Source organism: Hyperoodon ampullatus (assembly GCF_949752795.1).
Source record: "Hyperoodon ampullatus genome assembly, chromosome: 6".
NCBI lineage: Eukaryota > Metazoa > Chordata > Mammalia > Artiodactyla > Ziphiidae > Hyperoodon > Hyperoodon ampullatus.
In genome coordinates, this window is record NC_136919.1 from 117,574,832 (window position 1) to 117,646,366 (window position 71,535).

A 71,535-nucleotide genomic window follows, 5' to 3' on the forward strand; every position below is an offset into this window, starting at 1 on the left:
TAGCAATGGAGAGAGGCCAGGCCGGTGGTCCCCACTGTGTGGTCCGCCTTCCCTTGCCCCACCCTGCCACCATGGCCATCACGCCTCAGCACCATTACTCGTTAAATTGTTGTCTTTCCTCACAGGATGCAACCTCAGGGAGTCCGGGACGGCGTGGAATGTTCCCCACACTCCCGCTGCCGGAGGAGGGCCTCGGACGGACGAGAGAGTCACCACTCCTTTGCCTGAGGCCCGTTTCCCTCAGATGTCACTGTTTATACCAGAGGCCTCTCCAGGAGCAAAGTCACAGAAGTTGGGAGCGCTCAGGGCCCAGTTTTCTCCTGCAGAAAACCGAGGCTTGGAGACATGGAGTGGCCGAGCTGGCCTGACCAACCGTCCGGGTCTGCCCCGGACGGAGGGATGTGGGACTTTCAGTCCCAGGCAATCCGGAGGACGGGAGGGGCTGGGGCCGGGACCCCGGGATCCTAACTTTTCCAGTCCCTCTACCCCGCAGATGGGTGAGGATAAGGTCCAGGGCGGAAATCGAGAGCCCCCAGCCACCACGCGGCCCCCACCGCGCGAACGATTGCTCTGGAAGAGCCTTCCGTGCGCCCCCAATCCCCCAGCGCAGCGGCGCCCGGAGGCGGTCGGCGGGCGGGGCTCGGGGCCTTCCCCGCGCGAGGGGACTCCGGGGGGGCCGGGCGCGGCGCGGGGGCCCGCGGCGGCACAAAGAGGCCCGGCCGCGGCACTTTTGAAAAGAGCGAGGAAGTTGACCTGGGCCGGGGCCCAAAGAGTGACGAGGAGGGAGGGAGGGAGGGCGGGCGCGCGGGGCCGGGGGCGGCCGCAGCCCTCGCCTCGCCGGCCTCCACGGGAAGCGCGGCGGCGGCATGGGCGGCGGGGCGCGGCGCCCCCAGGCTGCGACCCCGCGGACCCTCCTCTCGGCGCACCGCCTCCGCAGCCGGGGCTCCGGCGTGACTCCGGCACCGAGCCCCACTCCCGCGGGCGGCGCGTAGGGCGGCAATCGATCCGTGCCCTCCCGGGACCCGCCGGCTTCAGCCCGGGTCGCACGGCCGCCGAGCCGCCTCCGGCGGGGCCCTCCCGAGGCCCCGGAGCGGGGACCATGAAAGGTAAGCCCGCCCGCGCGCGGGAGTTCCGAGGCGAGCCCCTGCGGGACCCCTGACCCTGCCCGGGCGCGGTGGGCACCTCTCTGCGGGCGGGCGAGGATGGGAGGACTCACCCGGTAAGGAGCGCGTGGGCTCCTCTTTCGTAGCCTCCGGAGAAAGGCATTGGGAGGACAGCATGTAGCCCTGAAGTCCGGAGGCAAAGGAGAGAGAGGAGAGGGAGGGTGCAGAAGGTGCTCACCGTCCATTGCCTTTTCCCCAAAAGCCATTGTAAATCCAGAGAAGTATCTGATCCCTTAAACCTGTCAGCACAGAACCATGTTACCAGCCCAACCTTCTCCCAGCATCACCCCATCCCGAGGACCCATCTCAGAGGCTGCTGCGGCCCTCACTTACTTAGCCTTTTGCCCAGCACCAGGCCCAGGATTCTCCTCCGGGAACTTCCACCCTTTCCCCAGGAGTGACCTGCCGTGTCTGGGTTTCTCAGCCCAGGCCCAGCCCTTCCTGACCTCTGAACCCTGGCTGACTGTCCTCTGACCTCCTGGGCGCAGAGCAGTAGGGGGAGATCAGTGGTGCAGACCTGAGCTCTCCCCAGGCCAGCGGGCATCACCGCAGTGGTCCTTGCAGCCAGTTCTTGGGATGGAAACAAGAACCAAACTTGGTCCCTGATGCTCATCCCTGGGCCTGGTTTACTTGAGGCCCGGGAGAGTGCACCCCTGGTCTTCACGGTCATTCTCAGGGTAAGGGAGAAGCAGGCTTTGGAGACATACTGTGGGACAGGGAACTTCGGGGTTTTAATGCTCCCTCACCTGCTTTACGATAATCCTTCAAATAGCACTGGGGCAGACGCTTATGCTCCTAGCCCCTCTTCCACTTAACTGAACGTTGAAATGGTAAAGGACTTCCGGGGTCATCCGCAGGGCTTTCCACCGTGCCGTCAGGTGGTGTTGGCGTTGGCGAAGCCGCTTCATTTGCATAGAAGGGTTTGAGGGTTCCTGTGATGAAAAGGCTCCACGGGTAAATACCTCTGATGGATCACAGCCTCCATGTTGTATAGTTGCGGAAACTGAGGCCCAAGCAGGTAGGACCAGCCTCATGGGTGTGTCACCTGTGCAGTCCCCCAGGGGCCCAGGGCGCCACATGAGGCTCAGTGATCTGCTGTCGCTGTCTGGAAATTATTAATAATTTTTTAACAAGGGAGCCCAGCAGTTTTATTTTGCACTGGGCCCCACAAATTACGTTGCTGAGACTGTGGATGAGAGAAGGGACTTGCTTGAGATTCACAGCTCGTCAGGGGGACCGGCCCAGGGCTCCTGACTTCCAGGCCAGTGTGCTTGCTAATGCATACATCCTCTTCCTTCCCTCCGGCCTCCGGTCCCTCTGTCTGTGCTTCCCGGTGGCCTCACCACGTCTTGATCTATCTGGAACGAGGCAAGCAAGTTATCATCAGCCCCAGGGAGTTCCCTTAGCAGCAGAAAGCAGCCTCACTCACCAGGTTCCTGCTCTCAGCTACCACATCTGTGCAGTGTCCTGTGCCCAGTCAGCGGTCCCGGGGCAGGTCATTACCAGAAGCCTCTGGAAAGGTCTGAGGCCACATCTCACCACAGGCTTGGGGCGCATGCTGCCCAGGACCTTGATGGTGATGCGCGCGTTCTCAGAGTGGTTTGGCTCCACCAGCATTCCAGAAGAGCTCTTTGGGGGAAAACAGACCGGGGAAAAGCCAGGCAGGGCCGAAGTCCCCTGACATGGAGGAGACACCCAGCTCCCGGGTAGGGAGTCGGGAACACACGGCCCGCCTTTCTGAAACTCAGTGAGGCAATGCGACTCCTCTAAGCGGCGGAGAAAAGAGCTGGTGTGAACAGGTATTGAGAGGAGGTGTGTGAGGAGGACCGGCTGAAGCAGGTGGTCGGGTCCCAGCGTCTTCCTGGCCTGCTGACTGGAAGGCTGTGGGCTCTGAGCAAGAAACCCAAGTCCTGGGCTTCCCTGGTGGCGCAGTGGTTGAGAGTCTGCCTACCGATGCAGGGGACACGGGTTCGTGCCCCGGTCCGGGAAGATCCCACGTGCCGCGGAGCGGCTGGGCCCGTGAGCCATGGCCGCTGAGCCTGCGCGTCCGGAGCCTGTGCTCCGCAACGGGAAAGGCCGCAGCAGTGAGAGGCCCGCGTACTGCAAAAAAAAAGAAAAGAAAACCAAGTCCTGCCCCTCTCACTCCTTTTCCCTAAAACAGCAGCTTCACCGCCACCTGGGGCCGAATTCCTGTCCGCTGACGCCTTCAGGGCAGCTCTTGTGTGTTTTTCCCCCACTTTCGGGAAACCTACGATCTTCCATAACCTCCCAGGGCCCGGGCCGCAGAGCTACGGGGAAGGCGGGGTTGATTCCCAGCCCACCTCCCTGCAGGGTCTCCCCTCATCCTCCCCGGGGGCCAGGAAGAGCCACCCACCTCTACCTGAGATGGAAAAGCCAGGGCAGGCAGTCAGTATTTGGCCTTGGGGGCATCTGTGCAGTGTGAAGAATCAGGATTTTTTTTACCCACGTGGAAAAAAATAAAGTGCCCAGAAGAGCGGGCTGCCCCTTTCAGGATGGCCCTTCCCCTGGCTTCAGACTGTCCTCCGAGGGCCGCACCAATCTGAGAAGTACATCTGCTGGCAAAGATTCACTATCCCCGCTCAAAGCAAAACACGGTGATGTTATGTTTTGTAGAGGTTGGCGGGGACGGTACTTAAACAAGAAAACAGGTCTGCTACGGCGCGCTGCCACCAGTGGCCAGGCGCCAGGTCCCGCTCTGCCAGCCAAGCTGTTTCCACCCTGAGGCGCCTCCCGCCCACCTGCCCACTGGCTGGCAGCCGGGCCTCCCAGGCAGCCGCATCTTTTGATGCAAGCAGGGCCCAGCTCCGGGTCCAGCCCCTCTCACACCTGAGGGGCACGCAGCTGCCACCAGCCCCTGGTGATGGGCCCACCTTGGAGCTGCCCACTGGCTTGTCTGAGCCATTAACAGCCACCTGTGGAATTGTTCCCACATCTCCAGCGAGAGGGTCCTGTCGTGAGATCCCCTCCCAGACACGTGAGCCACCCCTCCAGAAGCGACCTGCTTCCCTGCGAAGATGACTGATTTGAGAGTCAAGGACAGAGGCTCTAGTCTGGGCCCCGCGTGAGGCTCTGGTTGGTGTTTCCCCCTCTGGGCCTCGTTCCCCTGCTGGGTGGTCCCTGAGAACCATCTTGCTCTGATGCACTGTGACTCAGCCCAGGAGCTCCGGGCCTGAGAGCCACGTAGGGAGCGGAAGTGACTTGGTAAAGAGATGCTTGGAAGTCGGCCTACCTCATGCGCCACTATGTTCCTGGGAGACTTGGCCTCAGCTGCCATGGACGGGCAGGGCCACACCCTGCTGTTCCCCAAACCTAGGGGAAATGACCCCTCCCCACGGAATCGGGGAGCAGTGCCCACAGCCCACAGGCAAAGGGTGGGCAGGAGAGCAGGGGGGTCTCAGAAAACAGCAGCGTGATCCCAGGAAAATCTACCTCTTGCAACTTGGCAGGGGAGATATATCCACTCATGAATGTGTAGACTGCGTCCCTTTTGGAAGCCTGACCCTCCATCCCCAGACCTTGGGACACTGGAGGGGGCCTGCGACTAGAAGGGGCTGACATGGCGAAGGTGCACAGAGCCAGTAAGTGGCCCGATGCGGGCTAGGGGTGCCCTGGGGCTCAGATGTTGGAGATCAGCTCCAAACAGACAGACAGACACACACACACACACACGTGCGCACACACACAAGCTGGTCACCTTGCCATCCAGCTGGGGTGATTTTAATAACTGAAGACTCCCACCCCAAAGCTAATTTGGGAGCAAGGACAAAGAATTCTACTTCTCAATAGATGTTGGTGGACAGCTTGGTGGTTTTCGTGAAGGACAGGCAGCTGTGCTGGGTGTTACAAGTACAGAGTTGGCAAATACAGCAGCATGATGGACCGTGTCACTCATATATTCACTGTCTGTGTTTTGATCATGTTTAATTTAGTGTGTGTGTGTGTGTGTGTGTGTTGTGAGCACTGAGCCCAAGGCTGAGCCTAGCCCTGTCACACACCAGCTTTGTCACTTTATAACTATGATGAAGTCACTGGTGCTCCTTGGCCCTCAGTCTCCTCATCTGCAAGTAGACTGTGTGTTCTTTGAACTTCTTTCCAGCTCTGACATTCTCCTCTAATGTTTTTCCTTTTGTGAGGGTATGTATATTTCTATCTGTCTGTCTGTCTGTCCACATTTTCCCCCCAGACTAAGACTGTAAAGCCCACAGGGTAGCATCCAAGTGTGAGTTTCATGAGTGGGAGGACCATGGCTGCCTTTTTCTTGTCTCACTCTTGCACAAGGCCTGGCACTTAGGAGGTGTCCATTATATTTGTTCAGTGGTTACATCTGAGTCCCCCACTGGGCTGAAATCCTTAAAGGCAAGGACACCCCATGGTGTCCCCAGAACCTAACACAGGTATTTGGTAAAGATTTATGCTTCTATTTAACCAGCAATTTTTTTTTTTTTTTTTTTAACCAACTGCCAAGTGCCCGGGCTTGTGTGTCCATGTCTGTCTAATGGCCAAAAAAGATGCAGAGAAGGGCTTAGAGTTTGGACACTGTCCTTTCTCTCCAGGAGCGTACCCTTTCCTGGGACACTTACGACTTGTGCCCAAATCATTCAAAAAAAGTCTGAAAGTGCTAAGTGCATAAGAGAGGTCCCAAGGAGAGGGTTTGGGTGTTACTGGTCCTTTCCCATCTCTCCTCCTTTGCTGCTCCTCCTCTGGAAGCGTCTGTGGTCTCAGCCGTGGACTCCCGTTCCTTGAACAGCCCCACCTAGTCTCAAGGATGGGATACACAGGACAGGCTGGTGATACTGGATTTAATCCTCTGAGGCCCAGACCCTTACCGGACAGTGTCCTAAACGTCTAGCTGGAGACCTGCAGACACTCCTTTAAGGTGCAGATGGGATGCCTTCACATCCAACTGAACCCAGGTTAAATAGTGGTTATTCTGAGATGTTGCCCCACACCTTTCAGTCAGCAAACATGTATCAATACCCACTTTGGGGGAGGAAGCGGCTAGTCTAAAGGGGAGCAAGGATGCCCTCCGGCGAAGACAAAACATACACACTTAAGAAGAGAACCAAGTAAGCAAGGGGGATGATGCGAAGGAACCAGGGAGTGGTCTATACAGTAGATTGCATAGGAATCCCCAGAAAGAAACAGCCTTTCAAGTTGGGGCAGGTCGGGAAGGCTTTAGGGAGGAGTAGACAGTGAGCAATATGTGGATGGGGTCATCCAAGAGACAGGAGGAGCCGGAAGCATGTTGGTGAAAGCTGGGCACTGTCATCGGGTGTGTTCACCGGTGATGGGAATCACCTGGTGTTTGAATTGCCCGAAGACTGAGGGTTGGCAGAGAAATGCAGGGAGCCACAGGACTGGGAGGCTGTGGGTGCCACGCCAAGGACTCCAGCTGTGTCCTGTTGACTCCTGTTGACTTTGGAGAAGCCCTAGAAGGGTTTGTCAGGAGATGGCCTGGTTGCTACTTCTCTAATGGCCTTCCCCCAGGTTGGGAAATCTCTGCTTTTAGAGAAAGCAATGAGGGAAGAAGAAAATGAGCCTGTAACAGAGCCAAGAGGAGCGGTTGGGGACACCGGGGGAGAAGGAGGACGTAATGTAATGGAAACCGAGAGGAGAAAGATCCAAGAAGGAGAAAATGGTCAACAGTGTGACTGTTGATGGACAGGCTTAGCTAAGGGTTATTTGATTCTGAACAAAGTAGGCTGCAGAAACCTAGAGGGGAGTGGGTGGATTTGAAGCGGAGGCACAGGAAGGCCTTGTGTTAGAGAAGTTTCAGGAAAAGGGAGCTAAGGAGGTGAAGTAAGAAGCGGGGCCAGGCGTGAATGGTTTTTCGAGGTGGTGCTGGCCTGCCCATTGGACGGTGGAGGGAGAGGAGAGAAGAGGAGATGGGGGCCTGGGGATGAAGGAGATGGGAGTGGCTGAGCTGAGCTGTAGAAAGAAGAAAGGCTACGACTTCCCTGGTGGGCCAGCGGGCGAGACTCCGCGCTCCCAATGCAGGGGGCCCGGGTTCGATCCCTGGTCAGGGAACCAGATCCCACGTGCAGCAACTAAGACCCGGAGCACCCTAAATAAATAAATAACTATGTTTTAAAAAGGAAGAAAAGCTGCCTTTATGGGGGCCCCAGGAAGGACGTAGACATAGGCTCTTTGCATTCCTAGTTGCATGTAATCTTTTTACCATATATCCCTGTTAAAAAATTTTTGAAAAATTCAGAAAAGGAAAAACAAAAATTGCACTCACCTGAACTCCTACCCCTCAGAGATAATTGACAAGATTTGGAAGAGAGTTCTTCCAGAAATCCTTCAGTGTATATTTGCACATGGATTTTGTTTCACATAAGTCAGATTATACTACTAATAACATGGCTTATTCTATGTATGTATTTATAAAATTCAGCAATAGAACCTAGATATCTTCCCTAGGCAGTAAGTATAGATCTGCATTCTTTTTTATTGGCTGCATAATATCCCATAGTATGGCTTTACAACAATTTATTTAACCAATCCCTTATCAATGGGCATTTAAGGTATATACATTTATCCTCAGGTTTTTCATAGCATGCAGTGATAATCTTTACATCTCCGTCTTTGCCTAGTGGTATACGTATCCCCTTAGAAAAAAATTCCTAGAAGGGGTTGCTGAGTGAAAAGCCATGCTCATTTGAAGTTTGGCTATCATCAAAAAGAACACAAATAACAAATGTTGGTGAGTACATGGAGAAAAGGGAGCCCTTGTGCACTTTTGACAGGAATGTAAATTGGTGCAGCCACTACGGAAAACAGTATGGCCGTTCCTCAAAAAGTAAAAATAGAGCTACCATATGATCCAGAAATTCCACTCCTGGGTATATATCCAAAAAACCCCCACTAATTCAAAAAGATGTATGCACCCCAAAGTTTATAACAGCATTACTTACAATAGCCAAGATAAAGAAACAACCTAGGTGTCTGTCAACAGATGAATGCATAAAGAAGATGTGGTACATATATATATATATATATATATATATACACACACACACATATATATACAATGGAATATTACTCAGCCATAAAAAAGAATGAAACTTTGCCATTTGCAACATGGATGGACTGCAAGGGTATTATGCTGAGTGAAATAAGTCAGAGAAAGACAAATACTGTATGATATCACTTATATGTGGAATCTAAAAAATACAGCAAACTAGTGGCTATAACAAAAAAGAAATAGACTCACAGATATAGATAACAAGCGAGTGGTTACCAGTGGGGAGAGGGAACGGGGGAGGGGCAAGACAGAAGTAGGAGATGAAGAGGTACAAACTACTTGTATAAAACAAGCTACAGGGCTTCCCTGGTGGCGCAGTGGTTTAGAGTCCGCCTGCCGATGCAGGCGACACGGGTTCGTGCCCTGGTCCGGGAAGATCCCACATGCCGCGGAGCGGCTGGGCCCGTGAGCCATGGCCGCTGAGCCTGCACGTCCGGAGCCTGTGCTCCGCAACGGGAGAGACCACAACAGTGAGAGGCCCGCGTACCACAAAAAAAAAAAAAAAGACTTAGTGCAGGGGATTAGGTAAAACAGCGGGAGAGGGTGCAAGAAAGGAGCTTGCGATCATGCAGACAGAACAGCCGTTAGGTTTACCCCAGAGGGTGTGCAGAGGCTGAGCTGCCGTCAGCGTGGAGATGAGACCTACAGATTCCAGGTCAAGGAGCCCTGCAGTCTAGAGACCCAGTGGGCTTTCAACATGTTCCCTTCATTAAAGCTGGTGGCGGGAGACAGGATGAAGATATTATCGAATCCAGGTGATGTACTTATCCAGAACAGTATTCCCCAATGTGGGTGCACCTCTGACTACCAGTTCCATTGGATTTAATAGATCATTGTTTTCAAGAATGGCAAGAAACTGTATGGTGAAATAAGTTTCAGAAACAGAATTAAACACAGATAGAGATGGACTTTTTTTCTTTTTTGCAGAACTTTTCAAAATGTGTACTATGTTAATGTGAGTCTTGAGAGGGTGATGGAAGATGCAGCATTTTCCAGATTTACTTGATCAAAGAACCCCTTTTCACAAAGAATATTTTGAACTAGTCCTCTGTAGGACGTGTGTTTGAAAACCGAACTTCTTGAAAGTTGGAAATTGGTCCTGAGAGTGACAGGCATTAAGAAAGAGAGATAAATGACAGCAGCAATTCAAGCGGGATAGAAAAACAATCCTAATAAAAATGGCTGTTGCTACCATTTATCAAGTACTTACTATGCACCAGGTACTTTTTGTACGTTGTCTCATTTTCACAGCAGCTCTGTGCAGGAGACGGTATTCTCACTGTTTTGTACACAGAGCCCAGAGAGGGGAAGGGGAATCCCCCTGCGAGGGACAGCATGACTGGAAGTGGTGAAAAGCAGAGAGTGAGGGGTTTGGAGGCCCAGAGGTAACAATCAAGATCAAGAAACTCATGATTCCCGCCCCTCCCACCCTACTGGGTTTGTGGGGTTCAGGATCAATGGGGGAGCTGCTGTGTCCACAGAGGAGACCATTGTGTATGTGATGGGGGAGGGTTAAGGTCTGTTGTACTGAGTGAATAGCCGGGGTTCTCTTCTCAAAGAGAGGTTATACAGCCCCTTGAAGGGGTACAGTCCTCCCTCTATATCTGCGGGGGATTGGTTCCAGGGTCCCCCACGGATACCAAAATCCAAGGATACTCAAGTCCCTTATATAAAATGGCATAGTATTTGCATATACCGCACACACATCTTCCCATATACTTTAAATCATCTCTAGATTAGTTATTACACCTAATACACTGTAAATGCCAGTGTAAATGTAAATAGTTGTAAATACACTGTAAATGCTATGTAAATAGTTGCTGGTCACTCAGCAAGTTCAAGTTTTGCTTTTTGGAACTTTCTGGAAATTTTTTTCCGAAGATTTTCTAACCGCGGTTGGTTTTATCCGCGGATGTGGAACCCACGAGTACGGGTTGGCATTTGGAGTTGTCGCAGATAACCAGGGATTGCTACTGGCATTCGGTGGGTCAGAACACCAGAGGTCTGCTCGGCGTGGGTACATCCTGTCTAATGGAGACCTGTGCCACTCAAATGCCAAGAGTGCCCCAGTTAGAATACTGAGGGCAAGAAAGGGGAGGAAAGTCATTTAGGATAAACAGGGAGATCGCCCACAACCTCTGTGGTTACAGGAACCGTGGAAGGCAGCAGATGCTGGGGGCTGGGGGCTGGCCCTGAGGATGCAGGCGGAGGTGGCAGCCAGGAGAGGAAATGCCTGTCCCAAGAGCATCGAATGTGGATTTTAGGAATGAAGGAGCAGAAAAGAGGTGACTGTCACGGGAGCAAGTCATGACACCTTGCCGAGCAGGAGAATCTGAAAGGGAAGGACCCGATCATCAGAGCAGAGAGGGACGGACTGATTCCCATCCGAATATAAACGTACCCTCAGCGGAAGCCTGTGGGGAGGGGGTCATGGCCGAAGGGTTCCAATGAAAACAGTTTCGCCACCTTAATTATAGCATTCTCCGGCCATAAACTACAATTATTCTGCAACTTTAAATACAGCACTGGCTCCTGAGAAGACTCCGAAATCTTTATTTTCACTGCCCCAATTGGCTGTTTTGAAAACCCACTCTGTGAACTCCGTAGAAGATAATCATCAAAATATGTTCCTTGAAGTTCCCAAAGAAAGACCTTTTATTCAGTTCCTCGAATCTCTCCCCCCCCTTGCTGACTCTGATGGAAGATTGCAGTCCCTGAAAGGCTAAAGAGTGAATCAACACCACATTTTCAGTCAACCAAAAGCTGGATTCTGCGACCACAGTTGAGTTAGCAGTTGGTTAACAGGTCGGGGCTAGTTTCCACCTCCAGAGGGACAAGTGAACCCGGCTCAGCCCCAGCAGAGCCAAAGTCACACCCAGCCATGTGCCGACTCTGGCACCTTCAAATCAAACTCTCTACAACGTGGCTCTGTGGGAGCTGAGGCTTGAAAAAAAACAAGGGAGTTCCCTTGTGGCTGCCTTTCTGATATTTGAGTTGGAGATTATGACTGTAGGTATGGGAGAAACAGAGGTTCTTTCAAGACTCCAGTGGTTGCCACTATTTTATGAGTCTGGGCTTGCAGCGCTGTCTTTGAAGGCTAATTTTTTTTTTTTTTTTTAATTCACTGCCTGGAATTTGGGTAGAGATCGTTAGCTGAAGAGTGGGGCCCGGCTGTGCCTTCAGTAGGTCATTCATGGGCCTGGCTTCTTCATGACAGGGATGAGGATGCCCCCTCATGACGGCTGCAATCCCTTGGGGCCTCTGGAACAGGGGAGGCTGAAACTGGCTCACAGAGTCTTCGATGTTTGCTACCCAGAGCAGCAGGCTGTCCCAAGCTTGTCTCAAGAGAGGGGTTTTCCTGAATACTTAAGGTTCCAGGCATTACCCTAGCTTTGCCAGTGCCCTTTCCCAAGCCCAACCCCTCTTGTCCCAGTGGCCTTTCTCCTGGAATCAGCAAAATGAAAAACAAAAGAAGAGTACAAAAAGAGAGAGAGAAGGTAACAGAGGCTACTTCTGCCTTCCTGGAAAGGTGGCCTCTTTTCAGACAACTGTGGTGACATCTTCAGCCATTCCAGGCACCTGGCAGCCCACACTGACATGCAGGTGCTTCTCAGTTTTCAGCATGTCAGGAAGTGCTCAGTTTCATGGATGGTTTATGTATGATGCAGGAAAGAACCACAGCCTGATTTGAGAGGGCCATAAAAATGCTGGTGGTATTCTAAAGTGATTAACTGGACACATGGAAAAAATTAACCACCCCCACCCCCCCAAAAAAGGGAGGCCTTTTAGCTTTAGGAGAGGAAAATCATATCCCTTGTTCCAGCTCTGAGAAAGGGAGGGGAAGAAGATCCTAAATTTTGCTGCACTGCCCCCAACCTACCCTTTCATTCCTTTTCAATCCAAACATTAGGCCCCTCCCTGTATATCCATTTTAAGTCTCTGCTGCTTTAAGCCTTTGCAGCCTCAATGCATCAGAACTCCCCAACACTCCCTAGCCATAGAGAACTCTAAGAATAAACCATATTTAAACCATATTTTAAATCATTAATCTTTTTTTTTTTTTTTTTTTTTTTTTTTAGTAAAACTGAGCTCTTAATTAAAAGGGCAGAAGTTAACAATTAACTAAGGATGCAGGGCTTCTCAAAAGGTCAGTAAACCCATCTTTTTTGAACACCCACTATGAGGTCAGCCCTGTGCTGAAAGAGGCTGAGGGAAGATTTCCTGACCTCATGGGGATGACAAACCACTGGCAGGCCAGACGTGTAAACAGATGCTGAGCCTGGATGGAAGAAGCCTTTTCCGAGCTCTGTGGCCTGTCTGCGCTGGGTGTGTGTAACTCTGCAAGCGCTCTGTATGTGTATTTGCAACCTGCTTCAGATCCCTGGGCATTTCGGAATCTCTAACTAGCTGACAGATCACTTAACCTCTGCCAGCCTTTGTAACATGACAGGTGGGCTCTGTGACTTGGAAGTTCCCTTCCTGCTCCCTCTCTCTGAAAGCTCTGGAAAGCTCGGGCACCCAACACTAAGTCACATGGCCCCAGAAGGCATGGGAACAGGCAGCACGGGAGATGCGGAGGGGGGTGGAAAATTCTTTTCCTGTCTCTGCTGACCCCACTTGGTCCAGTGCAAGGCGAGAGTACAGATCCTGTCTCATCCATCAGCCTCTCATCCCTCATAGCCTCTGTGTCCTCAAGCCCAGCTCTTCTCAATTCTTTATGTCTGTTTCCTCATCCTTCCTCTGACTGGCTCAGTCTCGGTGTAATGTGAGGATAATGAGTGCGTGCTTGCACAGGGTTTGGCCTCACAAAGTTTTGGATTATGTCCTCATTCAGATGAACAAGGCTGAAGTGGAACAGTTGCTATAGCGTTCCAGCCGTAGGTAAATTAGGGGTCCCCAGGGTCCGTGGCTCAGCGCTAGTAAACAGGAAGTTGGAAGGATTAGAAAGAGAAGACCTCTTTGGGGGATGGGACCCGGGGAGGGGGGGCGGCGGGGAGAGGTGGGGCTGTGAGTTGTGGAGCTGTGATGTCAGCAAAGGGAAAAAGGGAATAGGGCCAAACGTTTGCGAAGCCCCTCATCTAAAGAGAGCTGAGATCGTGCGGGCCGTCATTCCCCTTCCCGCGGGCGGCTCCGCAAAGTATGGGACGGGTCTAGGTGAATTCCCACTTGCTAATGACTGCCAATCTAGGGGCTCTCGGCAGGACAGCAGAGTTATGCCAGAGCTGTGTGCTTTCCGAGGGGGTGTTTGCTGAAGGTTGGTGTCCATCTTGCTTGATTTAAGTCTTCCCAGATTCCCTGCAAAGGCTATAAACAGGGAAGTGATGAAATTGACCCTGGAGCCAGAAGAGGGAGGAGGCCTGGTCACAGGGGCGGGCACGGAAGCACCACCAGGGGTGGAGAGAGATGAGAAACACAGGCCTGGAGGAGTCTCTGCTCCAAGGAGTGGAAGGAATACCTCCCTGAGGGGCCCCCGGGGCTGCTCGAAATCCAACAGCCCACAGCGTGGTTCTGGCTGAAATCATCTGGGGGTGAGAGGGCGCTGCTAGTTAGGGCGAGGGTTTGGTCTGACACAGCACGGAAGGCACCGCCTCGCGATGGCAGCCCTGGTAACACCCCAGGCAATGGTTTCCTCTTCAACGGTCGGCCGATTGGTGATAGGGTAGCAGCCTTAAGACACAAAGCGGGGCTCAAGAGGTTGATTTCTTGGGATACGTATAAGGGGTACCAGCCTTCCTTCTGCTACTGTACCCACCCTCCTCCAAAGCGTGCACACACACACACACACACACACACACACACACACGAGAACCCACTAACTGTATCAGATGGAGGCTACCTGCAGTTTGTTACTGTGGAGAGGAAACTCAAGCATGAAGTTCAGGAGGCTTTGCTGCTCTTACAGATTAGGGGTCTTGGCCTTCCCCAGTGAATAGAAATTGATCAGAGGCCAGACAAGAAAATCAGGCAAGGCTCTACTGGGGCCCCTGAAACAACAGGTTTCCTTGCTTGCTCCCTGACGGGGGTGGGGTGTGAGCTTGTTTCTTATATGGGGTGAGGGTAGGGGTGTGTCCCTGGGGCAGGCCGGAGGGATGGCTTAGGAGTTTTGCCCACCCCTTAGGTGGTGTTGCATGCAGGGGGCACGTGCAGTACCCCGCTTTTGCTCCCAACACCCTGTTTTTGCTTCCGGCTCTTCAGAAGGGGCAGTTGGGGTTATTTTTTTTGGTCTTCGGTATCTTTATGTCCATCGTTTGCCCCAAGTGTGCATGCACGCAGTTATTTTTAGGCCCTTATAGTCTCTTTGTATGTTATTGCTCGATGTTTTTGTCCAGGTGCAAGCACTGCAGCAAAGGGTCCCAGGTCCCAGCCAGTCTCATCACTAGCTGTCCCTGTGGCTTTAGCCAGGCATTCAGAGTTAACCCTCCTCCCCCTAACTCAGCTTCCACATCTGTAAAACTGGGAGGATAACTTCTCACCCTGTCTCTCTGTCAGGCTAGTTGTGGGGATAAAGGGTATGAACCCAGGTCTCTGCCTTCCCCCCGCATTAACTCAAGAGTCTCTGACGGCAGGGGGCTGACCTTGGTCTTTGCACCAGGCTTCTCCATGATTACACATGCAGGCACAGACCGCCTACCAGGAAGGGTAACAAAACCATTCACAGCCCCATGCGAAACTGTGTTTGTTGAGCACTTCTCTGTGCCAATCCCTGTGCTAGGGGCTTTGGGTCAAGCAGAGAAAAAGACAGACAGGGTCCCCACCCTCAGATCTTAAACACCGAGGAAGAGAGCTGTTGGATAAATAATAACAGGTATACTGCATTCCACAAAGGGAAAATACAGACCACGTGGAAGAATATGTAACAAACAAGAGACTTCCTCCAGTCTGGGAGCTCGAGGAAGGCTGCTAGGAGGTGACATGTAAGTCGTGACCTGGTGGACAAGCAGAGGGCACTCATGGCAGTGGTGGTGGCATCTTTTTTTTTTCTTTTTTTTTTTTTGCGGTACGCGGGCCTCTCACTGTTGTGGCCTCTCCCGTTGCGGAGCACAGGCTCCGGACGCGCAGGCTCAGTGGCCATGGCTCACGGGCCCAGCCGCTCCACGGGATGTGGGATCTTCCCAGACCGGGTCACGAACCTGTGTCCCCTGCATCGGCAGGCGGACTCTCAACCACTGCGCCACCAGGGAAGCCCCCGTGGCATCTTTAATGTGGGGCTACCCACAGCCCCTCCCCGACGGAGCCCGTTCAGGGCTGCCCTCACTTATTGGGTATTCCTTGCCCACTCTGCCTGTTGGCTCCCGGGTAGGTCACAGTGGTCACGACAGCACAGCACTTGGGAAATGAGGCTGCTTCCGGGTCACTGCCAGAGAACCTGAGAACCATGCCCAGTCCTGGGCCCAGCCCCCTTCATTTCTACCTGCTCACCTTGTAGTCGCAGGAGCAAGGGTTCTTAGCATCTGTAGAACCTTGGCTCATTAGGGGGCAGTGGGGGTGGTAGAGAAGACTTCTGAGTTCAGATCTCAGCTTCACCACGTATCCTGGGTGCTGTTAAGCAACACTCTTAGCTTCTCTGAACCTCAGTCTTCTTGCCTATGAAAGTGGTACTTTCGACTCTGAAGTTTATAGCATCGTTGTGAAGATTGCCCCAAGGCAAGATCCAACGCTTCATCACGTTAAAAAAGGCAACAAAGAAAAACAAAACTTGGAGCTTCTACTTCTAGCATTACCAACTTAAAATATTCCTGGGTTATAAAGTTTAAGTGCCTGATAAACTACAGGCAAACTGCTAAAAGCATAGCTACAGTTGAAAGAAAACAGGGGAAGTCCCTAGGGACCAAGCTGAAAAAACCCACTTAAAATTAGGAACTCGGGGCTTCCCTGGTGGCACAGTGGTTGAGCGTCCGCCTGCCCATGCAGGGGACACGGGTTCGTGCCCCGGTCCGGGAAGATCCCACATGCCGCAGAGCGGCTGGGCCCGTGAGCCATGGCCGCTGAGCCTGCGCGTCTGGAGCCTGTGCTCCGCAATGGGAGAGGCCACAACAGTGAGAGGCCCGCGTAACACACACACACACACACACACACACAGACACACACACACACACACACACACACACACACACACACACACCCATTAGGAACTGAAACCAAACAAGTCCAGAAATGCAGGAGCTGGATGTCTAGTCTTGGGTGCAGGAGGAGACAAGGCTGTGAGAGGCACAAGGGGCACTTGTGGACCTTTGCTGAACCAAAGACCTCCCAGCATAAAACTCCAACCCTAGAAGATGCTGCTTCCAGGTGCTGTCACCCTGGGACAGCCATTCTGGTTGGGGTTATTATTTTTTTTTGGCCCCATTGTTTTCTGATGGGCCATGGTCTTCCTACTGTTTGGTCAGCGCCCAAACCTGTGGTTAATGATTTTGAGTCTCACCCCAGCCAGTCTGCTCCTTGAAAAGGGGGGAGGGGAAGGGAAAGAGGCTAGATGCGAAACCTACCTGCTAGAGAGCTGACAAGGAAATGGGATATCTCCAGGGAAATGGGATATCTCCAGACAATCCGGGTGCGGGGAAAGGGGCGGTGCTGGGTTAACACAGGCTTGCCCTCAACTGGTCTGGGGATCTAGTATATAGTCTATGTGCACACTTGGGTGATCCAGTCTAAGGAATCCAACCGCAGTGGTCCCAGATCGGTAGCTCCCCTGGCACCTGGCAAAAGTCTAGGAAATGCCCTCTGGAAGAAAGAGTCTTGAACACAGACCCCTCAGGATCCACTGTTTAATCAGGGGCGACAACATGAATGCCCTTCCACACCTCCCCATACCCTCTCCCTCCCCCTGGAGTACATTATGGTGGCCCCAAATCTATGCACACACAAGCTTTAACAATTTTCAGAAATAAATGTATTGAAACATCTGCAAGACACATGATGATAGGTTATGTTCTCATCAAAACCTTCTGTGAAAAGAAAAATCAACAGTTCAACAGAAAAATGGGCAAAGGCTACATATAGTTAATGCATGGAAAGGCATGGTTTGCAAGCACTTGAAAATGTTCCATTTCACTAATAATTCTTAAATGTGCAAAATAAAATACGGAGATTCTCTGAGTTAAACTCATAAAGACATTTATTTTTTATACGACTCATTGGGGAAGGACTAGTGTATCAGTATATATTCATATGCTATGTGGGTGAAAGTGTAATTTGTATGCCCTTTCTAGATGTCAGTTTGTTCATTTGTTTCTAGAACATTAAAATGTTCTTACAATCTGATCTAGTCAATTCACTTTTAGAAAACTGTCTAAAGAAAGTCCTATATGTGCGTAACATTTTACGTATAAGGATTTTCACTGCAGTATTATCCATACACACACTTATTGCATATGCACACAAACACATAATTTTTTCCTGAAGCTCTTGAGGGTAAGTTACATACATCATGGTTCTTTACTTCTGAATATTTCAGTGTGGATTTCCTAAGAACAGGAATATGATCAGGGTACAATTATGAACTTCATGAATGTGCTTCAATTCTTTATCTAATGTACCATATGTATTCCGATGTTCGTTGATCAGATAATAACCTCGATGGATTGATTTTCTTTTCCCTCCAGGCTCTAGCAGGCTCTAGCTTAACATTAAGGATTGCATTTGGTTGTCATGTCTCTTCACTTTTCACTGTCTTTTTTGACTCTAATATTTTTGAAAAATACAGCCCCCCCCAACTTTAAAAAATACAATGCTTACATTGTGTTTTTCTCATGTTTCTTCATGATTCGATTGTGGTTATGCACTCTTGGCCAGCAAATTACGTAAATGATGGTGTGTGCTGGTCAGCGTTACCTGATTTCCCCAATATGTAATTACTGGGTTTTTTCCTCCCTTGCAACTAATAAGTAGTCTGTAAGCAGACAGTTTAAGGCCATGAATAAAGCTTATACATAAGCATACATATATACTGTTCTTCATCAAAATTTTCCCAAGAGGTGGCATCCACTGATGGTTCTTGCCTGATCTGGTCTTTACCATGATGATTGCAGAGTGCTGATCTCCCAACTCCAGCAGTAAGAAGAGCCCTCCCTTCTCCTTACCTGTCTGTCTGTCTATCATTGGTATGGATTCCTGTTTTTTCAATGACTTGTAATTTCATTATTATACTTAATTATTTTAGTGCTCAAATTGTTCCAGATTTGGCCAGTGGGGGCATCTTCAGGCTGGTTTCTATTTCTTTTTGATATGCCCCTATCATTTTTTTTTGAGCATTCCCTTTATTTCTGAAATAGCAAGATGTTCTAGATTCATCTTCTACCTACCCTCTGCCCCAACCCTAAAATCAGCCATTTCTTTAAGAAGCCTGGATTCTTTGTAGTGGGAAATGGTATTAGAGACCAACTGGATTGCTAGGGGTGTTCAGTGCTATTTTGGTGTCTTTGCTTCCTGGACCTTTCAACAAACAAAGTTATATGCATACACATGGCTACAAATATAGATGCATCTATACACATATATGAACATAAACAAATATGTACACACATAAACATATTTTAGAAATTACTAATTCCCACTGATACCTTCAAATTTCAGTCCAGCTGCAAGGGGTTCTTATTTGTCTCTCCCGTTGTATATTTCTGTATCCCTTTTTTCACAGTGAGAACCCTGGGTCCAAACCACATCAATGCATTTACTCTATTTGCTGAATCTTGAATTAATGTAAAATAACTTCAGAATTGCTTTACCCGTGCTACACCAAGAAATAAAATTGCTTTAAAAGTTCAAGATTTGTTTGCACTTCTTCCCCAATCCTACATTATCACATCCTAGACTGAGATTACAGAGTCCAAACTGTGTCATAATTTACTTAGATTAGTTCCTCTTTCCTTTTTTTCCCCACTTAGTATGTTTATTGTATTCATTCAAGCAAGCAAGGCTTATTTGGTTCCAAGTATTTTTTATTAACAAAATTGAATTTTTTGAATATGTAAAATATTAACATGTTTTCAGAAGTCAAACTATACAAAAAAATTATATTCAGAGAACTGTGACTCCTTCGTATATCCCTTTCCCCCACCCCATCCCTAGTAGAAAACAACTTCATTGTTTTTCAGTTTACTCTTCCTGTTTATCTTCTTTTAACGATAAGCAGATTTATGCGTGTTTTCTTATTTTCCCTTCTTTCTTACAAAAAAGTGACATACCATATGTGCTCCTTTGCTGTTTTTATTTAATATCTCCTGGAAATGACTCCACATCGGTTAATAGAGATTTCCTTATTCATTTGTATAGTTGCACTGAGCCCCATTGCGTGTACACATGCCATCGTGTGTTAGCCAATCTCCTATAGTTGTACGTTTAGATAGTTCCCAAATTTTGTGATTACAAGTAACCCTGTAATGAATAACCTTGTCACATATATTTTCAGATTGTTGGAGGTCTATATTCTGGGCAAATTCATAAAAGTGTGATTGCTGTGTTGAAGAGTAAATGCATCTGCTAAACCCCCGCTCCACAAGCTTTGGGCCATTTTGCATTCAGACCCCAACTCCCCCCACCACCTAGGCCAACAACGTGTATTGTCCTCTGCATCTTTGTCAATGGGATGGGTGAGAAATATTATCACAGTGTAGTTTTAAGTTGCATTTGTCTTATGAGTAAAGTTGAACATCTTTTAAATTATTCAGGGACCATTTTTATATCTCTTTTCATAATTGCCTGTTTGGGTCTTTTGTTCATTTTTCTGTAGGATTTTTGGTCCTTTGTTTCCTCAATTTTTAAAAGCTCTTTATAAATTTGATATATTAGCTCTTCATCTGTGATGTATGTTGTGGATATTTTCTCCCTGTTTGTCATTTGCTTTTATGGCCATGCAAAAGTGTTGTTTTACTAGCATGTAGTCAAATGTATTGATCTTTTATTTTATTTCCTCTGGATGTTCAGGCGTAGCTTAAAAAAATCCCCCGCCAACTATCTGCCAAGCAACTTTGTTGTCATCATAAGCTTGCACCCCGACTTCCCAGCACAAAAGCCCTGGTCAGCTCGATGCAGACCAGCTCATTTCTCAAACACCCACTTGGAGGTCCGGCTCATTCTGCCAATATTAGACATCTTTCTTCTGGTCATTCATAAAAAGACCAGATCTTGTAAGGAGGAAGGGCTATGCAGTGTCTGGGGGAATGGGAGCAATCTTCTGAATGAGGGAATACATCACTTAGGTCTTATTTAGCGAGCACGTGATCCCAGGGAACGAGCATGGAATCAGCCTTCCGGCATGAGATCTGTTCCTGCCGCGGTCCCTTCCACCCCTGGCACGTCCTGCACAAGGCAGTGTATGAGGCAGAGGCTGTGCCCATCCCGTGTCCTCACACTGCTAGTTTCTCCTCTCCGAAGCCCCCCAGCTGCACTGGATGCAGAGTCTTGGTGGGGACTGTGCTGGGGCCAGATTCGCCCTTGTCCCTGCAGAAGCAGAATCCTGCTTCGGTGACAACGTGTCAGGGAAAATAGAAGGGTGCTGAGCCAGATCAAGCAATCTCTTCTCACTGCACCCCAGGGGTCTGAGCAAGGACAGATAGAGAAGGCACCTGGGCTGGCCTGCATGTCGTTACCAGTTTGCCAGAGATCATGAACTCTCCTCCCCCGGAGGTGTTGGGACATCCCAGTTCCTCAGCCACTTGGTTCTGACCTCCACCCTTCTTTGCTCTGCTTGCTGTCAGGTCACCTGGAGCTCAGGTGGTCTGACTTGGACCCAGGGGCGGGGGTGGGGGCAGCGTGTGGAGACAGTAAAAGAATGGGGCAGCTGGAGAGGGGTGGGTGTGGCTCCCCAGGCTGGGTCTGACAGCTCTGGCTCCATCACAGTGAGGTCGGCCGCTGGCGACGGAGATGCGCTGTGTGTTACAGAAGAGGAACTGGCAGCTGAGGACGACGAGGACATGCCGTCCTTCCCGTGCACACAGGAGGGTAAGGGCTCCGGGCCGATGCCAGGCTGGGGAGAGACTTGTCTGTCCGCATGGCTTCCAGGTCCTGGCTGTCTCTTCCCCGCTGCTCCCTGGAAGCATTGCATGGGCCTGGGTTATGTGGTACAGATGAAGTCAAAGTTTGACACACATGACCTCTGTCTCCAGGGCTCCTCCTCAGACCTGTCCGGGACCATGTCCCCCAGGGCCTCTCTTCCAGCTGGCCCAGAACTGTCCCCTGCGTTGTATCCCATGCCCATCAAGTGGCCTGTACGTCTCAGGCCCACGGGACCAGCTTGGCATGTGGCTGATCTGAGACACCAATGCCCTCTGAACTGTTACTTGCAGTAGGGCTTCTCGGTGGATTTCAGTATAAGTTAGAGCAGCTGTTCTCAATCTTGGCTGTGCATTGTAACCACCCAGGGATGCCTGAGACCGACCCTTAGACATTCTGATCTCTTTGGGTCTGGAGCGTGGACGGGCATCAGGGTATTTAAACATTCCTGGTACTCATAATGTGCAGCTGAAGTTGAATCCATCTTAGAAATTTCACAGCTGGGAGCATCACAGCTTTCCCGCTGGCCATGGGCCACCTCCCAGCGCCGCCAGAAACACCTTCTTCCAACCTTCCTCTATAACAAGGACCAACTGATACACTGGAATCATCCGTTTGGCTTCCAGGAGAACTTCTGGTTACCTGCAAAGTTTGGGGACTGGCGACCAACCTTCTGGTTGGCCTGGGATGGAGGGGTTTCCCAAGATGGGTGACTTACAGCTTTAAAACTGAGACAGTCTTGGCAAACCATCCTGGTTTGCCCAAAACCAAGGAGTTCCCAGAACAGAAGACTCTCAGTGCTAAAGTCCAGGAAAGTCCTAGGCAAACTGGGGGGTGTTGGTCACCCAACGGTGAGACAAGGCTGGCTGCCCTGTGAGGGGGCTGATGTTTCGGGAAGAGGTGTTTTCCTGCACCATGGGCTGAATGACGATGCCATGGAGACAGAATCATGGTGTGATGGGCGTGTACCCTGAAGAGCCTCACTGTGGTCTTACCTGTTCGTCAAAGCTCTAGGACCTCCAGGAAAGGCAGTGAAGTGGGTAGAGGGGACGGTCCAGGACGGCTCCCTTTCTGAGGCTGGTTCAAAATGGGATGAGACAGGCCAGAGCAGGAGAACTGACCCTTCAGCCGCGGCCTCTGCCACCGGCCTCTTTTTGTTCCCCCACCTCCACAGGCCGGCCGGGGCCCCGCTGCAGCCGCTGCCAGAAGAACCTGTCTTTGCACACATCGGTGCGGATCCTTTACCTCTTTCTGGCCTTCCTCCTGGTGTCTGTGGCCGTGCTGGCCTCTCTGGGTGAGTGCAGGCTGCCAGCAGCATCCCGCTAGTCCGGGGATCTCCACCCCAGGCTGCGGGGGAGTTTCTCATCGGGGGTCCTTTCCGTGCCAAAACCCCCTACAAAGACAAACACAGATCTCCGTGGCTCACGGACCAGAACCCGCATCTTCCTGTCTAGGGGTTCTTAGTGCCCGATTCAAACTGCAAAGACTAGCTTGTAACTTCTGGTCAATAATTAGCTGTGTGGCCTTGAGCAAGGCACTTCCCCTCTCAGGACCTCTGTTTTCCTACTGGAAAATGAGAGGCTAGGACTAGATAGTAGCTCTCAGTTCCAGCCCCATGTTGGAATCATCTGGGAGCTGTAAAAAAATATGGATGCCTGGGCCCCCCCTCGGATAATGGAATTAATTCAGTAGTTAAGCTCTTCAGATGATTCTGGTGTACATCCAGGGTTGAAGTCACCAGATCGGACAATGTCTAAGCCCTTTCCATGGCCTTTGTGTTTCTCAAAGCGAGGTTGGATGTGTATCCGCGTCAGGGTTGCCCCCAGGATTTGTTAAAATGCAAATTCCTGGGCCTCCCTCAGACCTACCAAGTCAGAGTGCTGCCAGCGAGGCCCAGGGCTCTGAAGTTTGGTGGTTCTCATACACTTAGCAGTTTGTATGACTGTGGTGGCTGACCCAGGTGATGGCATGCTGCCAGTTTCAGGTAGCTTCTGCCTTCTGGATACTAACACAATTTATGTTTAAAAAGTGAAAACACATTGGAAAGTTTCTTATTGCAATCTCATTTCATTCTTAGCTTCAGATTTTTAAAAAAGCTTTTTTACTAAGGGAAGCCTGTAGATTTGTTTGCTCCAATGTACTAGATATTAGAGACAAAGCTGGGACTCAGGTGAGGCAAAGGAGGCACGGAGATGGATAGGATTAAGAATAATTTTTATTTTTATATTCCTTTCTTATTTGTCCCCATTCTACCCTGTGGTCAGATTCTAGTTCTAAAATCTGAGGGGGGTGGAAATTAGATATGTATATGTATAATTTATGTACTATTACATATTCTAATATATACATATATACCCACATATGTATAAACACATTAAACACTTAAGGGAGGTATATAAAAAGATTATATCTATGTCTATAGATATATAGATACACAGATATATATTTTTAAGAGATGTGTGACAGACTCTGGCCATTGGGAAACCCCACAGAAGAGTGAATGGTTTTGGCCGCAGAGGGGCTGATAAATGGTTTGTCTTCTCAACAAACGACTGCTGTTTCTCTGAGCTAAGACCCTTTTCTCATCTCTGTTTCCCCTGCAGTTTTCAGGAAAGTGGACTCTCTCTCAGAAGACATCTCCCTGGCCCAGGCCCTTTATGACAAGAAGCTTGTGTCTATGCAGGAAAATCTCCAAGGGCTGGGTGAGTGTCCAGTGTCCAGATGTGCTAATGACTGTGACACAAGGCCGATATTACTTGACAGGGGGTCGGGGGGGCAGGGTTCCTCCCATGCCATGGTGCCCTGGAACAGGGCAGCCTTCACCAAGCTTCAAGGCACTAGGGAAAGACAGCCATGGCTCCCGGCCTCCCTGTCCAGCTGGAGAACATCCAGCCAACGAGGGCTGCTACCCTGGGATGCACCCAGGAATGGGGCTCGGGGTTCTGTGAGTGGCATGGATCTAGCCAGAGCCTCCAGGTAGAGAAGCAAGCGGAAGGCTGGCCACTCACCAAATATCTTCACGTATCTGAAATTATTTTTAAGATCTTCCCTATGCTCTTGACAGGTCGGCCCTTTCCTCATCACAACCTTAAAGTTTGCACAATTTACTGTCTCTTTATCTCTTGCTTTCACAAGAGATGTTCTCGTTCTGAGAATGAGACAGAAGGAGCCATAATAGGAGGGTTTAGAGGGGGTCTGCTTGGTGGGAAGAGAAAGTCCTATGCTGCCACTAATTAGCTGAGTGACGTTTGGCAAGTCACTGTTCTGAGCCTCATTTCTCATCAGTCGCGGGGGGAAACTATCCCTGTGCCCTCTTCTCCACGAGCTTGTGACAGGCTCAAGTCAGCACAAATATTAAAATGTGGGGAGAAATTTTAAACATAAAAGGTAAATGGGAGGTTCTTGGCAACCTCAGAAAAGTTATGAAGATACATACTCTCAAGAATTTGGTGGTGAGATGGAGAAAATATCCTAAAGCATACATTTCAGGTCAGAGTAAAGACATTTGGTAGAAATAAGATTGCATAGAGGTGGCAAGACTTTTCCAAAAAGGATTTCATAGCAGGTCTTAGGAAAGGAAGAGGGATAGGAAAGCCCCTTGCCGATTCTTTATGCTCTGAAACGTTAAAGAAGCAACCTTTGTCCCGTGATCCTTCAGCAACTCAAAATGTTGTCCCTTTCTCCTGAAGAGCTGAAAGCCCCGAACAACTGCTCTTTCTGCCATGAGGCTGGGCAGCTGGGGCAAGAGATCAGAAAGCTGCAGGCGGAGCTGGAGGGAATTCAGAAGATGCTTCTGGCTCAGGAGGTCCAGCTGGACCAGACATCCCAGACCCACGAACTGCTCTCCACCACCAGCGGTCAGATCTCCCAGGAGATGGGCAATTGCTCCTTCTCCGTCCACCAGATCAACCAGTCTCTGGGGCTCTTCCTGGCCCAGGTGAGAGGCTGGCAGGCCACCACAGCCGGCCTGGACCTGTCTCTGAAGGACCTCACCCAGGAGTGCTACAACGTCAAGGCTGCGATGCACCAGATCAACTTCACCGTGGGGCAGACTTCCGAGTGGCTCCACGGGATCCGGCGGAAGACAGATGAGGAGACCCTAACCCTCCAGAAGATGATCGCCGACTGGCAGAACTACACGCGGCTCTTCAGCAGCCTGCGCGCCACCTCGGCCAAGACGGGGGAAGCGGTCAAGAGCCTCCAGGCCACCCTGGGGGCCTCCTCCCAGCGCATCAGCCAGAATTCTGAGAGTATGCACGACCTGGTGCTGCAGGTCATGGGCTTGCAGCTGCAGCTGGATAACATCTCGTCCTTCCTGGATGAACACGAGGAGAACATGCACGACCTGCAGTACCACACCCATTACGCCCAGAACCGCACGGTGGAGAGGTTCGAGACGCTGGAAGGACGCATGGCTTCCCATGAGATCGAGATCGGCACCATCTTCACCAACATCAACGCCACTGACAGCCACGTGTACAGCATGCTCAAGTACCTGGATGACGTGCGGCTCTCCTGCACGCTGGGCTTTCACACCCAGGCTGAGGAGCTCTACTACCTGAACAAGACCGTCTCCCTTATGCTGGCCACCACCGACCTGCTCCGGGAGCGCTTCGGCCTGCTCAGCGCCCGCCTGGACTTCAACGTCCGCAACCTGTCCATGGTCGTGGAGGAGATGAAGGCCGTGGACACGCAACACGGGGACATCCTGCGCAACGTCACCATCCTACGAGGTGAGAGCCAGATCTGGGCCGGGCTGCCGGGGAGCTCCCAGAGGGCCTCGGTGCCCTTGGGAAACACAGGAGGACCTGGTTTGGGGCAAAAATCTCAGTGGGCTGATACAATCCTGCAGCAAATTCCTGGGGTGACTGGCAGCTTTTACGTCCTTGCCAACCTCTTTTGGAAAAGTGTATGGCTCCTCAGTTTGCCCGACATACAAATTTGGATTTTTATGTGTGGATCTGTTTAATTGGGCCCACAGAGAGATACAGGTAGAGCTCATCTTTCGGAAACTCTGTCTCCTTTTGTTTTCTCCCTTCCCACCCCCTTACTGGCGCTCTCAACCATCTGCCCTTCAGATGCCTGTCACTCTGATGCCCTCTTCTCCTCCCCTCCCACCCCTGTCTTAGGCGCAGGTCTTCAGATATATAGGAGAGAGAGAGAGATTATAAGGAATTGGCTCATGTGATTTTGGAGGCTGGCAAGTCCAAAATCTGCACAGCTGATGCCCTAGTTCAACTCAAAAGGCTGGAAGCTGCTGGAGAACCAGGAAGAGGCAGTGTGCCAGTTGAAGGCTGTCAGGCTGGAGGATGCTCTGTTACTCAGGGGAGGGTCAGCTTTTGGTTCTATTCAGCCTTCAACTGATTAAGTGAGGCCCACCCACATTGAGGAGGGCAATCTGCTTTACTCAGTACTGACTTTCTTTTAAACTTTTTATTTTATATTGGAGTAGAGTTGATTAACAATGCTGGGTTAGCTTCAGGTGGACAGCAAAGTGATTCAGTTCTACATATACATGTATCTATTCTTTTTCAAATTCTTTCCCCATTTAGGTTGTTACATAATGTTGAGCAGAGTTCCTACTCAGTACTGATTTAAATGTTGATTTCATCCATAAACACAATGGAGACACACCCAGAATAATGTTTGGCCAAATATCTGGGTACCCCGTGGCCCAGTCAAGTTGACACATAAAAATGAACTGTCACAAGTGCATCCCTCATCAACCTGACACCCATGCACATCTCCTTAAATCATGCTTAATCTCCAAATGAAGAAAGTAACAAGGTCATAATTCTGCCTAATATACATGATATAACGATGCTGAGAGTAACCCAAAATGCACTAACCCCTTCCCCAGAAGAGGAGGTAAAGTCCTTGAGTGATGTTTACTCTTCTTAATATCCCATAACTTAAATATTATGACATAAAGTTAACAATATTTAAATACTGTGATATAAAATCAATACATTTTGTACTTTTTGTTACATGATAAGGGGATAAGAGAGGGAATAAAACAAAGATATATACACATATATGTCAATATATAACCATAACGCAATGAGGAAATACTCTTGACAATTACAGTCCTCGCTCATGAAACTGGTCAGAGAGTCACAGCTAGTGTTTATAACCATCTTCTTCCACTATCCATTCCGTCTTCCCTTTGCCTTCAGCAAGCACCTCAGCTGCTTGTGCTTCTTTACCTGGTAGGGTGACCCAAACCTTCATTCCTGAAGGGCCATTAGTAGTCCTGCCTGGATTGGGTTGTTGTAATTCTCCATTGACCTTAATCCCAGGACATGGTAATACTGAGAGACACCCTAAGTGATCTCCTAGATTCCAGACATGCTCTTTCTTACCTCCATTGTGGAGAAGTAGTCTGATTTCTCTTTGGCAGTCAGGGTCAGTCAGCACAGTCAGCACAGTAACTTCTTTGCCTGTTATTTCAGAGGCATGAGGAGCCCAAAGTGAGCAGGCAACAGTCTTAATTTCCAGTTCAATGGAATCGTATCTCCTGGCAGAAATATCCCCCTTTGGAACTAAGATCACTAAGCCAGCAGAGCATAAGTTTCTGGGAACAAGAAGCAAAAAATGTGCTAGTGGGGCACTAGGTTTAATAGTGAGTGGTGGCTTTCCATTTCCCCTTCTTGATCCTTGGACCTGAGTCCTGGCTGTAAGAGAAACAGCACCATGTTTTTGTTGCTGATTCAGAGCATATACAGCCCTGCAAGGTATCACCACAGAACTGGCACTGTAACTGAGTCTTCAAAAGGCCATTTCACGGGCTTCCCTGGTGGCGCAGTGGTTGAGAGTCCGCCTGCCGATGCAGGGGAGACGGGTTCGTGCCCCGGTCCGGGAAGATCCCACATGCCGCGGAGCGGCTGGGCCCGTGAGCCATGGCCGCTGAGCCTGCGCGTCCGGAGCCTGTGCTCCGCAACGGGAGAGGCTGCAGCGGTGAGAGGCCTGCGTACAGCAAAAACAAACAAACAAACAAACAAAAAGGCCATTTCACCCTTCTATTCAGCCAGCTGCTTCAAGACAGTGGGGGACATGGTAACGCCAGTGAATCTTATGATCATGGGCCCACTGCTGCACTTCATTTGCTGTGAAATGAGTTCCTTGATCAGAAGCAATGCTGTGTGGAATACCATGTATAATGCATTCTGCAAGTACATGGCTGGTATTTTTGGTGAAGCATTGCATGCAGGGAAGGCACTTCTATATCCAGAATAAGTCTCTAAACCAGTAAGAACAAAACACTGCATGATGGAAGTGGTCCGATGTAATCAACCTGCCACCAGGTAGCTGTCTGATCACCCTGGGGAATGGTGCCATATTGGGGATTCATTGCTGGTCCCTGTGTTGGCAGATTGGGCGCTCAGCAGTGGCTGTAGCCAGGTCAGCCTTGGCGACTGGAAGTCCATCCGTGTTGCTGAACCAATGCATAAGCTCCATTCTTGCTACCATGGCCATTTTGTTCATGAGCCCATTGGTTGATGACAGGGGTGGCTGGAGAAGAAGCCTGACTGGAATCCATAGAACAAGTCCTCCTCTTCACTTGATTATTAAAATCCTCCTCTGCTGATATCACCTTTGGTGAGCATTCACATAGGACGCCATGAGATGGACCTCAGCTAAAACTCCATTGATCACCTGACCGCCATAAGTCCCTACTCTGACTGGTACGTCACAGTGATGGTTGGGTCTCCTGGAATCAGTGTCAGTTCAGAGCTTGTGTCCAGTGGTGCCTGAAAGTTCTGATTATTTCCTCTTGCCCAATGCACAGTTATCCTGGCAAAAGACCGTAGGGCCCTTTGGGGAAGGCTGGAAAAATGATTAGTAGTAAATATTGTTGGTAGTGTACAAGGGTCCTTCCTCGAGGGGACCTGGCCTCTTCATTCAAGGGGTTCTGAGTCTGTAAAGTGGCTCAAGTCTGAGAACTGGTTGGGGGTTATGACACTCTGTTTTTATGATTCAAGTTAGACTCTTGTTCACTTGACCTAGAACTTTTCTGCTTACACAGAACAAGTAAGAATTAGTAGGCTTCCTGTCTATTTCACTTCTAGGAACCCCATGATGAGCTAACCAATACCATCAGTGTGCAGGACTCAGGCCATTCTGATTGCGGCATTGACCCTGCTGTCCGTCACAGGGACCATTTCCTCCTTGCCTTCGGGGCTTGAGTGACGCCTCTGGTCCCTGCCACCACGGATCCAATCACTCTCATTGTGGTTACGCTTCCCAATTCCGTGACTGCAGTTCCCTCTGTGAAGTCTGGCCCACGGAGAAGAGCCAGGGATGCCAGGGCTTCCCTCTCAAGTTTATCTCTCACGGTCGTGGTGAAAGGCATGTCTTCTGGACCTTCCCAGGGTGGGGAAGTGAGTGGGTTTCATATGACAAACTCACTCGAACATTCCCGTCTCCCTAAGTCATGGAATCCCTCTCTCTACATTAAACCAAAGCAGGTCTGGCAATTCTAATTCACTCAGTGTGGGTCTCCTTTTGGCCATATTTCAGCCAAGCAGCGAAGCAAACTGTTAGAGCCCTTTCTTTCCTCCCCAAGATGCAAAGTTAGATGCAGAATCCCTGCTTAGTGAGCCCGTGGCAATAAATGCCGCCTGATCCAACTTTACGTTCCTTCCACGATTTATCCCACAGCCTTAATACCCATCCCCACACGTGTGGCTGGGTTTCTATCTGCAGGAGTTAGAAAACGCAGAGGGTAGTGCACCTCCTCATGGGTCACACCTTGTACCTCACTTTAGGGGCTGCTGGGACTTGAGTCTGCTCAGAGGTCTGGAAGCCAAGAGCGGTGGTGGGGTCGACACTGAGGAGAACCAGCAGTGTCTTGCTTGTCAGCTGCCTCAGGGGCGGTCATTACCCTTTCCGCAGGCAATGCAGGGTTAATATCCTGGGACGGGCGGGGGTGGAGAGGCCACTTCTCCTGGGGACAGAGAGACAGCTGCCACTGGCAGAGGAGATGCATCAGAATTTAGGATTCAAGTTCCCCAGCTCCATCAGGGTCTTCCCACACACCCCCATTCCAACTTGCAGGATCTCATTCCTTCCCAGTCCGTGGCCTGGGTTTAGCAGGAGACACCCTGGGAGGCTGGGAGTTCAACTTGCATTGTAATTCAGCCAGTCACAGGGGGAGATTGCGGGTCTGATTTTCAGCAATCCCAGCCCTGTGGCTACAGCGGGTAAGGGTCTCCTTCAGGGCAGACATAGAAGTTTCCAGGTCATTTACGGGGCCCTTGAGCTGGGAATCCGAATCCCTGAGCTCATCCTTTTCTTTCCCCACTTTGTCCAGTAACACTAGAAACAACCAGCCAATCTCATCATACTTGTTATTTTGACCAAAATGTTCAAAGGTATAATATACATGGTTGCCTAGATCCTTGCTTAGGCGTCTCCATTATTTTGGGTATCTCTACTGCCAGGGATTCTCAGGCTGCTTTTACTACTGGATAGAGAGTCCTTAGCATCTTTAAATCTAATCATATGTGAGAGCCCGTTCCAGAAACCCCAGACCAGATCAGAAAACTCATCTTTAAAATTCTGTTCACCTGGAATCATTCTTGGTACGAAAATCTGTATTAGCGTTCTCCAGAGAAACAGAACCAGCCACCAAGATGTATATTTATGCTGTGTCCAGTAGGCTCTCTGGAGAGAGAGACTGATGTATTATAAAGAATTGAAGGTATTGGCTCACATAGGTGTAGAAGCCAGCAAGTCCCAAGATTTGCAGGGTGAGTCAGCAAGCAGAAGACCCAGGAGAGATGATGCTTTAATTCCAGCCTGAGTCTAAAGGTCTGAGACCCAGAGAGCTGGTGGTGTCGTTGTAGTCTGAAGGCCAGCAATCTCAAGACCCAGGAAGAGCTGATGTTTTAGTTCGAATCCAAAGGCAAGAGGAAGCTGATGTCCCAGTTTGAAGCAGTCAGGCAGGAGGAGTCGCTCTTACTCAGCCTTTTTTTTTTTTTTTTTTTGCGGTACGTGGGCCTCTCACTGTTGTGGCCTCTCCCGTTGCGGAGCACAGGCTCCGGACGCGCAGGCTCAGCGGCCATGGCTCAGGGGCCCAGCTGCTCCGCGGCATGTGGGATCCTCCCGGACCGGGGCACGAACCCGTGTCCCCTGCATCGGCAGGCGGACTCCCAACCACTGCGCCACCAGGGAAGCCCTACTCAGCCTTTTTGTTCTATTCAGGCCTTCAACTGATTGGATGAGGCCCACGCACACTGGGGAAAGCAATTTGCTTTCCTTGGTCCCCCAACTCAAATGCTAATCTTGTCCAAAACACTCTCACAGACACACCCAGAATGATGTTGCACCAATGTCGGCTGAAAAAAATGCACAATCTTAAAGTTGAGAATGATGTTTTACTCAGCGGCTATACCGAGGACTTAAGCCCAGGAGACAGCCTCTCAGATAGCTCTAAGGGACTGTTCCGAAGAGTTAAGGGAAAACCCAGCATATATAGGAGTTTTTGCCAAAAAATCCAGGTAGTTGAACATCAAAAGACTATTCCTCATTAAAGAAAAACCAGACATCTCAAGTTAATGGATTTAGCACTCTTCTTTGTATGGGAAGATGCAGGAGTCTGGGCTTAATGAAATTATTCCTTTGATAGGTACCTTCACTATCTTGGGCCAGTATCCTGTTGTCTTCCATCCTGAATCCCCTCAGGGTGCACTGTCAAGGGTGGCTGCAGTGACGGATGCTTTGATGGCTGCAACATCCTTTGTTTACTGATATGGCAGGCTACATTCTTTGTCCACACCAAATATCAGGGCTCCCCCGGCCCAGTCCAACTGACACCTGAAATCAACCACCAGAGGTGACATCAGAAATGAGGCCTGAGAACAGGGGAGAAAGTCAGGTAGAGCAGGGCTGGCAAGGATGAGCAGAGACGCTCCAGGTGGAGAAGCAAACGTGCAAAGACCCTGGGCACATGCATTATCACCTTTAATTCCCATGGTCCCTGAAACTGAAGAACCGGCTGCCAGATGAGGTCTAGTCAAGCTCACGCGGCTCGCAAGGAAGGGAAATGGGCTTCAGATGCGAGGTGGTTCAGATCCAATGTTGTGCGAGCTGCCTTGAGTGGCTTTCTCCTCCAAAGTCACCTAAGACCCGCATTCCCCTAAAAGCACCTGAGCAAACGAGAGATGCTTCTTGCTGACAGCACAGGCTTCCTGGTGGAGTTTCTGCGCTCTATTCCTGTCTACCGTCCATCCATTTCCCCAAAGGGGACTGACCTCTTGCTCCCCTTGGGACAGCTCTGCCCTCAGTTTCCCCTTAGATCCCACATCAAAGGTTGGTTACCTGGCCCACTCTTTTAATTGACTTGAAATAATCTATGGCTTCTGCTTATGAGTACTTCATTCTGATATAAGCCCTATATTAGTCAGCTCGGGCTGCTGTAACAAAGTACCACAGACTGGGGATGTTTAGAACTGAAATCTCTTATCTCACAGCTCTAGAGGCTGGAAGTTTAAAGACAAGGTGTTGGCAGTGTTGGTTCCTTCTGAGGGTTATGAGGGCAGGAGCTATTCCAGGCATTGGCTTGTAGACGGCCATCTTCTCCTTGTGTCTCCTTATAACATCTTCCCTGTGTGTGTCTGTCTCTGTGTCTCAGTCTTCCCTTTTTATAAGGACACCAGTCATATTGGATTAGGGGCCACCCTAATGACAACATTTCAATGTGATTATCTCTGTCAAGACCCTGTCTCGTGAGGTCATATTCAGAGTGGGTTAGGATTTCAGCATGTGAATTTTGAGGGAACACAATTCAGCCCATAACAAACACTGTTACCTTTCCGTTTTAGTCCTTCACAGCAATATTTCCAACAGTTTTTCTCCTGGAAAATGGCCCAGAAGACTAATTGGGATTCCATACAGGAATTTGTATGACTATACTCAATTTCCTGGACCCTTCCCCAGGAAGTGCGTGTGTTTGTGGAAGTATGTTCAACCTGAAAATATAGCAGCTCTTGGCTCTAGAGAATAGAATATGTAGCCACTGAGATCTGGAGGTTCTAGAATGTATAGTCACATTTGGGGGGTCCAGAAGTCTGGGCCTGATGATTCAGGGAGCTCCAGGAGACAGGAGGGAGGGCCCCATGATCCCAGACAGCGCTGTTGTCTTCACAGAGCTCAGACTTGGAGCCAACCTCTCTGATTCTCTGGTTCTCTTTAACCATTTGGTTTCAAACCTGTGTTACCTTCATTTTATATCAGTGAGCATTTCTGCTAATATTTTCTTTACTCTAGATTGGCGGTGTTGCAGGGGATGGAGGTGAGGTAAGGTCTTGTTTGCCTGTTGTCATATTCTGGCAACAAAGCCAGGTACTGAGTATTTCCTTAGTAACCGAAACAGTCCCACAGTATTTCATCTAAAATACGTATCTGTGTGACTTCTAGGATGCATTGTTCCAGAGAAGGCATTAGCAGATAGTTCTCGTGGTTCATCCTCTGGTAATCTTGTTGTTCTTAGGTTGCGTTCAATCAGGACGAAGCCCATTCATGCACTTTGTTTCATTTTAGCCTCACAACATTTTTTTTTTTAATTTTTATTTTGTATCGGGGTATAGTTGATTAACAATGTTGTATACGTTTCAGGTGTACAGCAAAGTGATTCAGTTATACATATACGTGTATCTATTCTTTTTTTTTTTTTTTTTTTTTTGCGGTACATGGGCGTCTCACTGTTGTGGCCTCTCCCTTTGCGGAGCACAGGCTCCGGATGCGCAGGCTCAGCGGCCATGGCTCATGGGCCCAGCTGCTCCGCGGCATGTGGGATCCTCCCAGACCGGGGCACGAACCCGTGTCCCCTAGCATCGGCAGGCGGACTCTCAACCACTGCGCCACCAGGGAAGCCCCGTGTATCCATTCTTTTTCCAATTCTTTTCCCATTTAGGTTATTACAGAATAATGAGCAGAGTTCCCTGTACTATACAGTAGGTCCTTGTTGGTTTCTATTTTAATTATTGCAGTGTGTACATGTCAGTCCCAAACTCCCAATCTCTCCCTCCCCTAGCCTGACAACCTTTGTGGACAAGACGTGTTGCAGGTGTTGGTGTCTTCACTTTACAGAAGGGTGACCTGAGACTGGGAAAGGTTAAGGGATAGCTCAAGGTCACACTATGATTAAGATCCTGACCCCTTGCCATGGCTCTGAGATGCACACGTCTAGGGCCCAGCCAGAAGAGGAGACGCTGAGAGCAGATACCAAAAAGGCATTTCCACTCAGGTCCTGCTTAGGTGTCATGTGTGGGACAGACTGGAAAAGAAGGAAATGGTACCAAGAGTGTTAGTAAGGGAACAATCTGAGACCCTCACTCTAAGGATAACCCAACTATAGTCATGGGACGTTATATTTGCTCCTGTCCTAATGATGGCAGAGGTCTCGTCCAAGAACCTCATCCTAACCGGAGAGCAAGGTGGGACATCGCTTGAGCTACAATGGACTCTCCGTTCAACCTCTGCATATTTGTTTAAATTGTGTCTTTGGGCGACATTTCTCTTGGTTGTTAAATCACCACATATAAAGTCTCTCACATCTGAAAGAAAATTTCAGGGACAAAACGAACATCCCTTCCTACAGGAATGTGTCATTCATTCATTCATTCATTCATTCATAGACAGGTGCTGATAGGCTTTTGTGCTGGGGCTGGCAATGAGGTCTCCCTCTGGCTGAAGCCGAGCTGCTCTCCAGAATAAAGGAAGAGGGACAGCAATGGCCACAGCCAGGGTGGAAGGTGCCAAGTGCTGACTGAAGCTCTGGGTCTCTTAAACTGTCCGGGGAAGGAGCCTGGATTCTAATTTGCTGTGGGTCTTTACGCAGAATCACTTAATCTTTCAGGGCCTCTGGTTTTTTTGGGGTTTTTTGTTTTGTTTTGTTTCATATGTGAATCAATGGATAAGACCAGCTGTTCTCTGAGACTTCTTCCAGCTCTGTGATGAATTCTGAGTCTCCATTTGCCAAACGGAAAGCCGGTGGTACTTCTATAGTGTTTGTGCCTCTCCTAGAATGCTTCTTCCTATTCTATAGGAGGATTTCTGTGTGTGTGCTAGACAGTGCCTACCCTGAGACTATCGCTTGGGAATTGGAGCCAAGAAAGCATCATTGCTTATTTGCTGAGTGGCCTTGGACAAGGCTCTTGGCTACTTTCTTTTTTTATATATAAATTTGTTTTATTTATTTATTTATTTTTGGCTGCTTTGGGTCTTCGTTGCTGCATGCGGGCTTTCTCCAGTTGCGGCTAGTAGGGGCTACTCTTCGTTGCGGTGTGCTGGCTTCTCATCGCGGTGGCTTCTTTTGTTGTGGAACACGGGCTCTAAGTGCGTGGGCTTCAGTAGTTGTGGCTCGCGGGCTCTAGAGCGCAGGCTCAGTAGTCGTGGCGCACGGGCTTAGTTGCTCTGCAGCATGTGGGATCTTCCCGGACCGGGGCACGAACCCGTGTCCCTTGCGTTGGCAGGTGGATTCTTAACCACTGCGCCACCAGAGAAGCCCTCTTGGCTACTTTCAAGTCAGCTTCTTCATCTGCAAGTAGGAACATAATATCTGCCCTGCCTATATCCCACCCAGCACAGTGCCTGACCTTTGGAAAGTTCTCAGGAAACATTTGCTCGTTGAGTGCATCAATGAAAGCAGGACCACAGGGCAGAAGCTGAGGACGAGGGATTACACTTACCAATCCGTTCCCTAAGCACTCACCTCCTTCCTCCTGCCACAGACAGTGTCCAGGAGTTTACATGTTGTAAAGAGAACTTGGAATTATTCTGTGGTTTAGGGCGGAGGAGCCACCTGGAGGGGAGGCAGGGAGGAACATGCCCGCTTGGAGGATTAGTAGGTTCGCTTGTTATTGAGAAGCAAGGGGGATTAATGAAAAGGAGAATTATACCAGCTTCTTGGTGCCTGCGGGAGAGCTTACCATGACACCTGGCCTATTTCTGATACATTGTTACTTCCAGGGCCTAGTCCTTGAGGAGTGTTTATAGGGCACCACTACCTATTGGCCTTGAACTCAGGTTGTCGTTTCCCCAGCCCCACAGGACTGAAGGAATGAAGCCTAATTCTCTGCTCAGCTTCTCTACCCCCTGGTCCTTACCGCAGATGCCCACACAGTTTCCTTTCTTCCTTTTCTCCTGAATCTCAGCCCTGGACCTTGGCAGCCCTGAGCCCCAGCCCCAGTGAAGCTGCTGAAAACCCTCCTCAGCTTCTCAGCCTCTCTGCCCAAACCAATTACTAGTCAACAAATGCCTTGAGAGGAGAAACAGGCAAAGAAGGTCTGGCTTTCTTCAATGAGTCTCCCTTCTCCCTGGGATTCTGGCCCTTGATCGCTCTCCAGAGCTTTCAGAAGGATGTCTTGGCATTCTGTCTAATGATTCTGGTTGTTCTCAGTGGGAGGTTGAGTCTGTACAAATTAATCCGTCACAGGCAGACATGGAAATCCACTGGCATTTTTTTCAATGCTCCTCAGGTAACAACAGCCAGGATTGAGAGTCCCTGACCCAGGCTGATATTCTCATTGAACAAAGAGGAGCCTGCAGTCCAAAGAGGGCCAAATGACTTACCCGGCCACCCAATTTGTTAATATGGGAGCTGGGACTCAAACTCGGGTCCTCTGAAGTGCGGGCCAGTGTGCCTTCCATGGCACCAGGCCAGTCTCCCGAGAGCCTCTCCTTCTGTTTCTGTCTCCGTCTCCCTTTGTAAGCTGGCACGTTGCTGTGGATTATGAGATGGACCGCACCCACCCCCTCCCCGCCCATGCACCCCCCTACCCACGGGTGGGCAGTGTTGGTGCCCTGAGGGCTTGGTGCTTCTGCTCATCCCCCCACCCTCTCCCCACTCCCAGTGCAGACCAGGAACAGACCACCTACCTGTCCCAGACATGCAGTCAGCTGTGGCTCTGTGCTAATGGGCGGGGATGGCCTAATTACAGCCCAGGGCTTCCTGAGTAATTACGGGCCTTCTTGGGACTCCGTAGTGCATCTCCCCACCTCGGCCACGGCTGCTCACGTTTCCTCCTTTGTCTCAAATGTGCCCCCGCTGCTCAGAGACGCATTTAGCTCCCTGCCCCCCACTTTGCCCTTTAGCCCTTCCGATACCCAGATCTTGTTACAGGCTGGGTGAAGGGCCTCCTGTTGTGGAGGGGCCCTGGTCAGCCTCTGCCTGCATCCCTTCCCCCCATGCTAACCGCTAAGCTTTGCTTGTTGACTTCCTCCCGGGCCAGACCCAGGTCCTGCCAGCTCTGCCCTCTCTGACTGCATGACTCATGGCTGGCTCTGGAGGCACAGGCAGAGGCTCGGCTCACCAGAGGAAGACAGTCCTTCAGGTGACCCCTTCCCAGCTCGGTGGGGACCCTCCACCTCCTCCGAGTGGCACGACGGCACGACGTCCTGGCAGTGGGAGGGGGTCTGGGGACCAGACCAGGAGCCTCTCAGGCCTGGGTTTGCATCCTGTCTCCACCCTTCCTGCTTGGTGATGGTGGGCAAGTCGCCACTCTCTGCACCGCGATTTCTCATCTGTAAAATGGGGTGATGATCTCAATGTACGGTGCTGGGGACGTAGGAGAGACTAGGCAGGCAAACGTTCACTGCTCAGAGAGACAGGATCTTCTCTATATGGGAGCCGGGAGCCCTCCCAGTGGCCGTGACCCAAGAGAAAGCAGGTCACATAGAAGTCAGGGTGAGCCGGGGCCATCGTGGGCGCACCGACACTGAGACAGGGCAGTGAGAGAGGCCAATGCCTGCAACACAGGTCCTGCCCCAGGTGGAGCCACCCCTCCGGATGTCCTCCAGGCCACTGACGGGGAGACCTGCGTGGGCTCTCAGAGACGGGGTCAGCAGTGGCAGTGGAGGGGGAGGTGACCCCTGACCCGCCGGGCCTCCTTCCCCCTGCACTAGGGGCTGAGGAGGCCGGTGCGACCCAGGCTTCGGCTCAAACCGACACCCTGGGCCCGTGGGCACCCAGCCTTCCCCAGCCAGGGAAAGGTACCCAAGAGCTTTCCCAGAAAGGGGAGCCCAAGGGGGCTGGAGGGGAGAAGCAAAAGAGAGGCCTTTACTCTCTGCCTTTTCTCCCCGCTGTTGGCGTAGAAACCGTGAGAAACCCTTGCAGCCGCCGTGCCCTTAGGGGCCAGGGAGCAAGGACGAGCGAGCGCCGAAGACGGTGGCTCAGCAAGGCTGGGGTCCCACGGAAGGAGGGAGGGGCTCCCGCTGCATCCGTGGGCGTCCTTGTCCAGATGAGATTTCTCAGGCTTTTCCTGAGTCCAGGCTGGGGCTGGGGACCATCCATCCAGGGGACAAGAGTGGAAGCCACAGCCATGGTTATAGAGAAAGAGAGAAGAACCAAGGAGCTGGGGCAAGCCCTGGGAGCCACGTTCTTGGAGCAAGAGGGACAGAGGCAGGAGGAGGGGTCCTCGCGGAGCCGCAGGGCCCTGGGGGACGGTCAGGTGCAACCTCGACGTTACAGATGGTCTGAGCGCGGACGGGCAGCGACTTGCCCAGCGTCACTCCACGCCCTCTGATTCCCTTCCACTTGCACAGCCTACGGGGGCCTCTCCACCTCCAAATGGCTCTGCTTTTCCAGCCCCGGCTGGCCCAGGCGTCAGGGGCAGAGCTGGGGTGAGGACAGGCGCAGCGGCTTTGCCGGTTCCCGGCCATGCCTGCCGGGCTGGGGCAGGTGGTCCCTGCCGGGGGTCGCCCTGTGCCCTCGTTGGGCCGTGTTGTTCTGGCTGCTGTGCTGCAGACTCTTGCTTGCTCGCTGCAGACACAAGGGCAGGTCAAGCCGCTCCCAGACCCCAGCCAGCCCATGACGGCATCCCAGCCGGTGCCGCCGGCAGGCCACGTGAGCCGAGCCCATGCAGGCCACAGCCCCGCTGTGTGTGGGAGGCAGGCATGGGCAGGAGGTGGCAGGGAAGGGCTGGAAGGTTTTTATTGGCCCTGGTGGGGCTGAGTCTGTCTGGGCCCCAGTTTAGATGGTCACTGGAGGATGGGGTTCACTGACTCCCTGCTCCACTTAGAAACACTCCGGGAGGGAGGTGAGGGAGGCACCGAGGGGGTGGGAGTGTGGGGGGAGGCTGGGGGCGGGCAGCAGGTAGCCCCGGCCAGGATGGACAGCAGTGGTGTCAGGGGGCCTCGAGGCCGCAGAACTGGGTCACGGCCCCTGGGAGGGCTCCCGGCTCCCACGGAGAAGATCCCGTCTCTCTGAGAGGCCCACCCGGCTTCTGGTTTCCGCTCAGGCCCCCCTGGGGCTATCACGTCACCTCTCTGAGCTTTAGATGCCTCCTCTCTGACATGGAGGAGTTGGACCGGCTCCCACCGAGCTCAAAAACTCCAGGATTCTGTTACAAAGGGGATGGTGTAACAGCAGAGTTCTCAGGGAGAGCCGAGTATGGGTGTGAGAATTCACCTCCCAGGCCAGGCCTTGGGGGGCAGCCCGAGACCCGGTGCCAAGACCACTGAAGAAAGCCAGGCTTTTGCGGTGCCTTGACCCCGCGGGGGCTAAAGCTGTTCTCCACAATTCCTGTTCTCCTTAGGCCAGAGGGTTCTTTTCTTCTGACCCCGGGGCATCAGACGGGCCTTGGCCAGAGGGACGGCCACACTCTGCTCTGTGTCCTCAGGGTTGGTACAGCTCTGAGAGGTGGTGACTCTGACCTACATGGCAGACGGGAAGGGCATTAAGGTCATCTGACCCCTGGCTTGAGTGCTAGACTGGGCTCTTTAAGGAAGAGAAGAGTGTCTTCATCCTGGCGTCTCTCCCAGGCCCTAGGCCAGAGCTGAGCAGGGGGTCCACAGCTGTTTGGTGAATCACGCTCTTCAAGTGTATACTGAGCTCCCCCTGCCGTGTGCCTGGGCTCCGAGCCCAGGGCAGGGGATGGGAGCCGTGGCACCCCCCATCTTCCTGGGGCCCTACAGTCTAGTGGGATCCACCAGAGAGGTACCAAGGATTTGCTTTCACTATATTGTGACTTCTCTTTCTATGTGTCAACTAAAAGATTCAGAAAGTAGTAGCTCCAAGAGCTCAGAGAATGCTGGAGTAGTCAGGGTGGACTTCCTGGAGGAGCTGCCCTTTCTCTGGGTTGTTGCTGTTCCCACTCACCCACTCACACTGGGAGGGATCCACTTCTCAGGCTTCACTTTCTTGGGTTTCTCCTCCATGTCACCTGACTCCATTCCTGGTCCCAGGTGCCTAAAGGTCAGGGGCAAATCCTGGGGTTGGGATGGGCTTGGGGCAGGAGGTCAGGACAGCAGTCAAAGTCCATAATGAGTGTAGGCCTCCAGGCCGGTCTCCAGAGGAGGACAGATGATCCTGGATGGTTGTGGCCTTTGCCCAGAGCTGTCCAGCTCTCTCAGCCCCCAACCTGAGTGCACGTGTGGAACTACGGCCAAGCCCTGAAGTCAAAACAATGAGTGCCCTCCAGGCACAGGCCTCATGCCAAATGCCAACGCATGTCAGCTCGGGATGGGCTCACAGCCTGCAGGTGAGATTCTCAACCCCACTTCACCGGTGGCCAAGCCGACTTAGAGGGTCAAGTCAGTCGGAAGACCTGGGCCCTGTGGCTTCGGACCCTCGGGTGTCACAGTGCCCACTGCCAGGCGTCTACTTCACGGGCGAGCCTCGGGACACCTGCGCTCCTGGACTGACCTCTCCCCTCTTCTCTCTGACCCTAGGTGCCCCAGGCCCTCCAGGACCGAGAGGACTCAAGGGAGATGTGGGCGTGAAAGGGCCTGTTGGCAGCAGAGGACCAAAAGGAGACCCCGGCAGCTTGGGCCCCCCAGGACCTCAGGGTCCTCAAGGGCAGCCAGGGGACACCGGGCCTGTAGGAGAAAGGGGGCCGGTTGGCCAGCGAGGTTTCCCAGGCCTCAAAGGCTCAAAGGGCAGCTTTGGAACTGGAGGCCCAAGAGGACAGCCAGGCCCCAAAGGGGACGTGGGGCCCCCAGGGCCAGAGGGGCCCCCAGGGTCTCCAGGGCCAGAGGGGCCTCAGGGAAAACCAGGGATCGCTGGGAAGATAGGGTCACCAGGCCAGCGGGGGCCCGTGGGGCCAAAGGGCGAACCAGGAATCCAGGGTCCCCCTGGCCTCCCTGGGCCCCCAGGCCCACCAGGAAGCCAGAGCCACTATTGAGGAGCGGCCCGGTCCTAGACACTGCCACGCAGAAGGTGGGGAAGGGTGCTCGGGTGAAGAGAGTCCCCCGAAAAGCCGCACCTGCACACATTGAGGTCCTTTGGTCCCGAAGAGCGTTCCCCCCAGGCCTGCCCCTGCACCTCCGGGCTTCCCAGTAGTGACTATACCATAGAAGGCAGCCCCGTATACACACGCACATGCACACGCACATTTCCCTGCTGGCCAGGGGGCTGACTGGGTTTCCTTGGCTGGGCGGGAGGAGAGGGCAGGAGAAGCCCCCTCTCCTGTGGCTGAGCCTGCCAGGGAAGTGGCTACCTCGGGGCAGCGGTCTTAATTCTGGCTCTGAACTGGTGACCAGCGCTAGTCTTTCTAGCATCTTCACACCCATCCTAGCTGGCGGGCAGTTCCCTGAGGCTCCCAGGGGTTGAAAAGACCCAGGAAAAGCTTTGCAGGGGATTATGGTTCAAACTCGAGGGACGAGGTGGATTTGGCAACCACAAGACCTTCCCTGTAACCATGGAAGCAGAGTCCCGGGAACTCACACGGGACACAGCAACTCCACCTGGGCCCTGAGCACTGTGCCCCCAAGGAGTTCAGCATTTTTTTCCACATCTCCAGAAAATTCCTTGCTTCATCCTTGCGTCCGCCTCTCAGGAGCATCCTGGAAGGAATCCAAGCAGGAGCTTCATCTGCACCGGGACACTCTCCAGGCCCTGGAACGTTCTGCCAAAGTAGAAGGCCCCGTTCCGATCCGGGGGGTGACCGCTTTGTGGCAACTGGGGGGGCGGCGCTGACCGCTGGGCCGCTCTCCCTTCCCCTGGCCTGCTCTCCTCCTGACCTCACCCCACCGTGACCCAGAATGGCCCCAGGCCTCTCTGCACGGGCAGCTTGACCAGATGAGGGGAAGGGGCCCCGGCTCCCTTTGACGTCACCCCTCACCCACCTTCAGCCTCCTGCACAGCCAGCAGCAAGGAGGACTGGGACACCCCCAGAAGGGCAAACTCGCAGGGAAGCTGCTCCTCCTTTGTGTTCTAACAGATAACGACCACCCCTGGGATGGGGGCTTACAGCGGTCCCCTCCCCAGCCTGACCCAGAGACCGGCCCCTCCCCCTCCCAGAAGCCTTCCCCCCTTCTTGTAACAGGTGTGCAACTGGCTTGCACTCCTGCTGCCCTCACTGCCGTGTAGTTCTCCTGTCTACATATGATATCATGCCACGTAGTACCACTGACTCAGTAAAGAGCTGTTTCCAGGAGGGAGGTGTCTTCTGGTCCTTTCTGCCTGACCGGGACCGTGATGCCTTCAGGGGCTCCACCTCCCCTGGCCTTTGAAGGGGAACCAGTGCACAAGGGGTCCCTTAGATATGCAGCCCCACTGTGGAGTCCAGGTCAGACCCCCTGGCCCTTGACTCTGGAAACACTGAGTTCTGCTGGGAGTTCCCAGTGGTCCTGCAGGGGGCCAAGGACCAAGGGTGGCTGAGGGATTACCCACAGCGAGCAGGAACCCAGTGGAAGCAAGGTGAGCCTGCTAATCTCGCAGCAGGGCCCTAGAGCTCTTGGGCTAGAACGAGATTGGAAAATAAGACAGGACACCTGAGTGATACCCCCTGTTCCCCCGTCTTGTCCCTAAGACAAGGAGATAAAACAGAAAAGGGGGAGGAGACCAGACCTGCTCCAAAGGACCTGGCCCTCCAGGGTCCACAGGAAACAAAGGACAGCTGGGTCCTCTGTGAATCAGCCGGGCCTGTTCCAGGAATCAGGGGTGCGTGAAGGGGCTGTGCCCTCGGCTGGCTTTCAAGGCATATGTCTTAGTCCGTTCAGGCTGCTGTAACAGAACACCACAGACTGGGTGACTTCTAAACAGCAGAAACAACATAAATGATGAGGGTCATCCACCCTCGTGACCTAATCCCTTCCCAAAGGCGCCCCCCTCCTGAGCCCATCACACTGGGGGTTAGATTTCAACATAGAAATTTGGGGGCACTGGACACAAACATTCAGACTATGGTAGCATAGTAACCTCATTCGTCAGTAAAACGTGGCCTAGGGAAAGCCCTGTGCCTCGTTTTGCTTTTTTACTTTTTTTTGGGGGGGGCAGGGGTTGGGGGGAGTGTCTTAGTCAGAATTCTCCAGAGAAAGGAAGGCTGAGAAGTGCCATGATCTGCCATCCCCAAGCTGGAGGCCCAGGAGAGCCAATGGTATGGTTCCAGCCCTAGGGCAGACGACGGATGTCCCAGCTCACACAGTCAGGCAGAGAGAGGATTCTCCCTTCCTCCACCTTTTTGTCCTATTCAGGACCTCAACACACTGAAAGGCTGCCCACCTGCTTTAGTGAAGGGCCATCTTCTCTACTCAGTGCACCCATTCAAATGCTCCCCTCATTCGAATGCTCATCTCTTCCGGAAACACTTCCACCGATACACCCAGAAATAATGTTTAATCTGACATCTGAGCATCCCGTGGCCCGGTCAAGTCAGCACTTGAAATTAAGCCTCATAGGGTGTTTGGTAGAGGAAGTGAGCAGAGAGGTGGAAGGACGGGGATGGGGCCCCAGGGACCATGGCATGAGGCGCCCACCACTTCCTTACTCCCCGTGGTGGCTCAGGGTCCCTGCCCTACCTGCCCCCATCAACAACTGAGATGTGCTGGGCAGTGAGTTAGGTACTGCGGGGTTACAGGGCTGAAGCGGCCTTGCCTGGGGGCTCGCCTCTCATAGAGGAGGGAGCAGTAGTGAAAGATGCGTCTCCGCCTCGTGCGGGGCAGGCTGGGGGCTGGAGAAGAACGGGTCGTGGCACAGAGGTGATGGGCCTTGGGGAGGCAGTGAGGACCATCCAGTGGTGTCATTTCACAGTCTGGGTCCCCAGGAAAACCTCCAGGAAACTCTCACTACTCATTGTCCCGGGTAGGGTGGATGACAGGCCTGGCAGGGGTACCCCTGGGAGGGAGGGGCCGGCATGGGCGCAGGTATCCAGAGAGCTGGGCCAGGGAAACAAGAGCAGGAAAACCCAGGCGTTGGAGCAAGCCAACGTCCCAGAGTCCAAATCCAGAAAAGTTAGATCTAGGATGAATTCCAAGGGATGAGTTGGGGGCCAGAATGAGAGACAAGGCTGTAAGGATGAAAAACTGAGTTGATTTCAGAACATAAGCAAAAACACCTAAGAAAAACTCATGGGTCCTGGACAATGGCCACCAACCCATCCCTGACCGTGTGGTTTTGGGGGATCAGCTTGATTTGCAGGCACAGGGTGGAGACGGGCCCTTGGGGTCCATCCAGGCAGTCACCACCACCTCTGGTTTCCCTGGGCACACAAGCCCTCTCAAGCTCTAGCAAGGAAATCAGGAGGGGGCAGTCATGACAAGGATGCAGCAGGTAAAATCAAGGCTATGGAAACTTGATGTACAACTCCATCTCAGGGTGACTAGACGTGGAAAGCTGCCAGCGTCTCAAGCATCCGTCTTCACTCCAGAGAACCAGCCAGTCTCCTATCTCTCTTCTCTCAGTGGCCCCTGCCCTCCCCTTCCTGCTCCTCTTTGTCCCCTTTCTGTTGACCAGCGTCTTCTGTGTGCACGAGGCCCAGCATAACAGGGCGACGGCTGACCACCAAACGACCTGGTCCTACAATCTCCAGTTCCCAGCCCTAGGAGAGCAATCTGATCGCTCACCCTGCGGGTCAGGGGTCTACCCCGATCCAGTGGGCTGTGACCACAGAGGAAGAGGCGGAGGGAGAGGGATCACGTGGTAAAAAATTAGAGGCACCAGAGCAAGAGTGACCATGAGCAAAGCTGGCCACAAAATCTGTGTTTGGCAACAGAAGAACAGGAGAAGAACCTCGACAGTAATAATAGCAAACACCGACGGGAGAGCTACGATGCAACAGAATACCATTCTAAGCACTTTTCATATATTTATTCATTTAACCCTCACTACAATTTGTAATGCAGCTATAATGTCTATAAATCTATAATCTCTCTCTATATTGTATCTACATATATTATTATTATTCCCACTATATAGATGGGGAAACTAAGGCTTGAAGAGATTAATTAACTTCCCAAAGTCACATAGTGAGTTGTTGTTGTTGTTTTTGTGTCTTTTTGTTTGTTTGTTTTTAAAGGACACAGGAGCCAGCCTAAAGGGGTTCCCACTGGTCAAATCTGGGACACTTTATTTATTTATTTATCTATCTATCTATCTATTTATTTATTTATACAATTCCACTTTTCTGTTTCTTTGGGCCATGCCGTGCAGCATGCAGGATCTTCCCTGACCAGGGATTGAACCCACACCTCCTGCATTGGGAGAGCAGCACCTTAACCACTGGACCACCAGAGAAGTCCGATAATGAGTTTTTAGATGTTTCTCTATTGAACCTCAGTCTTGGGTGATTTAACTTCTCTGTGGTTCTGTTTCCTCCCCTGTAAAATAGGGATTACAACTGGACCTACCGAATGAGGTTGCTGAGGGGATTAAGTAAGATGATGCTCTTGGCCAGTTTCCCAGTGTCTTAGTCAGCCCAGGCCGCCATAACAAAATACCACAGATTGGATGGCTCAGACAACAGAAACTTATTTTCTCAGAGTTCTGGAGGCTCGAAGTCCAAGATTGAGGCACCAGCTCTTCCTGGCTTACAGATGGCTGCCTTCTGGCTCTGCCCTCACATGGTAGCGGGAAGAGGAAGTGTGGGGGAAGGGGAGAGAGAGACAGAGAGAAAGAGGCAGGGGGAAGGCTCTCTTCCTCTTCTTGGAAGGCCACAGTCCTATCAGATCAGGGCCCCACCCTCATGACCTCATTTAACCTTCATTTCCTCGTAAGACCCTATCTTGAGATACAGTCACACTGAGGGTTAGGGCCTCAACATATGGATTTTCTGGGGACACAATTCAGTGTCTGGTGCCCGGCAAGGGTTACCATCCCGTAAACATCAGGCATCATCATGGTGGTGTTTATCCTCCAGACCCAGGCTTCCTGGATGGCAATATTACTCACCATTTTCCTCTGTAGATGAGTGGCCAGAACTCCAGGTCCTGCACACTCCCACCCACATTCCCTGCATGGTTAGAGCCTGGAACAAGCTGTAACTCATCCGGCTCAACCTCTTTACTTTTCAGGTAGGAAACCAAAGGCTGAGAGGGGCTGAAGGGCTCGTTGACCAACCGGGACCAGAACTCTGGTGTCTCGGTTCCTGGGCAAAGCAAGTTCTCATGTCTGGTTTTGCCGCAATTTCAGTTTGCTATTGGTTAGGACCAATGGGCACCAACCGCTGCACGTTCCCCCGAAAGTACTCCCCCTGCAATCCCTCTCTCTGTCTCATGTCATCAAACACTCCTGGTACTAACACGGCCCTTCAGGGCATCTGGACCATTGTAGGTATTGCCGAAAATCCTAAGAGCTGACCACAGGGGTTAGCAGGGCCGGCAGTCAGAATTGTAAAGTTTGCAGCAAACTCTGTGAATCAGTATCTTGTTCTGTGCATAAACTTTGGGAAATGGATCCAACCCGCATCCAGTGGGGAGATCAGGTGGGCTTCACGATAGAGACCCTCGGTGGACGTGGAATAGGGATGGGTCGTGCTTGCTCCCTGCTGGGTCCTCCATTTATCGGGGGAAAGTCGGCCCAGCACCGCCCTCTCTAACCTTCACTTTCTTCATCAGGAAACAAAGAGAGTGAGTGGCCTGGTCTCGACTCCATCTGGGAGTCATCGGATGTGCCCGACCCCTCTGTCCTACAATTCTAACCAAGTGCTGTTCCTCCTGCCCTGCTTGGTTGCTTTCCTGGAATTTGCCAGGGCCAAGGCAGGAAAGTCTGAATCCAGACTGAGAGGTGACAGCAGCGGGATGCAGTCAGTGGCTTAGGATCATGGCCTTCGCTGTTGGGTTGTTTTCATCTCCATCAGATGTGCAAAATCTTGAAGAGCTCCTGAGCCTTCTTCTAAGCAGAGCAAGGGGCTTCCTGGAGGTCACAGGCCTGGGGCACGTCCCTGAGCACCTCTAAAGACCCCCGACCTGCCCACCCTTCCTCCCCCGCAGCCTCAGTGCCCTGCCAGCCGGGGCAGGACAGTGGGCTGGGCAGAACCTCCAGGCCTTCCTCCTGCTCCTCTTCCCCAGCCAGGGCTGAGCTGGCAACGCCTGCCATGCCAGCCCTGGACACACTGTCAAAACAGAGCCACAGGAGAGGAAAGTGAAGAACTGACAAATACATTCTGACCACGCCCTACATTCCAATAGGGCGGGCAGGGCTGACAAGGAGCTGCCTGGACACATAGGCTGGCGGCGCACTGAGCAACCTCCCTGGGGATTTGTTTTCCTTGCCTTCACCTGTCCAGTCCTTTTGTTTTCTTTTGAATGCTTCAAAGGGCAAGGCTCTGTGTCTGATGTAATGGGAGAGGTGCAAAGGCTGGTGTAGTGCCCTCAGCAGGGCAACCACCCAGGAACCCACAAAAATTCAGACTGCGGGCCTGCACCCCAGACGCACTGCTTCAGGACCACAGAGATGGGGTGGGACAGGAGGAGTGAGGGGGAGAATTCCCCAGGGAATTCCAACGCCCCACGTAAAACTTGAGAACCACAGTCATAAGAGACAGAGAAAGGAAAATATTTCTTTTTCGATTTATGTATAGTATCTCATTTAATCCTCATGAACTAAATGTCTTTACATTTTATAGGTCAGAAAACAAGGCTCAAAACAGTAAGTTGCTCAAGGCCACGTAGGTATTATGTGGATTTGAACCCAGGATGAATGGAAGCCAGCTATGCTGAGCTAATGCCGACCAGGGTTCTTGGCCTTCCCCAGTCCATAAAAATTGATAAGAGGCCAGACAAGAAATTCAGGCAAGGGTTTATTGGGGCTCCTGCTCCCCAAGCAGGGGCACGAGCTGGTTCCTTGTATGGGGTGAGGGTAGGGATGTGTCCAGGGGTCAGGCCGGAGAGGTGGCCTAGGAGTTTTGCCCACCCCTTAGGTGGTGCTGGATGCAGGTGGCATGCACAGTATGCTTCTTTTGCTCCCTGCGCTTCAGAAGTGGCAGTGGGGGTTTTCTTTGGTCTTTTTGTATCTTTTTGTCCAGAATTTGCCCCAATTGCACCCACATGCAGTTATTTTTAGTCCCTTATAGCTTCTTTGTATTTTGTTGCTCAAGGAGATGTTTGTCCTGGTGTAAGCATTGTAGCAAAGGGCCCCACGTCCCAGCCTGTCTCAGAGCTACTTCCTCCAGAACAGTGGGATTGGGAATTCAGTGGGGCCTGAGAAAACCGAGATCCACAGAAACAGACTTGCTCAAAGTCCCAAAGCAAGCTAGTGACAAAGTTGTGACAAGGCCCCAAGTCTCAGGGCTACCAGGCTTCCCCATTCTGGCTGCCTCATCACTAAACATGACGATGGACTAGTGAGAACAGTGAAGGACTTGGAGACAGGAGTGCGCTCCCTGCTATGAAAGTTGGAGGCTTCCACAAGGAAGCCAGATGCCGACCTTTAGCCAGGCTGCTAACCTCCCTACGTCCTTCTCCCCAGACCCAAGGTCTCCAAAACGGGTGCCCAGCCAAACCCTCCAGCGGGGAGGAACAAACTTTTAAATATTAAAACATCTTCTTGTTGTGTTTTTTTTTTTTTTTTTTTTTTTTTTTTTTTTTTTTTTTTTTTTTTTTTGTGGTACGCGGGCCTCTCACTGTTGTGGCCTCTCCCGTTGCGGAGCACAGGCTCCGGATGCGCAGGCTCAGCAGCCATGGCTCACGGGCCCAGCCGCTCCGTGGCATATGGGATCCTCCCAGACCGGGGCACGAACCCGTATCCCCTGCATCGGCAGGCGGACTCTCAACCACTGCGCCACCAGGGAGGCCCCTTGTTGTGTTTTATTCATTCAAGGTCACACTTTGTTTTCACATAATCAGATCAGACATGAAGTTGGCCAAAAAAGTGTGGACTGATCAAAACTATGACTTGAAAATAGATTTATATTTATTATCCTTCATGATCAACATCATTCTAAGTGTAATTTGGCTTTGAGACATTAACCAATAATAGAAAAACAGAAAATAATTCATAAATAAATTTACATATATTAGGAGATCAAAGAAATAATCCAATTTTTTTTATTAATGGGGGTTGTGATCAAAACATTTGAACACCTCTGCCCTAAGCCAACTCTGTTTCTTCTGACATTGTCCCTTGTCATAAAGCAGAGTTCCCCCATATGAAAGGAAGAATCTCCACTTGATGATTTTAACCAGATTTATAACCTGATGGTTGCTTCTTTTTCTGAACTCCCAAAACCTCCAAATGCCTCCAACCAGCCTGACCCACAGGTTTATAATTTGGAACTTGCTCCCCATCATCCATTGTTGTTCTTACTTCAGCTTCACAAAACAACCTTCTTCTGGACATAGAAACATTTAAACACTGAATAGGCAGTGTGGGCATCCCACTGAGTTTGTTCATTCAGAGATCATTGGTCCCACGGGTTGGAAGGAAAAGAGGTCAGAGTTTAGGGTTGCCAAGGCAGCTAGAATTGGGTACCGGACAGGGTACTGGGCAGGAGGGAGCTGTGCAGAGGTGGATCCCCAGAAATCTGCATAGAGCTCCCCTGAGTGGTTGGCTGAAATATACAGGGCAAGAATCTGTGCAGGCCTGTGCGCTGACTCTGAACTAATTCTAGACCAACAGCAACAAGGCCTAAACACAACACCCCTCTCTCAGTATTTGAAACAGAATAAGTAAGCAGAAAAGCCATGAGGATATAGAAATTTGAACAATACTGTCAACCGATTTGACCTAATGATGTGAGAACACTGCACCCAGCAACGGTTGAATATTAATTCTAAACTGATATTGTAAGCACGACATACCAACATTTGTTGGACGCAGATAAAGCAGCGCTTAGAAGGAAGTACAGAGCTTTAAACGACTATATTAAAAAAGAAGAAAGCTTTTTAAATCAAAGAACATAAAATACTTGGGAATAAATTCAACAAAATTTGTATAAAATCTCTACATATAAAATTATAAAATGCTCCTCAGAGAAATTTTGAAAGACCAGAATAAATGGAGAGATACACATGTTCATGGATTGGAAGACTCAATATCATGTATTCTCCCCAAACTGATATATAGTCAGTGCAGTCCCAAACAAAGTTCCTTCATGTTTTTTTGTAGAAATGGAGAAGCTGATGCTAAAAGACACATAGAAATAAATGACATAGAATAGCAAAAGAGAAAAGAAAAAAATTATTGGAAAAAAGAACGAATTTGGAGGACTTACATTGCCTGATTTCAGTGGTTAATATGAAGATATAGTAATCAAGACAGTATGGTATTGGCACAAAGATAGACAAACGGAACAGAGCAGAGTCAGAAAAAAGGTCAACACTAAATGGTCAACTGATTTTTTTTCACAAAGGCATCAAAAGAAATCAATGAGAAAAAGAAAGATTTTTTTAAAAATGGTACTGGAACAATTGAATATCTAAACAGGAAAAAATATATATCTTGACCCCTACTTCATACTATACACAAAAGTCAATTCAAGATGGATCAAGACCTAAACTTAAAAACTAAAATTATAGAGCTTCTGAATAAAATGCAGAGAAATACCTTCATGATCCTGGAGTGGCAAAGATTTCTCAGCTGAAACAAGAATAGCATTAACCATAAAAGAAAAATATAATAAAGTAGATTTCATAAAATTAAAATCTGCACATTAAGAGAGCCAGTTAAGGGCTTCCCTGGTGGCGCAGTGGTTGAGAGTCCGCCTGCCGATGCAGGGGACACGGGTTCGTGCCCCGGTCCGGGAAGATCCCACATGCCGCGGAGCGGCTGGGCCCATGAGCCATGGCCGCTGAGCCAGCGCGTCCGGAGCCTGTGCTCCACAACGGGAGAGGCCACAACAGTGAGAGGCCCACGTACCACAAAAAAAAAAAGAAAAAAAAAGAGAGCCAGTTAAGTAAATGATAAGGCATGTCACACACTGGGAGAAAATATTTGACAAATAATTTATAAATAGAATATATAAATATCTCTTGCAACTCAGTAACAATAAGATAAACAACCCATAAAAATAGGTGAAATGCTTGAACAGACACTTCTCAAAAGATACTAGCACATGAAAAGATGATCAACATCATTAGTGATTAGGAAAAGACAAATTAAAACCACCATGAGATACCACTACACACCTGTTAGAATAGCTAAAATTAAAAAGACAGACCAGGACTTCCCTGGTGGCACAGTGGTTAAGAATCCACCTGCCAATGCAGGGGACATGGGTTTGAGCCCTGGTCTGGGAAGATCCCACATTCTGCTGAGCAACTAAGCCCGTACACCACAACTATTGAGCCCGCGCTCTAGAGCCCGCGAGCCACAACCACTGAAGCCTGGTCACCTAGAGCCCATGCTCTGCAACAAGAGAAGCCACTGCAATGAGAAGTCTGCACACCACAACGAAGAGTAGCCCCTGCTCGACACAACTAGAGAAAGCCCGCAGGCAGCAACGAAGACCCATCACAGCCAAGAATAAATAAATGAATAAATAAATTTATTAAAAAAAAAAAAGACAGACCATGCCAAGTGTTAGGATGAGAAGCAATTGAAGACTCAATTACACCACTGGTGGAAATGTAAAATGATACAACCTCTTTGGAAAACAGGTTGGTAGTTTCCTAAAAATTTAAGCATACACCTGTCATACAGTTCAGCCATTCCACTCCTAGGAACTTATCCAAGAAAAATAAAAACATATATTCAAAAACATTTGTTCAAGAATATTCATAGAAGATTTATTCATAATAGCCAAAAAGTAAAAACAAATCAAATATCCACCCTCAGGAGACTGGATAAACAAGTTGTGGTACGTCCATACAATGGAATGCCACTCAGCAATAAACAAGAAAATAATTACGCTGAGTGAAAGAAGCCATACCAAAAAAAAAATGTATCTCATGTATGAGTCCATTTATATGAAACTCTAGAATAGGCATAACAAATCAAAAGTGGTAGGAATAAGTTTAATGGTTACCTGGGGAAGAAGTAGGGTGTAATTTGCTGTGAAGGAGCATGAGGGAATTTTGTGAGGTGATGGAAATGTTCTATATCTTGAGTAGGGTTGGTGGTGATACAGTTGTAGACATTTGTCAAAACCCACCAGATTATATATTTAAAATGTGTGCATTTTACTGTATGTAAATCATCCATCAGTAAAACTGATTTTAAAAAATAACTAGGATACCACAGCTTACTCACTAAAATAATTAAAATTAAAAAGACTTAAAAAAAAACAAGACTTAAAATGTCCAGTGTTAGTGAGGATGTTCCTGGTGGGAGTGTGAACATGGTAGAATGTCTTTGGGAAACTCTTTGGCAGTTTCTTGGAAAGGTAAACAAGCACTCACCCTATGACTCAGCACCTCCACGCCTAGGTATTTACCCAAGAGAAATAAAAACATATCCCACAAAAAGACTTACACAAAAACATTCACAGCCGCTTTCATCATAATCACTGAAAACTGGAAGCAGCCCAACTATCCATCAACAGGGGACTGGATAAATAAATTGCGGTATCTTCGTGCAATGGAATATGAACTACTCAAAAGAGGGAGGGGGGAGACGGAGTAGGAGGAGGATGAAGAAGAGGAGGAAGAGAGAGAAAAACAAAAGATACACGCAACAACGCTGAAAACCGCTACACTGGAGAAAAAAGCTAGACACGAACGAAGACATACAGTACGATTCCGTTTACAGTAAATTTTAGAAGAGGCAAAGTGACTCTGTGATGCTCAGGATCAGAACAGTTGCTGCCTTAGACTGTGCAGAAGAAGAGTAGGGGTGGATGGAAAGAGCATAATGCAACTATCTGCTGTCGTGGAAAGGGTCTACGTATTGATAGATGTGTGATGTATACAGAGTTATGCATTTGGTAAAACTCAACAAACCATACACATGATCTGGGCATTTCACTGAATATAAACTAACACTCAAATTTTTTTTAACATCTTTATTGGAGTATAATTGCTTTACAAAAGTGTGTTAGTTTCTGCTTTATAACAAAGTGAGTCAGTTATACATATACATCTGTTCTCATATCCCTTCCCTCTTGCGTCTCCCTCCCTCCCACCCTCCCTATCCCACCCCTCTAGGTGGTCACAAAGCACCGAGCTGATCTCCCTGGGCTATGCGGCTACTTCCCACTAGCTATCTGTTTTACGTTTGGTAGTGTATATATGTCCATGCCACTCTCTCACTTTGTCACAGCTTATCCTTCCCCCTCCCCATATCCTCAAGCCCATTCTCTAGTAGGTCTGTGTCTTTATTCCTGTCTTACCCCTAGGTTCTTCATGACATTTTTTTTTCTTAAATTCCATATATATGTGTTAGCATACGGTATTTGTCTTTCTCTTTCTGACTTACTTCACTCTTTATGACAGCCTCTAGGTCCATCCACCTCATTACAAATAGCATAATTTCGTTTCTTTTTATGGCTGAGTAATATTCCATTGTATATATGTGCTTAACACTCAATTTCTTAAAAATCATAAAGTAGAAATTCACTTCCCAAAACTTGAGTCAAAAAGGAAATTATAATAAAAATTAGGCTGAAATAGATATAGAAAATATTTTTAAATAATCTTATAATGAAAAGACTAAGTCTCAGAAGTTGAGCAGTGTAGCTGAGGCATACTTGGAGAGAAAATTAATAACCTTAAACACTCATATTAATTAGAAAAAAAAGAAAGGCTAAAATTCATGAGGTAAGTGTCCAACTTAAAAAGTTTGAGGAAGTGAACAGGAGGAATACATATAAAGAAAATAGAAGAAGGAAATAATAAAGGGCAACAATTAATGAAATGGGAAAAAGAACGTTTTGAATAGAGAGGATCAAAAAAGCCAGAAGTTGGTTCTTTTAAAAGCCTAATAAAACTGATCAACTTTAGGCAATATTGATCAAAAAAAAAAAAGAAAGAAGGCATAAATAAAGAACATTAGGAATGAAAAAGTTGACATTGAGAGGAAATAATATGAACATTTGATGCCAATAAATTTGAAAACTTAGATGGAACAAACAAATTCGTAGGAAAGTGCAACTCACCAAAACTGACTCAAGAGTCTAAAACCTGAACATTTAGAAACCATTAAAGAAATTAAATCAGTGGTTAAAAATACCCCCACAAGGAAAACACCAGGCCCATGCAGAAAGACTTAAAGGCAAATTCTATGAAAACGTTCAAAGAACAGCAATTCTAACCCAACACAAACTCTTCCAGAGAACAGAAAAAAGTAGGGAGCATTCCCCAACTTATCCTGTGAGAGAAAATCTTGTTACCAAAACCAGAAAAGGAAATACATAAACAGATGCAGAAAAAGCATGTAGTAAATGAAGCATCCATTCATGACTCTTAAGAAATCTTTTCCAGCTAGGAATAAAAGGGAACTTTTAAACCTGAAATATATTATCTACCCAAAAAGTCCACAGCAAAATCTTTCATTGAGGTGAATTGAAATTATTCCCTTTAGTATATGTACAATTGATTCACTTTGCTGTACACCTGAAACTAACATAACATTGTAAATCAACTGTACTCCAATAAAAATTAAAAAATGAGAAATTATTTCCTTTAAGAGAACCAGACATTACATACCTCCTGCTATGAGGCAGTACAAAGTACACAGTTCCACCTAGTCAGTAAACTTGCCAAAAAAAAAAAAAAAGAGAGAAAGAAAAGATAATTGACCCTGATTGTAATCCAGCCTCTAGATCTGTCTTCCAGTTTACATACAATGGCTCCAAAGAAACATGTTAATACCATCTGCATGAGCTTGAGGTGTCAGCCGGTCAAACCCAGAATGACTCAGTTTCTTCAGCAAATAAATAGCATGGGAAAAGCAAAGAGAAGAGGGAATGTGATAGATTAAAAGAGACTTAAAATTCATCTTCAAGTCAAAGTGTATTGAAGAGAGAAACTCAAGAGACATATCAACCGAATGCAACGTGTGAACTTTGGACTTTAATTCAAACTAACCAACTTATAAAGACGTCTTTGAGAAAATCTTAGAAACTTGAACACAGCTTTATGATTAGACCATTTAAGAAATTAAGTGTGATAACGTATTGTGATTATGGTTTTTTGAAAGCCTCTGTATGTTAGAGGTACACACCTGAAATGTTTAGAGGGGAAATGATTTGATGTCTGGGATTTGCTTTAAAGTACTCAATGGGATATGACAAATCAAACACAATTGGCAAAACATTGATAATTGTAAAACTGGATGATGGGGACATGGGGTTCTGTATCCAGTCACGTTACCATTGTGTATGTTGGAAATTTTCTCTTTTCTTTAATTTTTAAAAAATTTTCTTGAAAAATAGATTTCCAATGTTCTGTTAGTTTCAGGTGTACAGCAAAGTGATATATAGATATATATATCGATATATATATATATAGATATCTATATATAGATATATATAGATATATATAGATATATATATAGATATAGATATATATAGATATATATAGATAGATATAGAACTTCTATATATATAGATATATATAGAACTTCTATATATAGATATATATATAGATATATATAGAACTTCTATATATAGAAGTTATATATAGAATCTTTTTAGATTCTTTTCCACTGTAGGTTATTACAAGACATTGAGTAGAGTTCCGTGTGCTAAACAGTAGGTCCTTGTTGGTTATCTATTTTATATACAGTAGTGTGTATATTTTATTTTATTTTATTTATTTTTATTTTTTTCTGGTACGCGGGCCTCTCACTGTTGTGGCCTCTCCCGTTGCGGAGCACAGGCTCCGGACGCGCAGGCTCAGCGGCCATGGCTCACGGGCCCAGCCGCTCCGCGACATGTGGGATCCTCCCGGACCGGGGCACGAACCCGCGCCCCCTGCATCGGCAGGTGGACTCTCAACCACTGCGCCACCAGGGAAGCCCATTAGTGTGTATATTTTAATCCCAAACTCCTGATTTATCCAAACTCCTTGATAACCATAAGTTTGTTTTCTATGTCTGTGAGTCTATTTGTGTTTTGTAAATAAGTTCATTTGTATCCGTTTTTTAGATTCCACATATAAGTGATATCATATGATATTTGTCTTTTTCTGTCTGACTTACCTAGTATGATAATCTCTAGGTCCAACCATGTTGCTGCAAATGGCATTATTTCCTTCTTTTTTATGGCTGAGTAATAGGAAATCTTCGATAATCAAAACTTAAAAGACAAATAATGATGATGATGATGATGATGAAAACTGTTACTTTAAAAAGAAAACAGAGGGCAAGAGGCCTGTCTCCTCCCTGGCCATCATGGGACCTCCTGGGGGCCCAGGCTGCTACATAAACTGTCTCCAGCCCACCTCCACGGCTGATTCTTGTACCGTTTCTTTCTCCCAGAATTCCCTTCCTGCTGGTCTCTGCCGGCTTCAGTCCTGCAAACTCAGCAGCCCTGCTGCCTACAGCGATAGCTGCTGTATTAGTTTCCCCAGCAATCACTGTCTCTTCTTCGGGTAACAACCCCCGTATTTTCCTTTGCATAAACATCTTTTTATTTATTTATTTATTTTGCTGTACGCGGGCCTCTCACTGTTGTGGCCTCTCCCGTTGCGGAGCACAGGCTCCGGACGCGCAGGCTCAGCGGCCACGGCTCACGGGCCCAGCCGCTCTGTGGCATGTGGGATCTTCCCGGACCGGGGCACGAACCCGTGTCCCCTATATCGGCAGGCGGACTCTCAACCACTGCGCCACCAGGGAAGCCCTGCATAAACATCCTTAACCACTTCATGCGGCTCAAATAGTGTTGACCTCACCACCCACGTTCCCCCAGAGTGGACCAGTGACTCAGGGGTGACCAGTGAGAATACCACTGCTCTGGCCATACCCTTTGCCGGAAGGGACGTGTTACCCAGGCGGGACTCATTCACCAAAGAGCATCAGCGCCCAGACTTGTGCTGGAAATATGAGAAAAGAGACACTTCCTCTTTATGGGGTAGCAAGGTCAGAAGTCTGAAACGCCTGGAGTGGCTGTGCGTTTGCCTAACACTGAGAGAAGACCCTGCCTAGGAAAGAAGCCACCATAAGACAGCAGAGACTCAGAGCCTGGCGACAACGTCATGATCCCTGAACAGAGCCACACTCCCTGCCGTCAAAGCAGTCTCTCCTCCCACCCCCTGCACTCCTGCTGTGCATTAATGAGCCAAATACCCTTTTGCTGGGAAGTGGGAGAGAAAGAGAGAGGAGAGAGAAGGGGGTGGGGAGAGGGCGAGAGAGTGCATTCTCTTTAGGATCAAGAATGAGAGATGATAACAGCTGTCATTACTTGTATTCAACAAGGAATTGGTGATCCTGTACATTTCAATGAAGTGAGACATAGAAATAAATAGTAAAAGGCATAGGGGGCTGACATATGGTAATAAATGGTAAAAGGCATATGGTGTCTGAGATTTTTTTCTCCTCTTACTTTCTATAATGATGTGCTAATTCCATCAGCATCCTTTATTTTTGCCCTCAGTTTAATAATCTGGCTTCCCCGTGATTATATGCCCTTCAGTCAGAGGATTATTAGCCCTCCTCCCACGGACGCCTCACCTCCACAATAACTTGGAGGAGGTGTTCTTTACCCCTTCTCTTCCCTACTGAACGGGCAGCAGCAGAAGCAGGCTGCAGCGTGGCAGGGGTGTGGAAAAAGCACGTGCCTGCTGTTCAGATTTGAATCTCAGCTCCAATAAGCCATGTGACTTTCTAAGCCTCACTTTCCTCATCTATCAGGTGAGGATAATAATAGCTCTCCATGGGGTTGTTGAGCCATCTAAATGAGATACTCTGTGTGAAGGTCCGCAGCACAGTTTCCAGCACACTCTGGTCTTTCTGCTTCCATCCTTTCCCCACCCCCCCAGTTTTACTGCGATATAACTGACGCACAGCACTGTGTGTGTTGAAGGTGTACAGTATAACGATTTGTCTTACGTACACCAGTGAAGTGATTATCGCAATAAACTTAGTGAACACCCATCATCCCATACAGATACAACATTAGAGAAATAGACAAAAATATTTGTTCCTTGTGATGAGAGCTCAGGATTTACTCTCTTAAGTTTCATATATAACATGCAGCCGTGTTAATTATACTTATCATGGTGTACATCACATCCCTGGTACTTACTTACCTTACAACTGGAAGTTTGTACCTTTCCACCACCTTCATACAATCCACCATCCCCCACCTCCACCGCTGGTTACCACAAATCTGATCTCTTTTTCTATGAGTTTGATGGTTTAATATAAGTATAATTGACCTAAAATGCTATGTTAGTTCCTGGTACACAGTATAGTGATTCGATTATTTCTGTACATTTCAAAATTGTCACCACCATAAGTCTGGTTACCATGTGTCACCATACAAAGATATTACATAATTATCGACTTATTCCCCATGCTGTACATTCCATACCTGGCCCTCATTCATTTTGTAACTGAAAGTTCGTACCTCTGAAGTTTCCTCACCTTTTCCTCTCCTCCCCGACTCCCAGCCCCTGGCAACCACCCGTTTGGCCTCTATATGGACTCTGTCTCTGTTTGGTTACATTTGTTCATTTGTCTTGTTTTTTAGATTCCCCGTATAAGTGAAATCATACAGTATTTGTCTTTCTCTGACTTATTTCACTTGCCACACAACTTTTAGAGCTATTTGTTCTAGTTCTGTGAAAAATGCCATTGGTGTTTCCACAGGGATTGCCCCGAATCTGTAGATTGCTTCCATCCTTGACGCTGTTCTCCTTATAGAAACCAGAGTTTTTCATTTTGTTTCAGCATAAATCGCATCTCATCTATTCCCTGCCTAAAATCCTTCCAATAGTTTCCCACTGCACTTAGAATAAAATCCAAACTCTTTTTTTTTTTTTTTTTGCGGTACGCGGGCCTCTCACTGTTGTGGCCTCTCCCGTTGCGGAGCACAGGCTCCGGACGCGCAGGCTCAGCGGCCATGGCTCATGGGCCCAGCCGCTCCACGGCATGTGGGATCCTCCCAGACCGGGGCACGAACCCATGTCCCCTGCATCGGCAGGCGGACTCTCAACCACTGCGCCACCAGGGAAGCCCTATCCCAACTCTTTAACAAGGCTCAGGAGGTTCCCCTGGTCTGCTCCCTGCTGGCTCCTCTAACTGTGCCTCTGCCCCCCACCTGCCTCCAGGCACGGTGGCCTTGATCTTCCTCAAACAGAACAGACAGGCGCCAGCCTCAGGGTATGAACATGGTAGGTATCACCGCCTGGAACTCTCTTCCCCATGACCTTCATATGGCTGCTGCCTCATCCTTCAGAACTCCACTCAAATGTCACCTCCCCAGGGGGGCCTTCCCTGATCATCTCTCTGCAAGTAGGAGGAGAAATAAATAGGATGATGGTGGGGGAACTGTAAATAGAGAGCATTTCACACATACTGTCCACCCTGTAATAACCTGCAGGCATACGTGCTCTCCCACCAGACTGTGAGTTCCTGATGGCAGGCACTGTTTCACACGTTCATCTTTGCTTCTCCAGAATCGAGTGCTCCATCTCTGTGAGCAGAAACGGACTAAATACAGCCCCTGGCTAGTGGTCTCAGGGGAGCCAGTCCTGGGATACCTGTCAGACCTACTGGGTCAGTTATGAAGCTACTGTCTCTCTGTCCCAAACTCTGCACTATGCTCCAAGACTGCTTCGTGATGCCAGGACTCACTCACCTGGCTTCCGGTTACGCTCTGCCCAGAGGGGTTAGTAGACAGAGATCGAAGCCAGGAGGAGGAGAAGAGACTCACTCCTTCCCATCTGCTTCCTGTGGGCTTTTGTTTCTGGTGAGCATCACCCCAACCTCCCTTCTTCACCTATAACAGCAGCCGAATCCAGTTCGAAGTTTGTCAAACACAGAAGCAGCCTGATGGCACGCCCCTCCCCTCCCTTGTTGGAAACACTGATACCAGATGGCTGATGCCCCTCATCACAGGGCTTGATCCACCTCTCCGAGCTCGGAGATACCAGGGTCAGCTGAGCCGAGCCCCTCCTCAGACATCTGAGTTGCAGCCTTATGGGCCCCTCTTCCAAGTTTCTGAGTTTCGATAATTCAGTCTTGACCCTTCGTTCTACCAGTCCTGGGGGTGGTGACTGCTTCCTGCCTCTGTGATCCTTTTGGGTTCCCTCCTTGCCTTTTCTCTGATGGACCACTTTACCCCAGTCCACACTGCTTTGTATTAAATACTCTCTATCTGAATAACTGGTGTGATTTCTACTTCCGAGTGGATCCCGAATGATACAGCAACCCAGGAAACTTTCAGTGGTTTAAAAATATTTATTGAATTTCTGTCCTTCAGGGATTCTAGCTAAAAATGATGGACAGCACTTGATTCTGTGACCAGTAATTGCACCTGTAATTAGTGACCTATGCGCGGTTTGTACTCTAAAATTATTTCCATCTACAGGAGGGAATGTTTTGTGGGGCCCACGATGCCTGATGGTCAGTGATGACTAATGAGGAGGAAGGAAGGAAGGAAGGAAAGCGATAGAAAAGACACAGGGTAAAGGGGAAGGAACCACCGAAGTCCTTGACAGTGGCCTAAGACAAACCAACCTACCAAAAAGACTTTCAAAAAAAAAGAAAAGGCAAAGGAAGATCCACCGTAAAAAGCCACTTCTCCCTCATGAATACAATTCATTTGTGAAGTTTTTTACCTGCTAATATTTCTTCTTAACCCATTGGTGGGCTGGGAGGCAGGGCTGGATGTGAGCAAAGTTCCAGAGCTTCAAAGGCCCGGGAGAAGACAGCCCTGTGTGTGACTGGATGCTGTGAGTATAGCTGGAGGGGCATTCCAGAAGGACAGTGACTCATTGTTTTTCAGACTTGCTTAGGAGGAGAGCTCTCACCTGAATTTCAACATATCAAATCGATTAGGGAGGGCCACAGAGGGGGCTTCTAGAGTACTGGCAATATTCTATGTCTATACCTGGTGATGGTTCCATGGGTGTTGGCTTTAATTTTATATTTTTAAACTGTACATATATGTTTTTGTACTTTGCTGAATGTATGATATAGTTCACAATTTTTTAAAAGGGGGTGGGGAACTCTTTAGTTAAAGAGGCTTTCCTAAGCAGCCCCAAGGCCCTTCCTTAGAACTTGGAATTCCTTGGGAAATATTCTGAACACGTTAGGACCGAACCAGTCAGTCAGAAAAGACCTGAAATCAGAAACAGCATCTAAGAGGAGTGTGTGCCCAGGCAACTCGAAAGGTCTGAGAGAGAAATTTCATAAACCAGTTCTGGCAGTGCCCAGGGGAGACATTCTCTGGGCTTGGCGGGGTGGGGGGTCTTGTAGACACCCCAGTTCCAACCAAGGGGTTGACTTGGGGGGACACTGGGAACAGCTTTTGTTTCCTCAAAACCTGGAAAGCTAAGAGGGAAAGGGCTATAGGCCAGGCTGGGGGTAGAAACGCCCTAGGAACAAGGAAATGAAATGGGGCTGCCCATCAAAAGCGTGATTATTCCGTGGTGGTTCCAAGCTAAACCAAGTGACCCAAAGCGATGCTAGTAACGCACTGAGCCGCATCTTGTTTATAGCTCATCATCTCCCCAAGTCGCAGAGGAGGGGTTCGGGTGGCTAGGGCAGGCTCCCCAAGGCCCCATTTCAGAACAAAAGTCCTCTTGTGTTTGGATGTGGGTATGCGGACACTAAAAAGACATCTAAATGCTCTAGGATCTGGGGAATCCTGTGTCTGGGGGTGGCCCGGCCACGTTGTCTCAGGACCCCAAGACATCACAGAACCTGGTGGGTTGGGAGCAGGCCCAGCTGTGCTCTCTTAGCTCTGCTCAAGCTGAGCTGGAGGCAGCAGAAGACCCCAGGCCCACAGCTAAGACTGGTTTGGACCAGAAAGCTGATTTCGGCTATTTATCATGAAGGACACATAGTTCTAGACACCTAGCATCTCTGTCCTTTATCCAGAGAGTTGCAACCTTTCCCAGTGTTAGGGTACCCAAGAGACAGACCGGAAGTTGCCGGGTTACACTGGGATCGCCAGCGCCTTGCTGGGCTTGACTTTCTTGGACAAAATATAGGAAGGACTTGCCTCTGTACCTCACAGCATTGTTGGAAGAACTGAAACAAAGAGCGTATGTCGTGGTATATCTGATCGATTTCCTCCCATCAGGCAGATGGTTTCACAAATGAGCAGCCAGCACGCATTTAAAAAAGGGAGACAACCATTCTCCACTGTTCAAAATGCACGTATCCTTTGACCCTGCGCCTCCACTCCTAGGTCCTCCCTGCTCCCCCATACCACACACACACACACACACACACACACACACACACACACAGATGTATGTTCAAGGATGTTTATTGCCGAGTATGCAGTATGTAATAGCGAAAGATTGGAAGTTAACCTGAATTCCCATCAGTAGGAAACTAGTTAAATTATGATACAGCTCTACGATGGAAAAGTATGTGGCTCTTAAAAAGTAATAAGGCAGTTGTCTAGGTACTGATAAGGAATAATTTCCAAAAAATATTCAAAAAGTTAAAATGTATAAAAAGCAAAGTGCAAAAGAACATGTACAGTGTGCTGTCACTTTGTGAAAGCTATCAATATATTCATAGCTGTTTCTAAATGCTGCAGATCTCTTTGGAAGGAACCACGTAAGCCTGATAATAGGAGTCCTTCTGGAAAGGAGGGCTGGGGAAGTGGGTGACAAGGGTGGGGGGAGACCTACATTTCCCTGTATATTCTTTGGCACCTTTTGGATTTTGTGAATGTGTTCATCAATTATTTTTATTTTAAAATATGAAAAAGTAAAGATGTCATGCCGCCTTTCCAAAGCAAGGAGTGTTTACATTTAATTGAGCCTGGGGAGAACTTAGCAAATCATCAGGATTCATCAGAGCACAGCTTTCTAGCCACCCCGTTTTTGAACCCCACCCAGTTCGGTCTGTCTCCCTTGGCCAGGGTGGCAGAATCTCTGCGCAATCCTTACGTTCCTTTACTTTCTTCTCTTCTTCAAACTCTCTGACTCCTTCCCTTCTTCTCGCACTTGTCATGACATGATGCTTCATTTCAATATACTTTCATAACGTGCTAAGGTTTCTAACTAGAACCACTCGTTTCATCCTGATGATCTAATAAATGATGTTGGCACCCCTTGCTGAGACCAGGGGAGGCTGGTTGCACTCACCCAGTTCCTGTCTCTTCACGTGTGAGTGACTTCTGGGAAGGCTGTCTGTCTGCTTCATTAATCCCGCCCCCCGTGGATTCCTGTAAGTTTCAGCGCCGAATGACCTTTTTGTCACCTGAGGGTTCTGTTCTCCTTGTGACCTCATCCTCAATCCCTTCTCCTCCTAGATTTGGAACCATTTCCTTGTGAATCCTATGACTCCTTTTCTGCAGTTTTCAATTACTTAAATCTCTGATCCCCTTGGCTAAGTTCTCCCACCCTCTTCATTCTCCAGTGCCTGATCACAAACCCTCACAGATCACTCAGATTCCAGGTGGGAGATTATTAGAGGGGATTCCTAAGATCTGACCATTTCCATCAAGGCAATACTGGACCATAGGTCTACTTCCCCACACATCTTCTTCCCACCCTCACGAGTCAGGGAACTACATGCCCTTTGATCACTTTGTTTAACAGACATCTTTCTAGGGAGAAAGTACTGTATAGTGAAAAGAGCCCACATATGAGCCAGAGAAACACTGATTTAACTCCTTGCTCTGTTGTTTATCAGCTGTGTCTGAGGCAAGTTACATTTACCTCATTGAGCCCCAGCTTTCCTTTTGAAAACTAAGTATAAGAATCCTTACTTCATAGAGTAGTAATGAAGATTAAATGAAGTTTGTGTGTAAAGGGTATATTTTAGTGCCTTGACTCAGAGTCAATGCTTAGTAAATAAATAGTTCTCTCTCCCTCTGGATGTTCTCCAACCTCACTTTGCCAACTTCATTCCACAGAAATTATGCCACACACATTCTCACTAACATATGCATGAACATCCCCCATCAGGTTGTGTAAATCCTATATATGTATATGAATTTATATGTATAAATACATATACATCAATTTATACAAAGATAAATACATATTCATACGACCCCAGAAAAAAAATTTTTAATAAGAAATAAAGTATTGGGCTTCCCTGGTGGCGCAGTGGTTGAGAGTCCACCTGCCGATGCAGAGGACAAGGGTTTGTGCCCCGGTCCGGGAAGATCCCACATGCTGCAGAGCAGCTGGGCCCGTGAGCCATGGCCGCTGAGCCTGCGTGTCCGGAGCCTGTGCTCTGCAACGGGAGAGGCCACAACGGTGAGAGGCCCGCGTACCACAAAAAAAAAAAAAAAAAAAAAAGAAATAAAGTAGAGAGAGGAAAAACACGTATAGAATAAGAAATGAATGAGCAGATAATTGAGGAAATGATCCTCTCAGAAGGAGAAGGGCAGGGAGGTATAGGAAGAAGTAAATGGGGCTCTGATCAATCAGAAGCTTACCTCCCTGATAGTTTGGTTAGTACAGGTTATTCATGATCTAATTTGTGAACGTGACACGGAGGAGGAATGCAAGCTATCCACAAAAGAGAGAGACTTGTGCTGATTTATGAACTGCCAGGACATAATACTGACCCAAAGGAATTAAACACATCGTTTATCACTTCAGGTCCCAGCAGGAACAAATCATCAGAGGGCAGGGCTATAACTGGAAAAAAAGATCCAGAAAAAGGAAGGAATGTAAAGGGAGAAGAAAATGTGGTAGAGTTTCCTAAGTGGTCTCCTCAACACCTTACCGTATGATACGAATTGAAGTGATTTTGAGACTTGCCTGTCTGAAATCCACTGGGTGACTTCCACTTCTGGATATCACAGGATAACAGGTATAGTCTTTCCATTATAAACAACCATAAAACTAGAAAAAATATATGACACAACTGTTTTCAGAGAGTGGATAAAAGGAAATCTAAGACTATGGTTTCTGAGAGAAAGAAAACCCACGAGGTAAACACCATGATCACCCTGGAGACAGTTTTGTAACTGAAGGCAGAGGTCTGAAGTCTAATCTAAGCATAGCAGTTTTGCTGAGCTGAGGAGTCAGGGTTCAGAGTTTGCAGCAGCTGAAGCAACTGGAATCTGCAGAGCAGGGCACTGAATAAGAGAGATATGTGCATATAAGAGACCCCAAAATTGTGCTTGGGTCACCCATGAGTCCTTGGATGAGGACTGTACCTGCACAGATCACAACTACAAATGTCCCCAATGCAGGGGACATGGATTCGTGCCCCGGTCCAGGAAGATCCCACATGCCGCGGAGCGGCTGGGCCCGTGGGCCATGGCCGCTGAGCCTGCACGTCCGGAGCCTGTGCTCCGCAACGGGAGAGGCCACAACAGTGAGAGGCCCGCGTACTGCAAAAAAAAAAAAATAAATTGTGGTATATCCATTCTCTGGAGTAAAAAAAGGAACAAACTACTGAGACATATAACATCTTGGGTGAATCTCAAAAACATGAGGCTGAACAAAGGAAGTCAGACTCTAAAGAGTACAGATTGTATGATTCTTTTTATAAGAAGCTTAAGAACAGGTAAAATTAATCTATAGTTACAGGAACCAGGTAAGTGGTCACCTGGGATGGGATGGTGAGCAAGGGATTGACGCTAAAGGAACACTAGGGGAGTTTCTGGGGTGATGTAAATATTCTGACTGGTGTCACAGTTACACGGATATATATATATATATTTGTTGTATACATTATTGTTAAAACATACGTATATTTGTTAAAATTCATTGAACTCGGGCTTCCCTGGTGGTGCAGTGGTTAAGAATCCGCCTGCCAATGCAGGGGACACAGGTTCGAGCCCTGGTCCGGGAAGATCTCACATGCCGTGGAGCAACTAAGCCTGTGCGCCACAACTACTGAGCCTGTGCTCTAGGGCCCACAAGCCACAACTAGTGACCCGTGTGCCACAAATACTGAGCCCACGTGCCACAACTACTGAAGCCCGTGCACCTAGAGCCCGTGCTCTGCAACAAGAGAAGCCACTGCAATGAGAAGCCCGCGCACCACAATGAAGAGTAGCCCCCGCTCGTTGCAACCAGAGAAAGCCCACACACAGCAACAAAGACCCAACGCAGCCAAAAGTAAATAAACACATAAAGATTTTTCTAAGTTAAAAAAAATAGAAATAAAAATAAACTATACCTCAATACAGCTATTAAAAAAAGAAATCTGGGGCTTCCCTGGTGGCGCAGTGGCTGAGAGTCCGCCTGCCGATGCAGGGGACACGGGTTCGTGCCCCGGTCCGGGAAGATCCCACATGCCGCAGAGCGGTTGGGCCTGTGAGCCATGGCCGCTGAGCCTGCGCATCTGGAGACTGTGCTCCGCAACGGGAGAGGCCACAACAGTGAGAGGCCCGCGTACCGCAAAAAAAAACCCCAAAAAAACCAAAAGAAATCCAGCCATGGCTCCTCGTTGCTAACCGGTGTCACCGTAGTGAAATTTCCCAGCTCTCCTCCCAAGAGCTAGTCCCTGCGTCTCTCGAGTTCCATGCCCTTGTTTACCCTCTATTAGGCCGCTCATCACATGCTGTTATACAGCTGACATTGTTTCCAGATCCTGAGCTGCTTGAGGTCTGCGGCTGGCCTGACCAAACACCCAGGTGCTCAGTACTACAACTGGGAGAATCCCAGGCAAACCAGGGCTATCGGTCACCTTCCCCGGGCCCCTGGGTTTAGTATCATACCAGGTGCAGGGCGTTTGCTCAGAAAATGTTTGCTGAACACGTAGAATATATGGGTCGGGGGGTTCTCAAGGTGCTTCTACTTGGTGCCCTCATGCACACTCAGGCCTAGGGAGGTGAAGCCAGAGGCTGTGGGATACGGGCCCAGATGCCAAGCTCCCTTGTGTCCCGCCCGTGGCTCTGGCCTCTCTGCCACGCTGTGGGGTGCTCTGGAAGACAGATAAACAAGCCCTATTCGAGTTCTACGGAGCAGCAAGAGGCTCCCAGAGCCCCGTCTCCAGGAAGCTCCCCTCCCCTCTCCGGTGAAGTCATCTGACCTCAAGTGGCCTGCGGTTTCCTTTCTCCCCACGTCTCCCAAACCCGCCCTGGGTCCCAGCGCTGCCTGGGATGAGCGCTGACCTTTCAGGGAGCAGTTTGCTCAGAAAGTGCCTTTATGTAAACAAAAACAGCCTCCGGGTCTTCCAGAGGCAGCCTTGTTTTCTCCCTCAAGTCCCAGGGAGAAAAATAACCAGCGGGAGGGAGCAGAGAAGGAGTGACCCTGCCTCCCCAGCCCTTGGCCTCTGTCCTCCCAGGCCTGTCCCTCAGGGCCTCCTTTGTCAGAACTCGGTTCTCAGGGGGGGAGGGGATGGCGGGGCGGGGAGGGCGGGGGATTGAAACAATGCCACCATGTCTGGCAGCGGGAGCTGGACGCTTGACCTGATTAGGCTCAGTGAGCCTGTAGAGACGGAGAGAGCAAAGGCAGGCTCGAGAAATTGTTTTCCATCACCACCCGACGGACTTTTCTGCCCGGTGTCTCTGCCGAGGCTGCTTCTTAGGTGGCAGCGGCTTTCTCGTCTCCTTCCCACAGGGTCCACTGGTCTCTGTGCTCTCAGCCTGCACGAACGCTTTGCCCTGCCGTCCTCCCGTGCCACCAACAGGCTCCCAAACACTAAGTGTTTTTCTCACTGCAGCTCCCCCTCGTCGGGCCCTGCCAGGGCCGGGGCCAGGCCCAGGAGTCCAGATGGCACCCACATGAAAGCCCTTCCTGTTCAGAGCCCACATGGAACCCAAAGCTGCCCACACCCACGGCCCTGGCCCAGGGTCCACGCATGCAGGGCCACGGAAACTTGGCCATGATGCTCCAGGGAAGAAACAGCCCCAAGCCATCCAGGAGAGGAGCCTCCCGGGGGCACCTGCATCCGTGGGGCACCTGGACCTGGCAGAGGATGCTGAGCACGTGGAAGGAGTGCTGGGGCAGCACTTTCCCTCTGTTAGTGCAGGTGGAGGAAACACAGGAGCCCTGCCATTTCCAACGCATTGGCAGAAACAGTGAAAGCTGAGAAGTCAGGCTGGGCCCGAGGGGATGTGAAGAGGTGTGTGGCCATGCCCGGAATCCAGCTCTGATTCTCGGGATGGTGGCAAAAGGCAACGGGCTGGGGCTTTCTTGAGAGCAAAAACAATCTGGTCTCTTGACCTGGGCGTGCTACCAGCTGGCAGGGGCAGGCCTCTTCCTGCGATGCAGGTGCCGCCCGGGGACACTGAGCCCCAGACGGGAGGCCGAGGGGCTGTGATGTGCTCAAGGCCGAGCTTCAACTGCAGACCCAGGACTCCTGACTTCTAAAGAATGTCCTAGTAGATTTGGAAGGGTCCATTCTTAAAGCAAAATCTGGGAGAACGTACACCACAATGTCAAAGATGTGATTATGGTGGGACTTTAACTTTTTGTTGTTGTTTTTTGTTTGGTTTCAGCTCACCTGTACGTTCTAATTTTTTTTTTTTTTTTTTTACAACAAGCAAGATTACTCTTATAAAACACTTAAAGGAAAAAATTTTTATGAAATGACACACTACCCATAAGGTGTTTAGATAAATGAGGGGCTGGCCTCTCATCATGGATAAATAAAGGTTAGATGTTATTAGCTTAACGTGAAAAGAAGATGAGAAGAGGAAGCAGAAGAAAGGAAAAAGGAAAAAGAGGAACATGCAGAATGAGGAAAGAATAGAAGCAAAAGGAAAAGGAGTGAACGAAGCAAGGGAGGAAGGGAAAACGTGTGGACATGAGGGGTTCATGTTTGCCTTGCAGATTCTTGGGGCTCAGTGCTGGCCTCTCAAAGAGGAAGGCATTAGGGGAGCAGAAGAAATATTAGCTGGAGCCCCCTTCACTTTCCAGGTCAATAGTAAAGACCCTAGGCTGAGCTGGACTAGAGGGAAGCTTCCTGAACTAGCTGTGCTTAGAGCTGCAGAGATAGTTCATCAAAGCCTTTCAGAACTCCTGCATAGGCTTTGTTTCCCATCTCTGGTTTCTGGGTCTCTCTCTCTCTCTCTCTCTCTCTCTCTCTCACACACACACACACACACACACACACACACACACACACACAAGACACCGGGCCAACTCCCCTCAGAAGCACCATTCCTGCTTTGAAATGAGTGTTCTTGTCTCTCCCCTGAGGGAGGACCTGCTGGAGATGGGAGAGGGGTGTCTTTGCTGCCAGCACCCCACAGGGTAATCGAGCCTTCTTTGGTGACATCATGTTTTTGGAGTGGATGTTTGCTTCAAAAGCTGCAAAATAATCTGAACTTTCAGCCCGGACTGATCCCCAGAGGGCAGTGTCCTCTGAATTGGGCCAAAATGGAACTCACTCCTCTGCTCGTTAAGGGAGCAGTTAGTTGAGGGCACCACTGCATCCCCCATGAAACTCCTCGCAATCTGAGTGTCTCCGGGTACGGGGCCAGAGAAAATGAGCGTTGAGGGGGATGAGGAGGGGAGGGGAAAGGAGGGCGGGTCCAAGGAGCCTGGAGCTGAATCGGAGGCCCCCACCTGCCTCCCTCTGGGGCTGCTGTCTTTTATCACAGGCACTTGGCTGGCAGGGACCTCTGCAGGACCTTGGTAGACCCAGGCAGGAGATACTGGAGATCAGTGCCGACGGTAAACCACCCCAGAGGGCCCTCGAAATTTAATCCCCGGGGGCACCAAGGCTGACATCTCTGAGTCAGAGGCCTGGGACTAGGAAAGCAAGTGCACTTGAAGGACGACGTGCCCATCATTCAATAGGCTTTGAAGCCAGAGGGACCTCTGTGCAGATCCCTGCTGGATGACCTTGAATAATTCGTTTGGCCTCTCCCACCTCACTTTCTGCATCTGAACGTGGGAATCCAATCATTTATTCATATATTCATTTGTTCGACAAGCATTTATTGAGTATCTACTACGTGTCAGGCACTGGGCTAGGCACTGGGGAAGCAACAGTCATCAAACTATGGTCCCTGCTCAGGAGGAGGAGCTGGTAGCTTAATGAAGACAAGTGGCGTTACCCTAGGGATGTATAGAGGAGGAGCTACTAGTCCTGGGGCCAGGAAAACCTATCCAGAGGAAATGCCATCTAAGCTGACACTGGCAGGGTCTACGTAGGAGTTCTTGAAAAGAAAAAGGAAAGCAAAAAAGCAACATGGCATGGGCTTGGCATTAAGCGGGAGCATGGCTTAGCAGAGGAATTCAGTATGGCTGGAGAGGGCGTGTGCAGTGGGAAGAAGATCCAGGAGGGAGAGGTTGAAGAGAGCAGTGGAGGCTGAGGATTCATGCTCAAGTTGAGATTTTATCCTAAGTCTGCACTTTAATGGAGGGGAGTGAGATGATCAGCTTTGTGTGGCCACGGGATGCAGAACTGATTGAAGGAGAGAAATACGCAAGAGCTTAAAGAGACTGTGAGATGAAGGATGTTGGCATGAACCAGGCACGAGACAACAGGGGACTGACTGTGGAGGTGAAGTGAAGGCAGAGAAGGGGAGAGCAGGTGAGTGTGAGAGGTGATGAGAGGAAGAAGCCGTGGAACTTGGAGACTGAATGGATCTCGCAGGAGAAGAGGAGGCGTCGATGCTGGGAGGAGTGGTAACGATTTTAGCACCAAGGAGGAGAAATGTGCGAGGTGAGAATGGTATCTATGAGAAAAGAGCCAATCCATGCTGTAGACCCTGAAGAGGCTCAGAATGGGAAGGCACCAGGAAGGGAGGAGGGTAGGGTGAGGCATGGGAGGAAAATGAGGACATAAGTAGGAAACCTATCTACCTTCAGAATACTAGCACCAGATTCTTACTCCTTAGGCAGGAGGCAGGGTTTATTCTTAGGAGAAAGAGAACAGAAGAGGTGATGGCCTTGGGGGCTCCAGGCACCAAATAGTGGGGGTGAGATTCAGGGCTAAAAAGGAAGTATCAGTCGAAAGTCTGACTATGGAGCAGGCACGGAGCCCCTTCCTCTTGCCTTACCTGCTGATGCACATCTTTTCTCCAGAAAGGAAAATAGGATTCTTTAGAGAAACTGAATAGTTCCCAAGGAAAAAAATTTCAGATACTAATATTAAGGGGCAGTGGTCTTCCAAAGAAATGGCAAAGTCTCATCCCAGTCACTTTAAAGTGATAAGCAACACAGAGCTTCCAATCAACTTTTGCAGTTCCTCATTCTTAAATATGAACAGGCAACCAATCTCATATGTTCACAGAAATATGA

The 71,535-nt window shown here is 49.4% G+C and overlaps 1 protein-coding gene across 1 annotated transcript; it reads left to right on the top strand.

The window, feature by feature from the left end:
- The first annotated feature begins 21,100 nt into the window (after positions 1 to 21,100).
- Positions 21,101 to 41,466, top strand: SCARA3 (scavenger receptor class A member 3). Its single transcript, XM_079707216.1, has 5 exons — positions 21,101 to 21,150; positions 22,376 to 22,495; positions 23,805 to 23,903; positions 24,891 to 25,934; positions 40,876 to 41,466. Exons 1-5 carry the CDS (start codon positions 21,123 to 21,125, stop codon positions 41,325 to 41,327), a joined length of 1,743 nt encoding a protein of 580 aa, XP_079563342.1. The 5' UTR covers positions 21,101 to 21,122; the 3' UTR covers positions 41,328 to 41,466.
- Positions 41,467 to 71,535: the final 30,069 nt, after the last annotated feature.

Coding starts and splice junctions, on each gene's coding strand:
- SCARA3 (XM_079707216.1), top strand. CDS start 21,123: ATGCCGTCCTTCCCGTGCACACAGGAGG. Junction 22,496..23,804: donor GGCCGTGCTGGCCTCTCTGG/GTGAGTGCAGGC, acceptor TTTCCCCTGCAG/TTTTCAGGAAAGTGGACTCT. Junction 23,904..24,890: donor GGAAAATCTCCAAGGGCTGG/GTGAGTGTCCAG, acceptor TTTCTCCTGAAG/AGCTGAAAGCCCCGAACAAC.